Source organism: Gorilla gorilla, chromosome 4, assembly GCF_029281585.2.
Source record: "Gorilla gorilla gorilla isolate KB3781 chromosome 4, NHGRI_mGorGor1-v2.1_pri, whole genome shotgun sequence".
Lineage (NCBI taxonomy): Eukaryota > Metazoa > Chordata > Mammalia > Primates > Hominidae > Gorilla > Gorilla gorilla.
In genome coordinates, this window is record NC_073228.2 from 163,129,957 (window position 1) to 163,202,045 (window position 72,089).

A 72,089-nucleotide genomic window follows, 5' to 3' on the forward strand; every position below is an offset into this window, starting at 1 on the left:
GCTGAGGCTCAGCTATTAGCTACAAAAATATGTTAAATTAGCTTCCAGTCAGTTCACACTAAGTTAGGTTGCATGCAGTTCATTACATAGGGACTCAAGGTATGGAGGCAGCCTCAGATCAAGTTTAGATTAATTAAACAGTGGAGAGAGGGCAGATGTCAGTTTCAGAATCATGGCTGATTGGAAAATGTTTTCCCTTTCTGGACTTTTTGGGTAGGGAGACCTTTCCTTCTCAGATCCTCCAAAAGGCCTTCCTACCTCCACCAACAACTCCAAGAAATGTCTTTTTATTTTTAAATACATGCTCAGAGAATACAGAGAATCCAAAAGAAGGAATTTTAAAAAAGTAACAAACTAAGACATAGTCATTGTCACTACTTTGGTATGTATTAATGCTATCTAACAGAAGTAGAATGTGAATGACAAATATGAGCCATATATTTAATTAAAAATTTTCATGTAGCCAGGTGCAGTGCTCTTGCCCATAATCCCAGCACTTTGGGAGGCCAAGATGGGAGGACTGCTTGAGCCTAGAAGGTCAAGACCAACCTGAGCAACATAGTGAGAACCCCCAGCTCTACAAAACAAAAATACTGTACTCCCATTAAAAAAGGTTTAAAAAGGTGAAATTAATGTTAATAATACTTTAAACTTGATATATATATTATTTTATCATACAATCAACTTTAAAATGATGATGATGATGATGATTATTTTTGAGACAGAGTCTTGCTGTTGTTGGCCCGGGCTAGAGTGCAATGGCACGATCTTGGCTCATGGCAACCTCCGCCTCTCGGGTTCCAGCAATTCTCCTGCCTCAGCCTCCCGAGTAGCTGAGTTTACAGGCACCTGCCACCATGCCTGGCTAATTTTTGTATTTCTTATTAGAGACAGGGTTTCACCATGTTGGCTAGGCTGGTCTCGAACTCCTGACCTCAGGTGATCCACCCACCTCAGCCTCCCAAAGTGCTGGGATTACAGCTGTGAGCCACCGTGCCCAGCAACTTAAAAATTATTAATAGGATATTTTACATTCTTTCATACTATCTTTGTTTTTTATTATTTTATTTTATTTTAGAGACAGGGTCACCCAGGTCGGAGTATACTGGTGTGATCATAGCTCACTGCAGCTCAGACCTCTCAGGCTTAAGCAATCCTCCAGCCTCAGCCTCCCAAGTAGCTAGGACAACAGATGTGCACCACCACGCTGGGCTAATTGTTTCGTTTTTTGTAGACAGCGTCTATATGTTGTCCGGCCTCTTTCATATTGTCTTTGAGACCCAGAGTGCATTTTGCATGTACAGCACATCCCGCCATGTTTCCAATTGAGGTGCTCAATAGCTGTGGCTGGCGCCTATTGTACTGACCAGAACAGATGGGTATTGTTGTGAATCTTTACCCCAAATTTGGTTCAGATGCTATACCAAAAGAGGGCGCACCCGGGCTTTCTGAGCAGCTTGCCCAGGTGTGGGTGTGGTGCAGAGAGGTGAGAGAGAGAGGCAAGGCTTAAAAGCTGTCCACAGTCACCCATCAAAAAAAGGGAGTCAGACTCTATATATACATTATATTAATATTTATATCTATCTATCTATCCATCCCTATATCAGACCTCAAGGAAATATATTCAAAACTACATGTTGAAAAAATTAAGCAGAGAGAAGTAGATGGGAAGGTACTAAAAATGCAAGACTTAGCAAAAGAAGGCTGTATATATACAGCAAAAGGGGACACACAACAACCCCTCCCACTAGCAAATGCAGCCCAATCATTGCCCCTAAAACAGAACCTTGCACTTGCTGCTCCTTTCCTGAAATGCGCCTCCTGCCCCAAGGCACACAGCTTCTCCCTCACTTCTTTCTGTTATCTGTTCAAATCTCACCACACCTACCTCTTCTGAGGGGCTTTCCTTGTTCATGCTATCTAAATTAGAGGTTCCTCTGCCCCTGTGATTCTTAATGTTATTGCAAAGCAGCTACCACTTAAAGAATTTGTAGTCTATCTCCCCTGAATAAACTGGAAGCTCAAAAGGGAGGAGTTCAGGTCTGTTTTGCCTGCTGGTTTGGCCCCAGAATTTAGAAAAGAGGCCGGCACACAGTAGATTCTCAGTAAAATAGTGTTGAGTGAATGGTTGCTTAGGAGAAGGAAACAGGGAGGGTACTTGGAAAAAGGGAGCAAGAAGGCCACCATTAGTGAGAATAAGTGTTTTATAAAACACAGGTTATGGTTTTCCTTCTTTAAGAAAAGTAGTTTTGTTTTCAAGTGCGAAGAATAACATTAGGCTACTAAGGATTTCTGGACTGCTTTGGGGTTTGTTTTAATGAATAGATGGAAATTACATCTATTTAGCATTAATTTTTATGTGTAAGTGGGTACACCTGAATTGCATAAAAGCAGTTCTCTTGAATAATTAAAACATCCTCTTCACCCTGCAAAGCATTTAGCATACTCCTCTCCCAAAAATTCTATTAATGGCAACTAAAATCATAAGGTTTAAATGCAAAACAAAGAAGGCATTTTTCTTTATGCTGGCACAGAAGTGAATACCTCAAAACCGGGCAGACCCGAGAGTCAGATACCAAGGGTTCTGTGGAGTCCACATGATGGTCTCTGATAACATCAAAAGTTAGGAATGTTTTACTAAAAAGAATATAGGAAGAATAAAGAATTCTTGTTTACAGTAGAATTCAAACTAATAAACGTAGAAAGAAGGATAGAAATAGAAAATCACCATTAGGCGAAATTACTATTGCTTGCAAGCAAGTATCATCTACGTATGACAAAATCTGTTGGTAGAAGTATGATGAGAAAAAGGGTACTAACATAGTCTTAAAGTGTCTCTCCACAAGATATATTAATTCCAAAAGAAAAAAAGAGTACTACAGGGTAGAACACTGGTGGACAGACAACCTAAACAAAGTGATCAAGGTTAATTTCACCAGTACTGAGAGACATTGATTTCATGCCCCTCCTGATGAGATTCACTGAGAAGGGCACAGTATTACTGGTGTAGGATGCTTGACAAAAATGTAGAACCCAAATTTAATCATGAAGAAACATGAGACAAATGTTACTTGAGGGACATTTTACAAAATAACTGCTCCTAGCTCTTCAAATGTGTCAAGGTAATGTGTGGTTAAGGAAGACCAAGGAACCATCCCAGACTTGAGGTGATTATAGGGCATGAAACTAAATTCAGTGTTGAGTCTTAGATTGTATCCTGGACCAGGAAAAGCACATTGGTGGAAAAATTAGCAAAATTTGAATAAGGTCTATCTATTAGGTAGTATTGATCAATGTTAATTTTACTGTTTTGGATAACTATACCAAGCTTATGTTAACATTAGAGAAACCCGGTGATAGTAATATGGGACTTCTGTGAACTATTTTGGCCATATTTTTCTAAGTCTGAAATTAATTCAGAATGAAAAGTTGAAAAGAAAGTATCTTTAGTTGGCAATCTTCTGGGAATTTGAACAGGAACTGCCAAAATGGGAGTCAGGAGACCCAGGCTCAAGTTTGAGCCGTGGCATTAATCCTGGTGTTTGGGCACGGCACCAAACTCTGTCCTTCTGTTTTGTCATCTATAAAACTGTGTTCTGCGAATTTAGGAGTGTTGAGAAGAGGCCTTAGGGCTCTCAGTGGTGAGTAGGAGACAGGGAATGAGTGGGTGTGAGGCTCCAGCCAGAACAGCTCTGCTTTTGCCTACTTTATATATAGGACTTCATAAAAAACTAACTTTTAATTATGCAAAAAATATACTAATATATTTTCCTTGTAAGAAATTAGAACGTTGCAGATGCAACTAAAGCCCCTTTGGCCACCATACTCCCCAATTCCTGTGTATCTTGGAATTGCATTTAAGATTTCCATTTGAACAAAGGGACCCTGGCTCAAACAAGTTGGGGGGACCATTGGGCTGGTTAACCCTTAAACACCCCAAACACTCAATAAAGAGGAGTTTCAGGGAAATGGACAAGCCACGGCTGGAGGATGTTCTACAAGGTTGAGCAGAAACCCATGCAATAATTTGCTGAAATAGGGCATTGCTCTGAGTGCTGTGATTCCAGGCAGATGTCACTGCTGTGTGCTGGCTGTATGCCCAGCAAAGGGCTGGTGGCTGGAAGGACATAGCTTTCTGAGTTAGGACTGGAAGGCTTCTGTACATGTCCAAAGTCAACCTTCATATTCATGGGGAGGGAAAAAGAAGTGGGCTTTAGGATTGCCTCTCCTTGTTGGCCTGCTCTGAGAAAAACAATCGCGGGAGGGTGAGGCGGGAGAATCGCTTGAGCCCAGGAGTTTGAGGCTGCAGGTTAGAAGCTGCCGGGAGCTTTGATTGTGCCACTGCACTCCAGCCTGGGCGATGGAGCACCGGGTCCTGTGAGCCTTGACTCATTTAACCCCCACAGCATCCAGTAGATGGTGGCACTATTAGCATACTTGTTTTAGAGGTGAGGACACACACACAAGGAGATAAGGAATTGCCTAAGAGCACAGAGCTGGTAAGTGGTGAGCCCAGGTGTGAGCCTTGCTTCAGGATCAAGTGCGCACCCCTGTGCTCTGGACTCCTTCCAGGTGTTGTTTCTCTTGCTGGCATTTTAGCTTCATTACACCTATCTGTATGTTGGTCGTGGGAAGGAGGAAGCTCACCGAACACTGTGACTTACCCAAGATTTGTCCCTCAACTTTCCCTCTTCACCAAACCCCAGAGCCACTGGCGGAATATTCAGTTCCTTGGAATCCCACATGCCCGGGTTAGCTCCTTTTGCAAGCAGCCTGATGGATAGAAGTGAAAGGATGGTGCTCCTTATGAAAGGAGACGGGGGAGCTTAGTGAGCAGCGGCAGGGCCCTGCAGCCCGTCACACGCTAGCATCCACCGGGTTGAGTGGCTGCGCACGACCGCGGCGGGCGGGCGCGCTGCCAGAACGCTCTGGGCCTCCTGCGGAACCCAGGCCTGCTTGAAGGTAAATGCAAATCAGCTCCGCCCAGCGCTTCCCGCAGGAGGGTTTTCTGTATGCGCGCCTGGTTTCCTCCGCCTTCAGCCAGAATGCTGGCTTTATTTTTGCGGTTTATGAGCTTGAGAGAGGGAATTCATTTCCTTGGTATACTATGACCCTCTGGAGAAAGTCTTGTCCGGATACATTTTGCTCCCAAACGCCGCCCTAGAAGAAGGGCTACACTGAAATGAAACGGAGATGATTAAAGTCTGATTTATAGGTAAGGTGAATTGGTAGGATTATGCCAAATTCATTACATCCAGAGAAGGTGAAAGGGAATGAAAGGGCTCCTCCCGGGAGATGGAAACCTTTGTAAAAATAAATATTTATGGTGCACATACCTTTAACTCAGCCAGTAGCCAGGTTGTATTTTATTCTATTCACCACCATTTCCCTTTTCTGTTTCTCACCAGGCTGTACAAGCCCTGAAAGCAAGAACGGGGTTCACGGCATCTTGATACCCCCGTGTGGGGGACGTTTTGGCGATTTTATTTACAAGAAAGGGATTTTACACCGGAGAGGCTTTTAAATATGCTAACAGACTGGACCAGCTTTCTCATCCCCACTGGCTGATTAATGATTCCTCCATGCCAACCCGGTTCTCAGAGACACCAAGGCCGGGTAAAAACCACCCCTTCATCCCCTAAACCTTGCAAGAAGCACAGGGTCCAGAATTATGCTTCTTTCAGGTTCTAAATAGCACAATAAAACTAATAGCAATAAGCTTTTAGTTATTGGATCAGGTACATTTTACTTTACAATAAGCTTTTACTTATTGGATCAGGTACATTTTAAAGCAATTTTTGAACATTATTTCATTTGGTCCTCACAACCACACTATGAGGTAGGTACTATCATTCCATTTGAAGGATGAGAAAACTGAGGCTCGAAGATGTTAAATAACTTGTTCAAGATCACAGCTAGTCAGTGGACATAGCTGCCATTCACCGAGTGCTTCCTGTGAGCCAGGCACGGTGACCATCACATTAAACCAATTATTTATTTCATGCAGTAGTGCCCTTGATCCTTAGGAAGTGGCCTCCAGTGCTTAGAATTCCAAGCATTTGGTCCTCTGGAGATGAGAAACCATGGGAAGGCAGGGGCTCACTCACCCCTGTATCCAAAAAGTTGACGATGGTGCCAAGGACAGAGACGGTACCAGGGACTCCAAAAATACTGAATGAAAGGACAGTAGAGGTGCTTTCCTGTGGGATCCCCCAATCTCTCCCCGCCTTCAGGTGAGTCCTGCTGATGCTCAGGCTGCCCTTGGAACAGGGACCTTGGCCACAGTTTCCTTATCTGTAATAATGGGATGAGAATTCCTCCTGCACAGGGTTGTTAGGGACCTAGCGAGGCAGCTTCTAGGGCTGCCTTTGGTGCTTAGTTTTCTCACTTTCTTCTTGAACATGGGAGTGGGGAGATGGACTCCTAAGGGTATGACACTTGAAGATTTCAGAAGGGGGCCTGCAGGTTTATGTCCTCACTTGTTTTACACCTCACAGAGGTCAGCGAAGCAGGGTATCACCAAAGCCCCACCTGATGTCTCTGGAAATCGAGTGCTCCGTGTCTTCACCAGGCCCATGCTAGCTGTGAGGGCCGAACCAGGTTTTCTGACACCAAACCCCAGGTTTCTTCCTGTGCTGGCATGGGTCCTTTTTCTGACTTGGCCAGCAGCCTCTCATAGATGGGGGTCTGATTAAATAGTTCTGGTGATGGGTGGAGTGATGGTTGCACAACGATATGAATGTATTTAATGCCACTGAACTGTACACCTGAAAATGGTTAAAATGCTACATTTTATGTTATGACTATTTCACCGCAGTAAAAAAAAGAAACAAATATGGATCTGTCTCTCTCACACGTCAAGAAATCTGGGGTAGGTAGATACAGTGGTTGGTTCAGCTGCTCCATGATGCCATGAGGGTCTGGAGTCTGGCTTTTTTCTTTTCTTTTCTTTTTCTTTTTCTTTCTTTTTTTTTTTTTTTGAGACAAACTCTCACTTTGTTGCCCAGGCTGGAGTGCAATTGTGTGATCTCTGCTTACTGCAACCTCTGCCTCCTGGGTTCAAGCGATTCTCCTGCCTCAGCCTCCCAAGTAGCTGGGATTATAGGAGTGTACCACCATGCCCAGCTAATTTTTGTACTTTTTTGGTAGAGACGGGGTTTCACCATGTTGACCAGGCTGGTCTTGAACTCCTGACCTCAGGTGATCTGCCCACCTCAGCCTCCCAAAGTTCTGGGATTACAGGCATGAGCCACAGCGCCTAGCCTGAAGTCTCTAGCTTGAGTTTTTGCATGATGGCTTTCATGCTGGGCACAAGGTGTCCTCTGAAGCTTCTCGAGATTTTTTTCTGCTCAAGAGAGGAGGATGGAAGGAAAGGGTGATGCTAGCCATGGATCTGTCTTTCATCAGAAAAGCCAAAGCTTCTCAGCAACCCTCCCAGCAGAATTTTCTTATATCTCATTGGCCAGAACTCAGTGTTTTGGCTTTGCTGGGCAACAAAGGTGGCTGAAAAAGCGGTCGCTAAACTTACCAACATTTAGAGCTGAAGAGGGCATCGGGGAGAAACCAGTTGGGAATGAGTATTGATTGGAAAACCAGCAGGCTGTTTCCAACACCCTGCTCAAGGTCACAAGTCTGTTACATAACCATAGTTGGGACTAGAGTCTGCTCCTCTGATTCCCAGTCCTGAGATCTTTGGCTTAGACATTTAGTACATTTTGTAGTGGCTAGATTTACAATAAAAAGGACAGTCCTGGAGACTATCTTTAAAGAAGAAAAACTCTGCATTGCATGCACTGAAATTAATCGAATGCGAAGAGGTCATGTCGCAAAAGCACTGGGCATGGTGGGAGCCAGAACATCTCACCTCTGCCCCAGGCTGGCCAGAAATTTGGGGAAAGGTCCCAGTTCTCAGTGCTTATGAAATGTGATTAGTTATTTATTTTTTAAAAATCTGGTTAGTGTTGTTCATTAAATGTCCATTAAGTACTTTGGTAACTGCAGATGAAAGACCCTGTAGGGGGACAAACACTTGTTATTAACAACCATATGCTGTCAAGTGTGGGCTTTTAACACGGGACCATATGCTCCAAAGGTTGGCATAGAATGACAGAAGCCACCCACCATTCCTCCAGGCCAGGAGCAGAGTGGCATAGGGCTCCAGGGGACACTGAAAATCAGGAATGTAAACAAACACCCCTATTATAATTACCCTGCCATTGCAAGGAAACCTGAATGTGCACACTTGGATTTTTGGGATAGCAGGAAATTGGACTGCATTCCCTCTGATCCCACCATCTCCTCCTTCCATGGGAAGCACCAAGGGGAATTTGCAGGCCCTGCCCATTCTTTAGCCCAAAGTTGGCACCCTCTCTTCTCTGATGAGTCTTCCTGGATGGTGCTGGGTTACACAGATCCTTCTTTTTCATTCTCACCCCAGGATACCATATATCCTGAACATTTTAGCGTGTGATGATAGTGAAGTTAACTTTTCATCCTGTCTTATAAGCAGTGTTAGGGGTGGGCACTGTTTGGGAGACAAAATGCAAGGCTTTTTGAAACTTCCCAACCCCGAGGGCTAGCACATGTCCATATATATGGGAAACTCTCAATAAATACTAGAGCTGGACCTAAGAGCTGAGATGTCCATGGCTGTACCAGGTTAGAGTTTTATTTCATGATTCTTGGGATACCAGTAGAGTCGATTCCAGGATAGAGGGTGGAATAAGTGAGAGCTTCCACCCCTAAAAAAGGCACAGTGCAGTTCAGTGCCCTTGCAAAGGATCCTTCCTTGTCAGATTACAGGGACATCCCCTGAGCTCAGGAAGACACTGACTTTGGAAATACTATAAGGGGAAAGAGCAACTCTGCAAAATTTGGAATGGGATCACTTCAAGAAAGGGCAATTCTTAAATGATAGGGGAAAAAATGCACCCCTGGTAGACTTGCAAGCAGAGTACTCAAATCAGCTGAGAATGCCCAAAATATGATTACAAAGAAGAGTTTTTATTAGTTCAGCCTCAGAATGCAAAAATAAATAAATAAATAAACAAACGGGAAACAAATGTAATCACTTTACAGAGAGCACATACATTACTTAAAAGTAGCACCTTCATGGAGCCATACTTTCTGGTCATAATTGTGTATCAGGTTCATTCATGCTAATGAGAAAGGGATTCCAGATTTTCTTTGCATCTGTCTGCTTCTCACATGGCTGTTAAGAAGCCACCTGCCATTCTGACAATTTCATGTCCTTAGCCATAACTACTTGTCCTCTCTCTTGAATCTTAAGATCTTTTAGCCTTCCAGACACTTACGGTGTTTCTGTGTCATCCTCCTATGTCTTTTAGAGAGGTGGGGGTGAGGACTGCCATGGAAGCTAAAGCTGAATTTTAATTTCAATCATTTTTTTTTTTTGAGACAGGGTCTCATTCTGTCACCTAGGCTGGTATGCAGTGGCACAATCACGGCTTACCATAGCCTTGACCTCCTGGGCTCAAGAGATCCTCCTGCCTCATCCTCCTGAACAGCTGGGACCACAAGCATGAGCCACCACGCCTGGCTAATTTTAAATTTTTTTTGTAGAGACGGGGTCTTGTTATGTTTCCCAGGCTGGTCAATCATTTTTTTCCAGCCCTTTTAAAATTCAGGCATCCAAAGATTAAACTTGCTTAGAAGTGCAAGTGGCCCTAAATTGCTTTATCAGCACCATCTCCAGGAAGTCTTCACAGACATGGGAACTAGCATCTTGTTCTCCTGGATCTTCTCAACAGGTTTGCATTGTCAGGTTTCCATGTAAGTATGTCTTGTGTTCCCATCCATCACAAGTATATGATGGCACTGGCATCAGAACACTGCATTCTTCCTGATTGTCATAAAACTGATGTACTTGCAGCCTTGCTTGAAAAGTTGTCAGTATAAATAAAATTAAATTCACATTTTGCATAATAGGGACTGATCCTGATGGATCGGGTCATGAGAGTATGAAACATTCAATACATCCTGGCAGACAAACGTTAAATAACAGTAATACACTAATAAATACATAAATTACTTAAATATTTAAATAGCATGAAGGCCCATGGCAACTTGAGAGCTGGAAAATCTATACATAAATTAGCTGATTGTTTCAATGAGCATTTAGCATCTAACTACACAAATACAGCAAAGGTATCATTGTGATCCTAAAAAAAAGTTTTAAAGCAAATCAGATAGAAATTATCTTTTTGGGTCTATTCCGTTGTGTCTTTAAACATTTTGCTTAATATCTTCCACTTTTCCTCCAAATTTTCATCCTGGATCAGAACCTGGAAGAGAATGCCAAAAGCTGATGTGGGGTGACATTGTAACAGCAATGTCTCTTCTTATTTCTCACAACATATGATCCTGGGCAACTGGGTTTTGGGGATTTCATGCCAGAAGGCCCAGGCCTTCCTTATGTGGCCTGGAATTTGGCTGGTACCATGCTTGCCAGAGGCTTTCTTGAGAGTTTTCTTAAAATAATATCTGATTGTGTTACTTCCTTGCTGAAAACCCTTCAGTGGGTTTCAGGGCCCGGGGCCCCCAGAACAAGGTTCTGAGTCCTGCAAGCTTGCAAGTCCTCCATGCTCTGCCTCCTGGCTACCTCTCTCTTTTCTTTGCCTTTCTCTTTAGGAGGCCAGAACCCCGGTCTGTTTTCTTTCCTGCAATATCCCTGTGGCCAGCACAGTGTCCTACATAACAAAGGCACCAAATAAATATCTGTTAGTGAATAAATGTATGTTTCTGATTCTGGCAACTGGGTGCTGGCCACTCCATCCCCCTTTCCTCTCCAACACAGCCCCCAATCATATCCCTGCATCCAGGTGCACTGAGAGTGCAGGCCTGGGCTGGCCTTTGAGGGCCTGCTCACCTAACTGCAGGGCACAGATGCCCATTCGCTCCAAGATGAGCTATAGTAGCGGTCCTGGGCCCGCACGCTAATGCTGGCATTTTTGCGGCAGATGACTGTGGCTGAGGTCTTGTCCGTGAAGACTCTATCTTTCTGCAAAAGAGAAGGAAAGCTGTGAAGGCCCCTTGGCAACATAGTCACAGGGTAAGCCGAGCCTGTTTCTGCAATTCATACTCTCCCAAAACAAGCCCATCTTGGTCTTAGGGCACTGTGCTTGCAATTCACAGGGGCGTGCATAGAACTTGCACCACCTACTGGCAGACATTCCACATGTAGGTGCAGCTTTTGTACTTTGTAAGCCCTTGAGGGAGAAATCGTTTGGCCCAGCTTTCATCTTTCTAGCACAATTGCCTTGCCTCAAGACCCCATGGCCACTCACCCAGTCCTGAGCTGATGGTGAGAGAGAGACAGATTTGCTCTAGCCATCCCTGAGATATTGAGAAATACCATATCCTGATCATTTCATCAGAAAGCTTGCCTTCAAATTCTGGCACTGCTACTTAATAGCTGTGTAACTTCAGGAAAATGTCTTAGGTTCTCTGTGTCTGTTTCCTCACTTATAAATAGGGATAACAATAATGCCTACTTCATAGAATTATAGTTCAAGGTAAAAATCACGTCAAACTCTTAGCAAGTCTTTAGCACATAGGAAGCACTCAATATCACCTATTAATCATACAGATCTTAAATAGGGAAAGTACTTGCCAAGATGTAAAATAATATTTAGGTAAATATCTATTCCAGGATAGCTTCCCTACCTAATTATTTTCCCAGAGAGTAACTAGCTCACTGAATTTCTACCACATGCTAAATGCTATGCTGAATTAGGGCTTTGTCCAGTGATTTTAAAAGTGGGGTGAAAGGAGTCTGGGGCTGTACAAAAGGGCCTCTGGAACCTTGCAACAGGCAAAGGAATTCTGCTGTAAGGCGAGGAAGCTGGGAAGCCAATATCTTAGCCTCTATAAGTGTAGACATTCTGTTTAGTAAAATAATTTTATAATATCTGAAACAGCCAGGAGCTATCCATTTTGGGGGCGATAGCTCTTGCCTGTTCTATCATTCATTACATGCACTCAGTTGAAACAACAATTTTAGGCTTCTGGAGCCCAGGTCTCCTCTATCAGGACTAATTCTGAGTGCCAAGATCAATGACCAACATCAGAGGTAGTGGAGTGGTTAGGTGCATGGCCTTTCTGTCTGGCAGATTGAGTTTGTGTCCTGGTTATGTCATTTCCTAGCTGGGTGACCTTGGGAAAGTCACTTAACCTCTCTGAGTCTTCAATCACTTGTGAAATGACGATAATACTACTGGCTACCAACCATCCTTTTCTTGGGGTTGGGCTACTGTCCAATGAGCACGTAGTGAGGGCAGTGCTGCTAACACCTACACAAAATTCCTGCATCAGCTACAGCTTTACTTTACCTTGCCACAGTTTCTGGAAAAAAGGAAAGCCTCTTTTCCACAAAAAAGGGGGTAAAAAAACAAGAATAACATCAGCTACCTTTGTTGCGTTAATTTTGTAGATTAAGTGAAATAAACATGGAAAACCCTTGGCACAGCTCTAGACACATAGAAAAGTGCTAAGAAAAGTAATTACGCATCACACAATAACATTTCAGTCAAAGAAGGATCACATATATGACCAGTGGTCCTATATTGTTATAATATTGTATTTTTGCTATATCTTTTCTGTTTAGATATACAAACCATTGTGTTGTAATTGCCTACAGTATTCAGTACAGGAACATGCTGTACAGGTTTGCAGCCTAGGAGCAATAGGCTATACCATAAAGCCTAGATGCGAAGTAGGCTATACCATCTAGGTTTGTGTGGGTACACCATATATGTTTGCACAATGATATAAGTGCCTAAAGATGAATTTCTCAGAATGTATCCCTGTTGTTAAGTGATACATGGATGTAGTTGTTATTATCATCATTCATCTTCTCACTTTATGGTGGGCCTCCGTAAAACCGACCAAGGAATCTACTGCACCTGAATCACTTCTTACCTTTTCTCTCTTGCTCTTGCCCTGGACCTGAATGCAGAATGTCAGGGAGAAGTAGGAATGTGGAGTACTCCAGGTGTCAGGGTACTCCCAGCTGACCTCCACCTGCCGAGAATTCTTTAATGGCTTCAGCTGCAAGTTCTTGGGTGGGTCAGGTTTGACTGTGGAAGAGGATAAACATGCTTTATTCTCCTAAGAAGGCTTTGGAGTTCAGTGGTTTTGGCTTACGATCTCACTTGCACCTTTGATCAGCTGTGAGTCCACTGGATAGTTACTTAACTTCTGTGAGCACCTGGCTGGCAAATGTGAGGCACCTCTGCCGCAGGTGCTCACGCTGGTGCCTCGGGAAGGCAGTCGTTATCAATGGCCACATCTCAGATCCACATTTATTGCAGGATCTGAGAGATGCTCAGAATCCTCATCACTGAACAATCAGATGGGACCGCACGGTGAGAAGACCTCTGCTTTAATGGTTATGGGCCATGCATTGAAGGACCACCCCGTCTGTGCTAATCCCTCACTTTGCACTGAACATGGAACTAAGCTGAGCCTCTCCCTGGGGATGAGATGATAGATTTTCTATTTACTGCCCTTTCTTTTGTCTTTTCATAGCTTTTGGTGCGGACATGTCTTGGAGCAGTTATAGTCAATTGTCTCTATGCTCAATTTGCTTGTTTATTCCATAAATACTGAGCACCCATTATGTTCCAGCCACTGGACTGTGCATGAAGGATACAGCAGTGAGTTTCACAAAGACTCCTTCCTCAATTAGGTCTTCTAGATAAGAGGAGGGGGAGACATGCTAGGGTGTGTGGTTGGGCTCTGTAGGCCTGGCACTGCTCCACACAAAGATCACGGCTCCTAGCAGGTGCTTCGCAAATATGCTTCCCTCTGCTCTTAACACAACTGACATCTTTCCTTTTGGTGTCAGCTAAATGTCACCTCCTCAGAGAGGCCTTCCTTGGCCACCCTATGTGAACTAGACCCCACCCACCAAGTACAAACCCTCCATAAGTTTTGAAGCAAGTTCTCTGGTTCTATTACACTTTATCATGCTGCCTGGTCAATGAATAAATAGTAAAGGAAATGACTTATGGTGAAATCCCTATCTGCCAATTAAAAAAAATAGATGTCCATTTTGGAAGGGTTTATATTCTAAGAAAGAAGTCCTTTTTCAAATGCTAAGGAAAGATTGGTTGGGAATAATTGCCATTAGTAAGGAAGCCCTGGTTCTGAATATTAATATTATGCTTGATTAGGCTCTGGGATTCATCATGGAAACTATCTGGCAGCTGAATCAAAGTGCAGCAAAGAGCAGCTCTAGTGGAGTGGATCTGGATTTGAACTGCTAGCTGTAAGATCTGAGGTCTGGGGCAAGTTGCTTAACTTTTCTAAGACTCAATTTCCTCTTCCTTAAAATGCAGATAACAGTATCTACATCGTATTTTGTTTTTGGATGCAGAATAAAAGAGATGATGCTTGTCAACCACCTACCCCACAGTGCATGGGGCATTGTGAACATGTGACAAATAGTATCTTTCCTTATGGAGCACATATAATCATCCAAAACTCACTGATGTCCCTGATGAAGAAGCTGCTGGTGTAGTTTTCATACTTGAGCTTGTGAACGGCATCCACCATGACCTCAATGGGCAGACTCTCCTCAGCAGCTGGGCAGGCACTGTCCTCCTGGCACTCCACTGAGTACTCATACTCCTTGTTGTCCCCTCTGACCCTCTCTGCAGAGAGTGTAGCAGCTCCACACATCACCCCTTGGGGGTCAGAAGAGCTGAAGTCAAAGACAGAAATTAGCCTGTGTTACACATTGGGGAGAGAGTTCCTAGTGATTGTAGCCAGTAAGGCAGGTAAGGCCTCAACTGTTGTCTGAGGACACAGTTTCTCCAACTGGGCTGATTTCTACCCAGAGGGTAAGAAACTGCCCTCCCCAGGAGAAAAAGCTTAAATTCAAGAGCACTTACATGTCTCTGGACTAAATGAATATGGAAGTTTTTGTTTGTTTGTTTGTTTTAGATCTAGAATCTCTGATTATTAAACCCCCTTGTTAAAAACTTAAATTCATTTTTTCCCATTTTAATTATAAAATCAATACACAAATCAGTACACACTAATTATAAAAGTAAAGATGATAAAAATCCATATAAAGGAAAGAAGTGTATGTCTCCTTCATCCTTAACTGCTCTCCACAGGTATAAGTACTAGTAATAGCTTGTTGTATCCTTCCAGACCTTCCTTTTTCTTTTTCTTTCTCTCTCTCTCTTTTTTTTTTTTTTTTTTTTTTTTAAGAGACAGGGTTTTGCTCTGCCACCCAGGCTGGAGTGCAGTGGTGGAATCAGACCCCACTGTAGCCTCAAACTCCTAGGCTCAAGTGATCCCCTCCCTCTACCTCCCAAGTAGCTGGGACTACAGGTGTGTGCCACCACACCCACCTAATTTTTTTATTTTTAATATTTTCTGAGATGGGGTCTCACTGTGTTGCCTAGGCTGGTCTTGAACTCCTGGCCTCAACCAATCATTCTGTCTCAGCCTCCCAAAGAGTTAGGATTTCTTTCAGGTGTGAGCCACTGTGCCTGGCCAGAACTTTTTCAATGAATATTCAAGATAATTGTATACACATTTTATATAGATATACACATATATATACACACACACACATATATGTATACACACATTATATATATAATCCATGTTATATACATCTCTACATTATATATATCCACTATATATATTTTACTTATACATATAGATTTTATTTTTATGAACTAGGATCAAATTGTATACATATGATTATGTAACCATCCTTTTCCCCTCTGAACATATTATGGGGAGCTCTCCATGACAAAACATATGGGTTGGGTTATCCACTTCAATGACTGCACATTAAGCAAGAGTATAGTGTACCATGTTTTATTTAACCATTCCTCTGCTGATTATGTCTTTATGCACTTGGAGAAACATTCCTTTACTAAGCATTTTCCTTTTAAAGATGAAAAAGTGAGACCCCAATGCTTAATTTACTCAGTGAAATAATGGTAAAGTCAGGATGATCACCTGGGGTTTGCTTAGGTGATGATTAAAGTAAGCCACATGGGGGTTAACACATAGGTCTTGTATTTATGGAAGTTGCTTTCTTACGGAAAGTCCAAGTGCATTGGACCAACAGCGAACTTCAGATTAGTGGTGTCAGCAGAAGTAAAAGGAGTTGAGGTGGCCCTGGGAAAATTTCGGGAGGCCTCATCGAGTTTTGGAGTCTGCTTCAGGGCCCCTAAGATCTACGCCCTGGAGCTCTTGTTTTTATTTTTGACTCAAGGTGCAATTTCAGCAAGTCATTTGTAGCTTTGAATTCTCCTTTTATCCCTTTCTTTGGTGCTATGAGGCTTCAGGAAGCATGGCCAGGCAATTTGGATGACTGGGTTCAAACACAGCAGAGACTATTCTCAGTTCCCAATAATATCCTGCCCCAACACATATATTTATTCAAGCAATCGGCTAAAATCTCCATGTTCTTTCTTCAATGTAGACAAGGAAGGGCGGTTGAAAAAACATGGGTTTGACTTTGCTTTTCCCATTATCATTAACTGATAGGTCACTGAGAGGTTGCCCTTAATTTCTTAATGAAATAGTTCTAGCAAAATGCTGAGAAACCAGAGCAGTTTCACTCACCCTCTGCTGCTTTTGACACTGAATGTCAAATCAGTACTGATTGTCGTCAGCCACCAGCAGGTGAAACGTCCAGAATAATTCTTGGCCTCGCATCTTAGAAAGGTCTTATTTTTGGGTTCTGGATTTGAAAAAAACAAAAATTCAATATTTAGGAGTTTTTTGCAGAAAGGTTTTGATTGTGATGAATCACAGATCACCAGATGGTACAGGGTGAAGTTCTTCCATGTGTTCCCTCTTGGGTAGCTCCATAAGGATTGGGAGTATCCCAGTGGGGTGTTGATTCTGCAGAGTACACTACAAACCTAACATGCCCGGCAGAGGCATTCATTTTTTGAAGGCTATCACCCCAGTGCAGTGATACACTGTCGGTTAATTTCCATTAGCCATTAAATAATATCACCATTATTTAAAGAAAACATCAGGCTAAGCATTCAGACTGACCATGAAACTCCCTTAATATGAGATTTTGATGGTTGATAACCCAAAGGGTCCAGGAAAGCAAAGGAAAATGGAGGTTAACATCAATTAACATCAATAAGAGACTTGATGTTAATTCATTAACTACACTTACCATGACTTGGCTTTTCAATTTGTTGTTGTTGTTGTTTTTAACTCTTATGAGCGAAAGAGAAAATTGATACTATCCAAGGGTATAGAATTACCTTTCTGGTCCTTTAAAATATCAGTGGACCAAATTCCATCTTCCTTTTTGTGAAGCAGCAGGAGCGAATGGCTTAGAACCTCGCCTCCTTTGTGACAGGTGTACTGGCCAGCATCTCCAAACTCTTTGACTTGGATGGTCAGGGTTTTGCCAGAGCCTGAGACCTCACTGCTCTGGTCCAAGGTCCAGGTGATACCATCTTCTTCAGGGGTGTCACAGGTGAGGACCACCATTTCTCCAGGGGCATCCGGATACCAATCCAATTCTACGACATAAACTGGAATGCACAGGAAGTGAAGAACCAGGCTGTAAGCTCCAGGAACTCTGGGACTGTGTTTTATTAACCCTTTGGGCATCCCCATTGCCTAAACACAACCTTGTTTACCAAAAGTATTTGGCAAATGCTTGCTGAGATGATCTTAAGGCACTAGTCCCTGCTTGGGCTCAAGGTCATGGAAAAGAGAAACAAAGAGTTTTATAGCTGCCATCGACTCATTGACTGGAAGGCTGCCTTTAATAGTAACCTGTGATTATTTAGCAGATTGGAAACACCTTAATATACCAAAAACTGCAAACAGCACAAGACTCTTTGCCAAAGGTCTGGGGGAGAGAAACTTCCAGCACAATTTCAGTTTCATAGAGAATACGGCAGGGCACAATATTCAGCAGAGTAACATAGTGGTTAAAAGCTCAGAGTGTCGAGAACAACGAACCAAGACTGTCATCCTGTCTCCACTAACCAGCTGGGGGATTTGGAACAAGGTATTTCATTATCATGAGCCTCAGTTTCCTCATCTGTAAAATGATAATAATAACAGTATCTGCCATACATTTGACTGAGGATTAAATGAAAAAAAAAGCACGTAAAGTACTTAGCACAGTGTCTGCCACACAGTAAATTCGGTGTTAGTTATTGTTACTTATAGACTGAGGAGTCAGCCAACTGTACAGAGAAACTCTCTTAACAATTTTCCATGGATATTTAAGGATTTAGTTCCCTCTGTTTTAAATCACCAGTGGAGATTTTCATTCTCTCTGCATTATTATTATTATTATTTCTAGCTATCTTACACTCTTATGAAGCAGTCCAGTAGATCTTAGTCTTCCCATTTAATGAAGAAGCATACTGAGGCCAACGATCTAAGCATGGTCACAGCAAGTCAGAAGTACAAGGGCTACAGCTCAGACCTTTTGTCTCCTGGGCTTTGCAAGCGATGCCTAATGCTAGTGTCTAAACTGGCCTTTGAGGAATGGCTTAGTATAGTATTTCAGAGTGTGTCATAGCAAAGCTTCATTCATTTTTTTAATCCATGCATAAATTATTAATTGAATAGAATTGTTTAATGTAGTAGTTCCCAAAGCATGATCGATGAAACACCATCAGCAGCATCACCTTGGAATAGATCAGAAATGCAAATTCTCAGCCGCTGAATCAGAAACCTTGGGATGGATTTAGTCATATGGTTCTTAAGCTCTCCAGATGGTGCTGATGCCTGCTCAAGTTTATGAGTCACAGTGGTTGAGAGCCTGGATTTTGGAGTGGCAGAGGCCTGGATTTAGAAGCAGCTCTAGCCCTTGCTCCAGTCTTGTGGCCTTTGGCAAGACATTCAACTACTCTAAGCCTCAGTGTCATCATCTTTAAAATGAGAAAAATATTAGCCCTTGCTTTAGAAGGTGGATATGTGGATTATATAAGCTCATTCACATAAGAGCTTAACACAGTGCCCTTACATGCTTTATAAATGGTGGTTCTTGTTATTGGCCTCTGGATGTAAAGCATTGTAGAATATAAAGTTTTCACTTTACATCAATTGGATTATAAGGACTGAATGGATAACAAAAATAAGAGGTCAAAAGCATTTGGGGTCCAACTCTGGGGAAATGATTAGCTGTGCTGATGTAAAACCATGCGGCACTTTTGGCTTTTTCTTGTTTTTTTTTGTCCCCCTGACACCTGAACAGCATGGTTACTTTCCTGTCCCAACTGAGGCTCGGAAGTCCTAGAAGATGTTTGCTCAACAGCAGGAAAACAGCTGCAGGAGGAAAGCTGAAGAGGAGCATCAAGAACCTGGCACTTAGCCTCACTGCATCGTCTGCCCTCCTAAGTCACACCTTGGAGAGTTTCTCACACTGATTTTCTGGAATTTCTGTGGTTTACCAAATCAGAAGTCACTAAGGGGTCAAATATGCCAGGACCAAGGTTCCTGAGCTCGCTAACAATCCCAGGGTTGGCAGGGATCTGCCATATACCCCTGGTTCAGGCCTTTGCCTTTACTTAAGAGAGTGTCTAAAGCTCTCAAATTCTCATGGAGAAGGGGTGGCTGGATTCTGTCTTCCTAAAATTCTTGAGAAGAGAGGAGTGGTCCCAAATTTCTTTCAGGTACCCATTTCAAGATGGTACTCTCTAGAATATCAAAAGATTATTTCTGATCATCAGCTGAAATATTTTCATCCTTAATTTATGTCAATTTCCTCTTATTCAGCTCTCCAAAGACCTGGGAAAAAATTACTTCATGTCCTTGTAAAAACGTTTTCACAAATTTAAGTGCACCAGCTTTGAAGTAAGACAGAATTGGGATCAAGTCCCTGTTCCACCCTTACCAGGTATGTGACATTGGGCAAGTTACTTAATCTCTCTGGCCTCAGTTTCCAACATCTGTAAAATGGGATACAGACAGTCTCTACTTCATATGGCTCTTGTGAGAATTAAGTGAGACAGTGCACTCAATAAACATTAACTATTATTATTATACAATTAAAGATAGTAATCGCCAACATTATGATGTTGGCTTCAGTGATAAAAATCTGAGGGTCTTTCAGGTACAGCCAACGGTCAGAATGCACATTTACTGAGTGTGAGATACTAGAAGGATGGGCAGAACTCCTTATTTTACCATTAACTATTCTATTAGTCTACTAACAATTTTTACTGATCATTGGGATAATAAAAAGTATCTCTTGAATCATGAAAGATATTTTAAACAACCAAAATAGTAATACTAGCTGACATTTACTTTCACTTTACTATCTGTCGAGTTGTATTCTGCATTCGTTAACCCACTAAATAACCCATGTGGTAGGCATCCACTTTGTAACATCCAGTTTACAGTTGAGGAAATTCAGGATTAGAGGTGACCCAGCTCAAAGTCACATAACCAGTCATTGACAGACCTAGGACTTGAACCCAAGTCAATGTGAGTCTGAATCCTATGCTTCCTCCAAAGTACTTGGTCAGAGGTAAGTCATCACAGTGCCAACTGAGGGGGCAGTATCATGTGGTGGAATAAGAAATGAACACGGTTGTTATACTTTGCAAATCCTCTACTTTGGAATTTTAATTGTGTGAAACAGCTGGTTTTTAGTAATATTGGAAAATATCATATGTCTTTCCCCACCATAGTGTACCAATGTCATCCAATGTGAAAACCAAACAATATAGATACCATCAAAGTAGAAAAGAGAGATATGGCATTGCATTTTCCCAGAGTGATGGCTTTCTCTAGAGGACCCAGTGCATGGTTGCCCATTTCAGTTTGATTTCCCACCAGTGGCTGCCCAAGAGTCCTGGCTTAGAAGCGGGGCCTCCACAGAGAATAATGAGAGGCTGGTTACCATCTTTCTTCAGTTCCCATATGGCCACGAGGGGAGATGCCAGAAAAACCAGGGAAAACCAAGAGATGACCAACTGCTGGTGACACATCTATAAGAAGGGAGAGAAGCAGGGGGAAAAGAAGGAGGAAAAGAGAAGGAAGAGGAAGGAAAAAGAGAAGAAAGAATGTCAATAATTCTTGTTACCTTTGTGAACCATATACACATTCTAGCTACTTTTTTTTTTAAATAAAATCTTGATTCTCCCCTTTCTTCTCCATACTGTCAAGCAAATACTAAGTAAATTACAGGAGTTCTATGGCAGTCTGTGGGGAAGAACATCTCCAAATAGAGAACCATAGGGTATTTGGGGCTCTGGAGCTGAAAGAGACCTAAGGCAAGCCGTCTGATACAATCCTCTTATTTTTAAGATGAGAAACTTAAAGCTTAGAGAAGGAATGTGACTTTCTGGATCAACATCTAGCAGTTGTTTATTTAGTGCTTACTACATAAAGAGCACTGGGCTAGAAGCAGTTGAGAGAGAAAAAAAGGGCTTACCTGGATCCCGCTTCCTAGGAGCGAATACTTTTACTCAATAAATATTTATTAAGTCAGTGTGTTAAATGCCTCCCCGCCAGCTGGGGAGATGAGCCATACATCTGTATCACTGCAGCACAAAGCAGTGTGTGCTGGAGCACCCAGAACTGAAGGACTTGGGTTAGGGACAGGAACGGTAATACAGAGGCGAACTTTCAAGTTCTGGCAACGACCTGGTCACCAGCCCTTGCTGTAGGGGTTTAGCTTCTCTTGTTTTCCAAGTTCAAAGACTACTCTCTCCCATATAGAGAACCTAGCGGTTCTAAAATTTGAGTGACTGTCAGGATAACCTGGAAGCAGTGCTACAACAGACGGCTGAGTCCCACCCCCAGAGTGTCTGATTCAGCAGGCATGAGGGCCTGAGAATATGCATTTCTAGAAAGTTTCCAGGGGAAGCAGATGCTGCTGGCGCTGAGACCACACCTTGAGAACCACTGGTTTAACCCATGTTCAGGGTCCAGAACCCCTGAAAATCAGGTGTTCATTGGGAAAAGACCACAACATATTGATATATTCACCATGAAATAGTAAAATGCATAATTTTATGTTAAATAAGCCACCATCTGATATAGAAACCAGTCTAAGTTAGTATCCAGGGTTTATGAAAATCTTCCGATTGCAAAAATTACATGCCACTTACGAATGAGGCAGAGATGATTATTGAAACATTCTGAACCAACTCCATTCACCTTGCAGAGCACCCATGGTCTGGAGGAAAGTGGTTCTGAAACCACTGTTTTAAACTATATGAAGGGCAATGCTCAACTGTTTCAGTCAAATACCTTAAAAATGAGCATTCCTGGGTTGGGTGACGGAATATTGACAAATTACAGCTTTGTCAGAACTGCTACTAACTCTAGGCGGACCTTGCTATGTACTTTATTCCCTTATAAAGTTTGTGAGTGGCAGAGACAGGCCTAGAAGTCAAGCCTTCTTGGACACTGCTCAGTGCTGTCACCACAGCATGGAGTTTTAGGGGCATGGCTATCACTTCAGTCTGGGTTATGACTGTAGCGAAGTACTAGCTGGCACAGGGCACCAGTTAGTACATTCACAGGCTTGAAGTTAAACAGACACAGGCTTGAATTTTGGTCCCACCGCTCATTTGCTGTTGAGCAGTGGGAGCAACTTGTTGGCCAAGTTACTCGCTGAGCCTCGGTCTGTTTGTCTATAAAATGGACCTAATACTTATCTCAAAGGCTTGTTGGGAAAGGCAATGAGATAACATATTATAGAAGGCAACCAATAACGTATTAACTTGAACCTAGAGGAAGAGGTAAGGGAACAATTCGGTATCTGTGTTTTATATATCATGGATAGTCAAGAAAGTCATTCTAGGCAGTAGGGAAATGCGCACAGAGGTACTGCAATTACATGCGCCTGTAAAACCCAGAGGCTGGCACACTGGAAGGGAAATAGTGGAGATTCCTGGCATCTCCTGGCCATTTACGCTGAGGTATTCCCACTAGCTGTGTGCCCAGCACTTCCTCTGCATGCCTCAGATGCATTTGACAATCTCAGGTGAACTGCACTTCAGGGTCAAGGGAACCCCGGCCATGGTTCTAAGAAACAACTCCCATTTTAGTATCACCTACATTTGAAACCACAGAGCACTGTCCAGGAGAGGTGATGGTGGTGGGTCTCCTCCTTTGGCTCTCTGGCCCATCAGCTGATACTAGGGAGCGCTATCCCTCAGCACACATTTCTCAGCATGGTAAGTCTGAGAGTCTTGATAATTAAAACAAATTTTTGTGTGTGCAATTTCATAGGTTTTCTAAACTCTTGAAACCCTTGCATGAAGGACAAAGGGACCCCACGTTACACACTCCTACTTCCTGGGGTATGCTAAGGGCTTCCCAACACTGGTGCCAACATCAGCATGCCAATGATGCTTGGGTGGGCATCTCTTTTTTTAAGTTTTGTTACCTTTAATTAGAAAAGGGAGTTATTATTAAAGAATAAAAAGATATAGTCACAGATGGCATGGGTGGCACATGCAAAGATCCCTAGTTTGAGGGCCAGGCAGACTTCTAGAACTGTGTGACTCTGGGTGAGTCACTTGGCCCCTTTAAGCCCCACACTCCTGATCTATAAAATGGGCATGCTACTGTGGTAAGGAGTTAGTGACATAATTCATGTGAAGTGTCATGGTGCCTAGATGAAGTCAGGACCCACTATTTGCTCCCGTCCTTCCACAGCATTTACTACAATGGCAACAATACAGTCTCTTCTTTACTGTTTGTCTTCTCTGCCACACTGAGTGAACTCTCTTATGCCATGGATCATGTCTATCTTGTTTTGCACTTTACCCCCAGAGTCCAGCACAGAGGGATTCCATGACTTGTTAGTAGAATGAAGGAATGTATGGAAATCATACAGTTTCAGATTCCAGTAAACTAAACTCTAAGAGGTTACCCACATTCCATCTAGTATCTTCCAATTCCTTGTTTGAAAAAGTGGGTCATCACCTGGGGTTTAGTAATCCCTTTGTTAAAATGACATTGTTGTTGCACACAATTTTACCTGGGCAAGAAATCAGATACCAGTACAGTAAAGGTTAACCTTTTTTCCCCCTTCTCACAGATTTAAAAACTCTTTAGGAAGCAATAATAGCTTTTCATTTTTTAACTGGGGCCAAAGTTAGTTAATCCACAAGAATGGGGATCCCAGCTATCATTTTGGTTGATATCACAACTGACGACCAAGACCATCACAAATATGGGAGCAAGTCTGATTTGTAACATTATAATAATTATGAATTCAATTACTTTAAGGAATGCACGAAAGGCTTTTTAAAAATTTCAATAGTAAGGCAGGCACCACTCACTTTAGCTCTATACAATCCTTTAACTGATGGGCATTAACATTTAGGAATATACTTTTACACATCAATACACACCACTTCAAAATAAGATAAAACAAACATTTCCATAAACTATGCATACACACAGATCTTGCTATACAGTTATTATTAGGTGGCTTTTAAAATGGACACTGTACATCAGTCCCTAAAGCACTAAGTTTTCACTAATGTTCCAGCAGGTGACTCACCAGGGATGCTTCCAGGAATCCACCAACTCCCTCCTGCCAGCTGCTGGGGTAGCACACTAACGGTTTCTACACCTGGACAGCTGCAGGCCCACAGGGAGGGGAGGGAGGCAGGGGCTTGGGAAGTGCTTACCTTGCTCTGGGCAGGATGGAGAGTCCAATGGCCCTGAAACAGATGTTGTTTCTTCTGCTGCTGTTGCTGCTACTGGAACTTATATACTCTACTCCTTTCTGATGGAAACTTAAACTAGAAACTGACTTGTTGCAACATTGAAAACAACTCTCAAAACCTTCTGGGGGAATTTCAAGAAGTTCCTTTTTTGTTTGTCTCTCTCTGTGTGTGTATCAATAACGAGGAGGGAACACAGACATCAAAATCCCAGGTAATGAACTAAGAGGAAATGACTTTTGGGTGGGGAAAAAGGAAGGAGATGCAGATGCTAATTTCTTTGGGTTTACATCATGGCCAAGGTGCTTGGAGACAGCACTAGGCAGATTCCCTGGGTTCCACAGATCGAGGAAGAAGGAAGGCCAAGGGGCGGTCGGACGGGAGGCTGAGTTCATGTCGGGATGGAACAAGTGTATGCCCAAGGGCTTAAAAACAAAATCCTGGTTCTTCCCAAGTCAGAGAGGATGAGATGAAGGGCAAAGGGTTTAGTACATCTGGGGCGCCTTCCTCCACATTAGTCCTTTAATTTCAGAAACATACTATTTATCACCCATCTTGGCTCCATGCACCTCTCTCCACATTCCCCGAGTGGGAACACACGCGTGCACACACACACCCATGCACATTTCATACAGACACAGACCTGGGGAGATGATAAAACTGCGTGTACCACTAATAATACTCAAATATGTGCACATCCTGTGCTCATAGGTACTCGCTCATAGGGGCGGATGGGAGCAGAAAGTGAAATACCCTCAGGGAGGCATACAGACAACCACACTCAAGGCACCCCCCCTTGGGCACCCAGACTACATCCTCATTTCATTTGCACACAAATCTATGGCCCTAGGGGCTCCGTGCAGATGCACAGGAATAGCGGAATAAAGATATCTCTCGTGGTGGAATTTCAAGTTGCTAAGAGGTATGCAAAGGTGTACACCGGTGTGGCCCCCCCCCCCATCCCCCGCCCAGTCTGCACGTGAACAGGAACACGTACCTGCACGTATACCAGGTACACGCAGACAGATGCGGGCCATCCCCAGAGCCGCCGACAGAGGTCGCTGCGAGACGGTACCCGCGCCCCACAGTCCACCCGCGCCTCGGAGTCCCCCCGCGCCCCGGAGTCCACCCGCGCCCCGGAGTCCACCCGCGCAGGTCCACTTCTCCATCCCTGCTCTCGACCTCCGCCCCTGCGGCGGGGGAAGTTCCTGGGGCGGTGGCTGGGACCAGGCCGGGTTTTAGGCGGGCGCAGATTTCCGGGCTAACTTTCCTCGCCGTCTCAGCGCGGGAAGGAGGAAATGGGAAACCCGGGCCAGAGCAGCGGAGCTTCCCAGCCGCACACTTCCTCCCTCCAGCCGTTTGTCTCGGCAGGGGAGGGCCCAGGCAGCCAAGCCGGCAGGCCCACTGGTTATCCGACCTTGTGCTCTGGCGGTGGGTGGAGACCTTACATCCAGCTCAGAGCGCCTCCTCCCATCCCCTGTGTCCTCTAGGCCTCCCCAGACTTTGCCTTTTAGCCTTCCAGTGAAACAAGTTCTGTAACCAAGATATACAATTAAGTGGACAAAGCAGATTGCAGGTATGTTTTTTCGTATGATACCATTTGTGGGGTGTGTGTGCGTATGTGTGTAAGTGCACCTGCACTTTTCACAACTGGTATCTCTGAGGCATATGTAACAACTGGGGGAGGGGCTTTTTGTAAACATGTATTAATTTCCTCCGATCCATCACTAAAGTGTACTGAACAGAAGTTGACGTGAAGTAGTTTCACTAATTTATTTACAGTGGCTGCACCACTACAGATGAGTCCTTGTGCCCCCCCATAAATAAATACATGCATAAAATAAGACAAGTAAGGGTCAAAATGACACAAATATTTTATTCATGTGTTCATAAAAGCACCTTGAAAATTAAAAAAAAAACCTGTAACGTAAAGTCTCAGTAAAAATCCAGCGCCAGTTATGCAAAAGAAGCTTCGAAGTATGCCCTCATCCTCCCTTTTCCGCTCAGATTGCAGCCCGAGGGCTAGTCCTATATGAAAGGGCCCCCAGTGTTCACCTCCACCAGGGACAAGTAATAGGGTTTTAAGAGCATGGGCTCTGGAGTTAGAGAGCTGGATACCCGCACCTGCAAGTTACTTACCTTCGTTAAGCCTCAGTTCCTCACATCTGTAAAATCGGGTTAACAGTAGTACCCGATCTCAGGACTGGTGTGAAGATTAATGAGATATGATGGGATGCAGTTAAAGCAGCATCCTGGCTAAACGTTTAATGAATGGCTCCTTGCACTTATTTATTTTTTTATCCTGTCGTGTCCCAGAAAGTCTTTTCGTAGCTCACAAGGGGACATCAAAGATAACAAAGAGGAGTGGAAGAAGACAGAGAGAATCAATGTGAGGAGCCTGGAACAGGGCTCTGAATTGTCTTCCCACAATGAAATCACTTGGCTATTGCTGAGCCAAGAATTTGACTCTGAGCATCTAGGATGAGAAAGGAGAACTGGCACTTGCGCCATCTCTGCCCCTCGGGACTGACTATTTTGGTAAGTTCAGTTCATCCATGGAGGAAGTGGTTCTCGTACTTTATCTGCATGTAACAACAAAATTCAGGTTCTTGGGGCTGATGCTCGGAGATTGTGATTCAGATCTGGGATGGGGCTCAGGAACCTGCATTTTAACAATGGAGGTTCTAATGTGGTCATTGGCAGGTTGTTCTAATGTGGGGGCCACAGCCCACTCTCGGAGACAGGCTGTACACGGCCAGCCAGCATTCTGGTAATATCAGCCAAATGCCCATTGACCTGATTTTGGAGAAGAGGTTTATCAACATGTCCCACTTCACAATCCAGACCCTGATCCCAGGCAAAATGAACCGATACCCATAAGCTTTCTATGGCTTACCCTATGGGTGAGAAAGGTCTGCTGACAAACAGAGGGCATGCTGAGCTGCAAGGTTAATGTGACTGATGATTAAGCTGTGACATGGAGGCAACCCCCTAAAAACCAAAAATAAAGAATTTTTTTGGCCACAAAAACTTATTTTCTCCTAGAAGAATGCTTTGATCATCTAGTACACATTTCAAATAAAGGAGAAGCCATGTGTACTTATAAAAATTAAAATCTTAGAAGATTACATAAGCAATACATGCATGCATGCTATTGTAAAAACTTCAAACAATACAAATATACATAGAATACAATGTTGAAGCCCTGATTCCTGTGGCTTCCAGAGGTTACCAGTGCCAGCATTCCTTCTGAATGCTTCTCTATGTATTTATATCTATCTGGCTATATAAATGGAATCATACTATACATATTGTTCTGCAAGTTGCTCTTTTCTTGCAACAGTCTATTTTGTATTCAGTCACTTGCAGTGACTTGCTAGAGGTCACTTGAACAGATTTCACGTCTGCATCAATTAGGTTGCCCTGGGCTTAGTTTTCTAAGGAGCTCTGCAGTTCCAGGCATCAATCCACTAAGGACTGATAACACCTGGGATAAGAAAAGACTATCTTGTCCTGTTGATGTCTCTTAGGAGCAAATAATTTGCCCTACAAGCTCCATAGCCTTTCAACGAAGTCTCACTTATCACCTGTATATCACTCCCTGACAAGGAGAATGGGCTTATTACAAGGAAAATGATAGACAAGGCAGGTTTGCCCTACTAGGTGGAAAGTGGTAGGCCATTGAGAGTCATGAAAGCACCCTCACAGGGTTGACAAGAATTGCATGCTGGGTTCTGGACAGGAATATTGTTATAATTAAGCATTGAATAGGTTGCATGTTGGCCCACTTCCTTGTTGCTCAAAGTCACGTAGCACTAGATCCTGACCATTTGCATCTGCATTATTCCTGTAGATAGGATTTCTGACATTAGGGTCATAAGATTGTGTAGGAATTGATTTGTATCCCTATTGTTCCTTTAGATGGGATCTCTGACATTACAATCAGGAGGCTTTTGTTTAAGAATCACTTAAGTTGTTTTTCGGGTCCCCAATTCTACCACATTTCAGTTGGAAAACCCCCACAAAGAAAGGGGATCAGGTTGAAAATACAGCTTCACCCTGTCCCGTGACTTCACCATGCACTCTTCAACCAGTCAACCATCTCCAACACATCAGCCCACTCCCAAACTCTTAAAAACCCTAGCCCCAAATGCCACAAGGAGATAGATTTAAGGTTTCTTCCTGTCTCCTCATTTGGTGACCCTACGATTAAACCTATTTCTCTGCTGCAACCTGGCCTCTCGGCATATTGACTTGCTGTGTGCAATGGGCAATGAACCTATTATGGATACAGTCACATGTGTCTGTTACGTGAGTCCAAGTGATTTGTGCGGCCAGTGAAGTGCAGAAATAGGGCAATTGTGTGGATAATGAAAACTAAGGCTTCTTCCCCCAAATGGTCAGTTGCTTTTGAAGGGATACTTCTAGCCTAGGGGTATGGGAAGTAGCTTCTACCTCCTGCCTCATACATACATGCTCTTACCAAAAGAAGAGTGGAAGTGTCACAGCAGATAGCTAGTCAGACATGAGCAGGGCAGAAGAGGGTTCCCCCCCCCATGTCCCTGCCCACCACCACCAGGAATGTCAGGCAACCATCAGGTGAGGGTCAGATGGTTATTAAACTGTCTCTCTAAAATAATAATTGGACACAGCTGGTACCAGGGAAAGGCAGTCGCCCAGTAGATAGAACACCTGAAGCTGGTGATTAGCAGCTTCCGGATAAGATCTTAGGAGTTGGGCGAATGGGCTCAAGCATGCGCACTAGGAGGGAAAATTGTCGAATTTAACTGGTGTATGAGCTTCTTCTAAGAACACTCAACTAGTAAGGGAAGAATGCCTCAAGTGAACATGCGTACAATTTCAGTAAACATACTGTGTATGTGGCCCCTCCCAAGTGCTGGCAGGCCACTGTGCATGCAGGCAGCCCACCCCAAGAGAAGAATCAGGGGAGAAGGGAGGCAACCCCCCAGAAGCATGCCAGCATATGCAACCCCAAATCAAAGGTTAAACCATACACTTGAATCTCTCAAGTCACCCTCCCTCTTCTGAGTGTACTTCCTTTTGTTCCTGCTCTAAAACTTTCTTTTTTTTTTTTAACTTCTTTTTTGAGGTGGAATCGTGCTCTGTCTCCCAGGCTGGAGTGCAGTGGCACAAATCTTGGCTCACTGCAACCTCCACCTCCTGGGTTCAAGCCATTCTCGTGCCTCAGCCTCCTCAGTAGCTGAGATTACAGCTACCATGCCCGGCTAATTTTTGTATTTTTAGTAGAGATGGGGTCTCACCAGGTTGGCCAGGATGTTCTCAAACTCCTGACCTCAAGTGATCTACCCGCCTTGGCCTCCCAAAGTGCTGGGATTACAGGCATGAGCCACTGTGTCTGGCCTCCTGCTCTAAAACTTTCTAAATAAACTTTCCCTCCTGCTCTAAAACTTGCCTGGGTCTCTCACTCTGTCTTAAGCCCTTTGGTCAAATTCTTTCTTCTGAGTAATAGGGACAGGAGACAGAGAAATTCTAGGCAGAAAAGGGTGGGGGTCTTTGGCAAAGACCCACCCTCAAGCCTGGTGCTGCGGCCCAAAGTGAGAACATGTATTCCTGTTTTCCCACTCCAATGTTGCCGTTTCCCAAACCACCCATGGCCCACCCTGTCCCCACATCCTGCACCCATAAAACCCCCAGGATCCACTGGCAGAGAGCAGAGAAGGGGAGGAGAGAAGAAGCAGCTGAATGCAGGAGAGAAGCAGTTTGACTTCAGAGGGATGACTTGACAGCAGGACTTCAGGGGAAGAATACCTTCCCAGTCCCTCCCCTTTCCACCTCCCCTTCCTGTGGAGAGCCACTTCCACTGGCAATAAAATCCTCCACATTCACCGCCCTTCAATTCGTTCATGCAACCTGATTTTTCCTGGACACCAAACGAGATCTCAGGTGCCACGGGTGAGGATGCTAAAGGCTGTCACACTGACCCTCTGCCCTTGCAAAAAGGCAGAGGGTTCACTGAGTTGTTAAACACTTAATCCAACCATGGATAGCAAAGCTAAAGAAGTGCACTGTAACATATGTCCTCGGGGGCTGCAGGGGTCATGGGTACTCCACCCTAGATGCTGCTGTGGGGCCTGCACAGAGTTTTGGTCCTGCCGGTGCCCAAAAGCATTTGCTCTGGCTCCTGCACCTGCTCACCTGTGTGCTGCCCCAACCATGAGGGGTTGAGAGCTGTGGACTGAGTAAGTGAGGCATTCCTGTCACGAGGACTGTGAAGGGGTCAAGGAAAACCTCATGTTTCATGAGGAGGCAAGAACCGAGGTTAGTTCACCACCACTAACATACTTTGGTGCCACGTGATTTTGGTGCCACGTGACTTAGATACATTCCCTAGTGGTAACAGAAGGTTCTAGAGCACAAAATTTAACAGTGTATATATGAGTGGTATGAGGGCGAATTATTTTTATTTTCTTTTTAATGATCTCTTAAATTTTCCAGAATGTCTACAATGACCTTGTATTACTTTTCTAATCAGAAAAAAAGAAAAAAGTTACCGAAGAAGAGATAAGTGAAGCACACACAAAAGGCAGAATATGTAGTGCATCAAGAATTTGTGTTTTATAATCTGACAGACCTAGTTAGACCATAGTCCGTATTTCAAAAATAATTACATGTGCTCATAGCTGAGAACCTTCTCCTGGGATGGATGCAAGTTACCAGGTCACTGCGAAATGTTGTACTTTTATGGATGGTGATGAGGAAGCATCTGTTTTAGGTGTGGTATTTCCTGGAGGCAGAAAACTGCTTGAGTTAGCTCATTCAGTTTTTCAGTGGCCTTTCTAATACATGTTTTGTTTTGTTTTAATGCTTTGCAGAAGATTCCTAGAGTGGAAATTGCCTTTGCAAAAATTATAACAGTGAGAAAATTATGACAGTGAAAGGGATCTGCCCTAACTGTCCCCATCTTGCTTCTGGGTATCTTTGCTCATTCCTGGGTGTGGGCCAAGCTAACTTTGGGAGAAATTTAATTAAATTATAATGGCCCTTCCCAGATACTAAATTACCCTTGTAAAACTAATGAAAGGCCACCAAGTTAGGAGGATGAGAGGGGCCTGAATTCTGTTAGGAAGTATGCCTAGCCAGCCATTACTTAGGAGGAATAAAGATTTGCAACTTCCCCAATTACTCCAGCAGATAACATCACTATTTTAGAATCTAAGACTGGCCTTTGGAGATGTCTTTTCAGGTTTTTGCATTTCTGACAACCAGATGGGCCCCACCCAGGAACCGACTCAACACAAGAAGACAGTTTCCACTCCCTGTGATTTCATCTCCAACCCAACCAACCAGCATTCCTTACTCCCTGGCTCCCTACTCACCAAGCTATCTTTGAAAAACCACTAACCTCTGAGCCTTCAGTGAGACTGATTTGAGTGATAATAAAACTCCAGCCTCCTGTCCAGCCAGCTCTGCATGAATTAAACTTTTTCTCTGTTGCAACTCCCCTGTATGGATAAATCAGCTCTGTCTGAGCAGTGGTTCAAGGAGAACCCGCTGGGTGGTTAGAATCAGCTTCACTTTCAAAGGGCCTACAATGTCCTCATTAATTTCTTCCCCTTCAAAGATGACTGTGATCACATGTTTTCAATATCGTCCTTCCACCCTTGGCCCATGATAAGGGCAGAGGGTGGTAGATGCAGTCATTACTGAATTACATTATCCCAGTGGGCATTTTTGGCCTGCTCAACTGGACTGACTGCAGAGCAAGTGTTCCACCTTGACCTTGATTTTTCCATTTGCATATGGAAACCTTTTTTTTTTTTCCTTTCTAAATGCAACTCTTTGGTAATCCTAGTGAAAGAAATGGGTGTGTGGGCAACTGGAAGGAAGTGGGTGTGTCCTAGGTTGTAGGATTGCTGAGATGTAGAAATGCTTATGCTAGAAAGGTATGAGAACAGTTGGTCTGGTCTTGCTGTTAGTAGAGACAGATAGAACAAGACAAGGTGGGAACAACATGGAGTGGGCAGATGTTTGTGGTGAAGTCCTGGCATCTATTGTCTGAGGGTCCCCTATCAACATCAACTCTAACCAACAATTATTGAATATTTATACGATGAATTGTTAAAGCACCATCCAATAAAGTACATTACTGCTGCTACTCACCCTAGAGCACATAGAATTCTCCTGGAGAGAAATAGATTGACCAAAAATCGGGGCCTGCAATTTGGAGCAGCTTCCTTTGTGACAGTTGATTTGGGGCTCACATTTAAGGCGCATTTGTTTCTCCATTCACAGAAAATTTATATTAATATTCATCAGGCTTTTATTGTATCTTGTTCTGGAAATCTGCTCTGGAAAATAACTATGACCCCTGGTCTTCTGCCCTGTCATTTTCTCTCTAATTTTTGGCTTTGAAAATTTATCTATCTATCTATCTATCTATCTATCTATCTATGTATCTATCTATCTTTATTCTTGATGGTACTTTAAAAAAGTAACTCATGCCTCTAGTTTAAAATAAACTATGCTGGGCATGGTGGCTCACACCTGTAATCCCAGAGCTTTGGGAGGCTGAGGAGGGAGGATTGTTTGAGGCCAGGAGTTTGAGATCAGCCTGGGCAACATGGCGAAACTCCACCTCTACAAAAAAATTAAAAAAATTAGCCAGGTGTGGTGGCACATGCCTGTGGTCCCAGCTGCTTAGGAGGCTGAGGCAGGAGTATCACTTGAGCACAGATGGCTGAGGTTACAGTGAGCTGTGATTGCACCATTGCACTCCAGCCTGGGTCACAGAGAGAGACTCTGTCTCAAAAAAAAAAAAAAAGTCAAATAGTACAAAGGTTACTAAGTGTGTCTATCTTCTTGAGGTGCCTCCCTGGTCCCCCAATGTGAAAGCTGTGTATACCACAGATCCAAATCAAGCTGTCCCAAATACCCTTCAGACTTGGTGATGATCTTCTAGTCATTTTACTTGAACATGGAACAGCCAAATAGACAGAAACCTAATTTCATTTATGTTTTTTAGTAGGTGAGAGATGTTCCCTTTAGACCTGGGGAGACAGAAAGAATCTTAAGACCTTGGCACCATCACCAGCTGGTTACACTCCAGTTAAGGAGACTTGACAAGGCATGAAAGTTAAATAGTGCCAAAGACAAAAATATGGCAAGGTGGGGTTGATTAGTCACCAAAGGAATTTACATCAAAGGCATTACCATGTTTGTTATGTAGGTGCCAATAATAATGAAATGCCACTCTACGGTATTTGGGAGGCCAGAAAATTTAACAAAAAGGAAAGTGGCACCCTCAGTCTTATTGGAGGCAGCAAAGCAAACAGACACTGGAGATGAATGGTCTTGGGTTTGGGTCCCAGCTCTGTTCTACTAGCTGGATGATCTTGGGCAAAGTACCTCAATTCTCTGAGCCTCATTTTCCTTATAAGATGGGACTACTGATAATATCTACCTCAGAGAACTGATAGAAGGATTAAGTTACATTTGGCATAGAAGATGGATCAATATATGGTAACTCGTATTAAAATTAAATAATATAAAAAAGAATGTGTTTGGTTGCCAAGGGAGTCTAGTCTTACAATGTAGCAATAATAAGTGTATAACACAGCAAAATTTCATCTTTATTAGATTGCTTGTTTAAGTAGCTTTTTTTTTTTTTTTTTTGAGATGGAGTCTCTCTGTGTAGCACAGGCTGGAGTGCAGTGGCTCGATCTTGGCTCACTGCAAGCTCCGCCTCCCGGGTTCAAACCATTCTCCTGCCTCAGCCTCCCAAGTAGCTGGGACTACAGGTGCCCGCCATCACGCCTGGCTAATTTTTTTGTATTTTTAGTAGAGACGGGGTTTCACCACGTTAGCCAGGATGGTCTCGATCTCCTGACCTTATGATCCTCCCGCCTCGGCCTCGCAAAGTGCTGGGATTACAGGCGTGAGCCACCGCGCCCGGCCTAAATAGCTATTTTTAATATGACAGAATATGTCCTGAGCACGTACTTTGTGCTAGGTGCTCTGCCACAGTAGAAGGAACACTGCCCCCACCAGTAATGTGCTCACAGTATTCTAGGGGGCAAAAGAAAAAAAAGCCAAGAGGCAATGACATGGCAGTGTGACACACCTTGCAATGACAATCACAGCAAGGGTGCTTTAGATGCACACACATCTTTGGGGTGGCGGTGAGGGAAGGTTTTCCAGAATAGATGATGTCTAAGCTGAGATCTGCCAAATGAGGGGTTGACCTGAGAAACCACAGTAGTAGACTTTTTGGGTGTGCTTCCTGTGGACCAGTTACTGTGGTGTGTGTTTCGTGTGAGTTTTCTCATCTCGTACTCACAACAAAGCTATGACGTGGAAACTATTCTGCCCACTTTACAGGTGAGGAGACTGAGGCTTAGAGATGTAAAGCTAACTTTCCATGAAAAATGTAGCTAGTAGATGGAGAGTCTGGGATTGAAACACATCACGTGTTTGAGTCCATCAGTACCATCTGTCTTGTAAGACCATCCTATATAAAATTTATAAAGTGACAGCAACTCAGGTTAGCAGAAAAGACATTACCCTTAGCTAGGCCATCTATAGGAAGCCAGTGGGAGAAATGGTTTTCTAAGATGTGGGTATGCATGAAATAGGAAGTGTAGATAGCGCTTGGGGAGGAGAGTGATGTGATTCCAGGGGGTTGTGAAAATGAGGCATCCAGACATGAGGATCAGGTAGGGGAGAGGCTGGGCGAAGGAGACCCAGGAAAGAGAGCAACAGTAACTGAGGTGTGGACAGATGAAGGCTGGTACTCATGCTTCTTCCCACTGCAAGAAGAGGAGCCGTGTGTCATTTCCTCTCTGTGACTGTGAGCAGCCCTTGGCCCCTGGAGCTCCCCAGGTACAACCAGAACAACCTCATGGTGCTCTGGGCTTACTTTTAAGCCTAGAACATGAAGAGAGCCGGTTAGAAGGGGACAAGCAAAGGACTGGAAGGATTAGGCACACACATTCCACCATGTGCTTGGTGCCATAGAGCAGTTTGAGTCTAGACAAATTGACAGTCACTGCCTAACATTCTCCATTTCTGTTGTCCAGCTGGATAATCAAAGTTCTATAACAGATTCTTTTTGGTTTTAATCATGAGTTGTGTGGGGGACACCAATGGGGCTAATAATTAATTGTCCATGTATCATTTTTTGAATTGAGCCTTTTATTCTAAAACAAGCAAGAAGCATTGGACCTGTCGGTTTCTGAGGCAGAAACTTCCTCTCAGAATGGTGTGTGGGCATTCATGGGATAGTCCTTGAACACTGTCCTTGTCCTAATAAAAGCAGCTTACTTTTATTTAGAGTGCTTTTTTCTTGACAGATTTTACTTAAGAGCTTTATAGTTAGTCCTTTTAACAACCCTTTTCCAGGCAAAGACATGGCTGGTAGAGGCAGAATGAGTAACTTGCCCAATGTCTGCCAGCAAGGAGGTGGCAGAGCTGGGATTCTTGATTGCAAACACCGCCCTTGACTGTCTCTGCCTGTGGCTAGTGATGCAATTGTCCCACGTGTCTATCTGATGGGCTGTTTGCCAGAAAAGCCTTCTGAAATGCTTTGGGCTGCACAGGGCCCCAGTTAAAATGTGTGTATGATTTAAACTGTCACTTGTTAACCTTGCGGTTATTTATTGAGTGACAATTACATATCAGGCACCCAGCTAAATTCTGTGAATGTAGTAAGCAGATCAGACCTGGACTCTGTCCTCATAGAGCTAAATAGATATGTGCAGAGGACAAAATGCTATGAAGGAAATGAATGGGTGGTGAGACAGAGAATCACAGGGGAGGGCTCTCTGATGAGGTGGCATTTAAGTTGGGACCTACAGGTGAACCAGGATGAGAATCAGTAAGAAGCCCCTACAATGGGACAGGGCTTGGCGGATTGGAGGAATGGAAAGGAGGTTGGTGTGACTTAAGCGCAGAGGAAAGGGAGAGATGCCCAGGGAGGCTGAGGCAGGTGCTGGCCGAGGCACATGGCTGCACAGGCCCCATGTAGTAGGCACATTTAGCACTGAAAATATGTAAAAGTCTCTGAGATGAAACAACCATGATAACCAAAACCAAGACCCAGGTATGCTTTGTCATAGGATCAGGTACCAATGAAGTTCTTGGGAGCTGTGAAACATGGCTGACTTGACCAGACCAGAAGTTTCCAAACCTTCCTTGGTCGCAGAATGCTTAGTGCTTCAGTAATTTTTTCATGGCATCTGTAGGCCAAAAGAAATACCAAACAGATTCATTGATTAACTAGTTAGGGTCAAATCGCTTAAAAGTCTTTATGTGCTAAAAACTTTGTATTGGCCATTTGAAAAAAAATGATACATTGAAACAAAAAAAATACTTTTTTGTATTCTGAAATCATCACAATTACTTACTCATGGGATGTGTGGCCTGTTGGGCACTGTGCAACTCCTTAAACTTTGGAATCAGAGTGGACACTGCCACCTTCATTTCCTGTTCCATACTGATTTCCTTGTGGCACTTGCTTTTTGTCACAGTAACTGCCAAAAACATGGCTTCCCCAAAAGATGCCATCACTGAAAGGAATATGATATAATCTAATGTTGAAACCATGAACAACCCTGAGTTTGTGCAGTGTTCAACAGATATGGAGGATCCTGTCTTTCCCTTGGAAAATTTAAAATACCTCCCAACAGTCCTGTGAATTTACTATGCTACCCCAGCGTGACCTGGTAGAGAGTTTGGAACCACAGCTAGCCGTAGTACTTTCAAACTACTAAACTCAGATATCTCTTTGCCACCAAATCCGTCCTCAGGGCCATATGTGACCCTGCATTTTGTGCAGGGATTCCAGGAAGCAAAGTTGTCACTCTTTCTGGAAACTGTATCCTATTTGCCCAACCATCAATAGGGGTACCTTTGGAGTGCAAACCCAGCCTGGCTTATTTGAATAGAGGAAAGGAGGAAAGTGGTGAGTAACATGTACAGATGGTCAGCAGTAGTATGAAAGCATGTGAGGTTGAACCAAGAGGAAATGAGTAGGTGATACGCAACCATAATTTCGGGGCCCTTGATGAAGAAATGAGTGCTGAAATTCTGAAGGGTTTGTTATTGTGCAGACCTGCAGTTAAGCTGGCTAAGCTTTAGGTGTTGCCTCTGCAGTCAGGAACATCCTGCCAGAAGGCAATTAAAGAGTGGAAGAGCAGAAATGCAGAGAAGGAATTCAACACCTGCTCCACCAGCACGTTCCTTGGTCGCTCTCGTCTGTTTCCTTAGCTGGATCACATTCTTGGTGAATGAGAGAAAGTATGAGGATTAATGAGCAGACCTGTCTTTGGGATACCCTAGAACCATGATGCAATGCAAATATCACGGTATCTCAAAGGACAGTAGCCAGTAGAGCCAGTTGACTTCAAGTCAGTTTAACTTTCTCTTTCTGCATAAAGTCATGTATGCAAATCATCTAGGATGGCTGAGATGCTGATGAAATGAGTTCCCATGGCAACTGGAAGATTATCCTTACATCATCTTTGTGATGAGCAAAGTTCAGTGAAGACCAGAGGGAAGTAAAATTCTTGCTTGTCACTGAACTTGGACTGTTTACTCAACCTCTATTGCTTGGTTTTCTCATCTATAAGATGAGAATAATACTGAGATGGGATTGTTCCCTTGACCTTCTCATGGGACTTGCAACATTGGTGACTTGTTTACTCGGCCACTGCACTCAAACCCCTTGCATGAGGGGGAGCACACAGGAGAGCAGGAGCAGGAGCCGGGGTGATTGCCTTTGGAAGCCATTAGGAACAAACTGTGTACCAGCCTGTGGCAGTGTCTAGGGGTTGTCCGTGACCTCTGGAGCCCAAGGGGGCATGTGTTACAAACAATACTCTTTTAGCATTTGCTGTCCACAGACAGCTAAGTGTTTACCCACTCAGTGGAGGGTTGGGGTGACAGCCTTTCACACCCTGCCCTCTTGGTACCCGGGTTCTTGTCCTATGTCCAGGAAGAATCAGGTCACAGGGACTTGAAGGATGGTGAATGTGGAGACTTTATTGAGTGGTGGAGGTGGCTGTCAGTGGGATGGGGAGCTAGAAAGGGGATGGAGTGGGAAGATACTCTTCCTCTGGAGTTCAGCCATTCCTGGCCAAATTCCTCTCCAACCATAGTCTCCAATGTCCAGCTGCCTCTTCTACTCTTGATGTTCAGACACTTCTTCCCTTCTCTCCTTCTCTGCTGCACTGCTCTGCTCCTCTGCCAGTGGAACTTGGAGTTTTTATGGGTACGGGGTGGGGAGGGAAGTGTGGCATGCCAGGGTGGTTTTAGAAAAGGCAACATTCGAGCGGGAAAACAGGGATGTGAAGTTCTCATCTAGGGCTGCGGGTCCAGGCTTGAGGGTGGAGTCCTTGCCAGGGACCCTGCCCTCTTCTACCCAGTATTTCCCTTCCTCCTGTCCTTATCAGTACAAACCCAGACCTTTAAGTTGTTACAAGAAGTAATGATACTCACTAAGCCAAAACCATAGTGTCAGGTACTATGCTGATGCTTTACATACACTAGCTTATTTTATACCTAAAACAATCTTACAAGGAAGACATATTATAATCCCCATTGATATCTGAGAAAAATGAAGCACAGAGAGAACAAGTAAGTTGATATCAAAAATGGCAGGGCAGGGATAATGAGCTACATCTAGTATAAGATTTGGTTGAGATTATGAGTATGAGATCTTAGCCCATTGCCTGCCCACAGCAGCACTCAGCAAATGCTAGGCTATTATTATTACTGTTATTTTTTGTTAATTTCATTACTGTTATTATTTGACCAGGGGAATCATCTTAGGCTTTATGGAGGAGTTGACATTTTCAATCAGCTTTGAGGGTGGTTAGGCTTTGGACAGACAGGGATGGGGCAGAAGAACATTCTGGACTATGGGCACAACAAGAGCTAAGGCTAGGAGGTGGGACTGTGTAACTTTGAGATGGAGAATAGGGAGGAGACCTCAAAGCAGAACCTTAGGCTCTAAGGGAAACAAGACAGAAGGATTCTGCTGACAAGACAGTAAAGTAGCCTGCTCGTCTGGTGGTAGGCACTGTGTCAGCATTCTAGGTTGTAAATGTAGGAAGTAAGCAGATCAGAGGTTTGCTCAACAACCTGCCTAGTGAGCCAAACTGCTTGCTCTTGAGGCCATGTAATCCTTCTGGGGCAGCTCTTCAAACCCTAGTCCACAGAGGCAGGTACCCAGTTCTTGCAGTGATGCCCCAAGCCAGATAAGAAAATGATGTTATGGAGATCTGGAATCCCCACCCAAAAGTCCAGCTTTCATTCTAAATGCATCCGTCCATCAGGACAGTCTTGTGTGTGTTCAGAGGTGAGGGATGAAAGAGAAACTTCACAGCAGAAGACCCTCTCAAAGTCATGTGCGGATCTGCACTGAGTCTCCTGTTTCTCCCTCTTCCCTAGCTATACCTCTTTTTAAGATCCAAAAGGGCAGGGCTGACTTAAGCCTTCTCTAGGGCCAGATATTCCTAGATGAAAACAAGGGGCTTCTTGAGAGGAAATGAAAGGAGACAGAGATGCGGTTTTGCCTTAAGGTTTTTAATGTGAGCCACTGGGAAGATTCATTTTGAAATAGAAAGATGTGTCTGACAGTGTGATGTAAATGCAGGCATTTTGGAGTCCCTGCTGGAGAACACACAGAGGTGAGTAGGGGTTCTCCAGTGACCTTGTGGGAGTCTTTGGCTGGGAAGCTAGCTGCTGGAGCCGAAAGGGCACAGGAATAGAAACCACACCACCTGGGGTCTTCTGATCCAGTGTTTTCCAAAGGGCAAGTGCCATGTGAGCTGGTTTTAGACTGCAAAGGAGCAACTGATTCAACAGTAACAAATTACAAATGAAAACTTTTCCCATTTCAAAGTTACTTTTCAGTTCTTCTGATGCTAAGGAGAAAGTGTCGGTTTTAGGCTATTGTCTCTCTTTTTTTTTTTTTTTTTGAGTCAGAGTCTTGCTCTGTCGCCCAGGCTGGAGTGCAGTGGTGCGATCTCGGCTCACTGCAAGCTCCAGCTCCTGGGTTCACGCCATTCTCCTGCCTCAGCCTCCCAAGTAGCTGCAAGTAGCTGGGACTACAGGCGTCCGCCACCACGCCTGGCTAATTTTTTGTATTTTTAGTAGAGATGGGGTTTCACCGTGTTAGCCAGGATGGTCTCAATCTCCTGATCTTGTGATCCTCCCGCCTCGACCTCCCAAAGTGCTGGGATTACAGGCATGAGGCACCGTGCCCAGCCTATTGTCTCTTTAATACCTCTCTATCACTTGTTGATCTCTCTTCTTAAGGAGGGCAAACACTCTTCAGCCTTAGAGGCATTAGCAGGCAACAGCATCTATTCTAGTGGATCTCATCCTTGGCTGCATGATGCTATTTCCTGGGGAGAGCTTTAACAAATTACTTATGCCTAATTGCTTCCTCCCCAGAGGAATTCCAGTTTAATAGCTCTAAGGTCTGGCTTGGGCATTAGGATTTTTAGAAGCTCTCCAGACAACAGTTTCTAATTAGAATTGTTTTGTATTATATTTATTAACCTTCTATTAATGGCATGTGATACTAGTTTTCTACTGAAGGCATTGAAGTAAAATTTCCTTTCAACATCAGTTGACTTACATAAAAACAGTAAGTGCCTGTTAAAGGAAAATAAAAACTAAAGGCAGGAGGATCACTTGAGGCCAGGAGTTTGAGACCAGTCTGGGCAACGTAGTGAGACCCCGTCTCTTAAAAATAAAAGCCAGGCATAGCGGTACGTACCTGTAGTCCCAGCTGCTGAGGAGGCCGAGGTGGGAGGAGTGGGACGATCACTTGAGACAGGGTGTTTGAGGCTGCAGTGAGCTATGATCATACTACTGCACTGGTGTGACAGAGCAGGAAAAAAGAAGAAGAAAAAGAAAGATAACTAAATAATGCAGGTGGTATTTGCATATGGCAAAAACAAAATATGCATTCAGTGAACTTTGCCAAACTCTCTTCTGGTCCTGGCTTAGCTCTCCCATTCCTGTCTTCTTTAGGCCCAGTTTCCTCAACAATGAAATGGGAATAATTATCCCAGGTCGCATTTCTCTCTGGGCTTACCCTGGGAATCAAATGATTGAGCTTTGGTAAGTATTATTTGATAAACAAGTATGAGGAAGGAAATAAAAGGGAGATCAGTGCTGCAGAGATGGCTAATTGGCAGATTTACACAGAACTGGATTTTTTGCGTATGTTAAACCAGGCTATTTGGAACTTCTGAGTTCCAAGTACCATCTTCTCTCCCTCTGCATCAGAATGATCCACTGGTCTCCATTAAAGGTATCATGAGTGCCAGTAATGATTTATTTCTCCAGTGGCAATAAACTAAAGAACACTGGAAGTCCCACCAAGACTCCCAAGGATAGCGTGTTAGCATACAAGCTGAAGAGCCTGTATTGCAGTCCCTGCTAGTCAGGGTCTTCTGGACAATGCATTGCATGTGTGAGGACTGGCCTGGTCCTCTGCAGGCTGAATTCTGCATTTAGCAGCTCAGTGTCCCTTCCACGGGCCCCAGTTTCTTCATCAGGAAGGTGAGGGGCTTGGACTAGTGTAGGATCAGGTATAAATGCAAATACCTCCAATACCAAGGAAGTAACTCGGGTGTGAGGCTCTGCTAAGGGAATAGGGAGTGGTCAGGCTTACAGCAAAGTAGAGAGCGCAGTCCCACAATAAAGATACTCAGATTCAAGTTTTGAAAACCATGGGGTTGTTAAACAACAGTTTGGCAAGGTGACAGTTAGTGATTACTGGATGTGATGGTTTCTAAGATTCATTTCTAAAAATAATTTTATAATAGTAAAGTAAATCCAAGGAGTCTACTGGGGGTTTTTTATATCACTGCTGTACTCAATGGTACCCAGAGGCTTCTCTGATAGTAAGAACTAACACTTAGAATAAAAGCTAACATCCGAATGCTAAGTTCTTTAAAACCATTTAATCCTCACCATAACTGTGTGAAGCCAGTACTATTATTACAGCCTTATAACATATAAGGATGTTAGGGTTCAGAGTGTTTTTTTACACACATCTTACAAATGTGTGTAAAATCTCTACAGCAGTGCTATCCAACAGAAATATAAAATGAGCCATATATGTAATTTTGAATTTTTTTAGTAGCCATATTAAAAAATAAAAAGAAACATGACATTAATTTTAATTATATATTTTATGTAAACCAATATATATAAAATATTATCATCTTAATATGTAATCAATGTAAAAATTAATGAGATGCCTTGTGTATTTTTTGCATTGTCTTTAAAATTTAGAGTTTCTTCTTTTTTTTAAACAAATAGCCTTATTGAGATATAATTCACATACTATACAGTTTGCCCATTTAAAGTATACAATTCAATGGCTTTTAATATATTTACATATGTGTAACAATTTTAAATTAAAATTGTGTAAAATTTAATATATTCACATGGTTACACACATATGGTCACACATATGTTAATATACTAAATTTTACACTATTTTATATTTATTATTTATTTGATATATAAATATTATTTATTTGAGGCAGGGTCTTGCTCTGTTGTCCAGGCTGGAGTGCAGCATTGCAATCATAACTCACTGAAGCCTAGACCTCCTGGCCTCACGCAATCCTCCTGCCTCAGCCTCCTGAGTAGATGGGACTGCAGGCATCTACCACCACACTCGGTATTAATTTTTTAATTTTTTGTAGAGACAGGGTCTCACTCTGTTGCCCAGGATGGTCTTAAATTCCTGGGCTCAAGTGATCCTCCTGCCTCAGCCTCCCAAAATGTTGGGATTATAGGTGTGAGCCACCGCAATTTTAGAAAGTTTTCATCCCCTTGAGATGAAATCTCCTATCTTTTGGCTAGCACTCACCTACCACCCTGACCCCATCCTCAGCCATAAACTACCCCTAATCTAATTTAAATCTCTATAGATGTCCCTATTCTTTTTCACGTGACTATTCTGTTATCCCAGCACCATTTGTTGGAAAGACCATTTTTCCCCCACTGAAGAGTCTTGGCACCCTTGCCAAAATCAGTTGACCACAGACATATGGGTTTATTTCTGTGCTCTCAATGTTCTGTTCCATTGATCTGTATGCCTATCCTTATGCCAGTACCATACTGTCTTGACTATTGTTGTTTTGTAGTAAGTTTTGAAATAGAGAAGTTTGAGTCCTCATACTTTATTCTTCTTTTTAAGGATTATTATGGCTATTCCAGGTCTCTTTTAATTCCATATAAGTTTCTAAATCAACTTGTTAATTTGTACAAAGAAGTCAGTTTGGATTCTGATAGGGAATGTGTTGAATTTACACATCAGTTTGGGGAGTATAACAATGTTAAGGATTGGAAAACCCGTGATTATAGGGTTTTCTCCATTTATTTAGACCTTTATTTTCTCAACAATGTTTTGCAGTTCTCAGCATATAACTTTCATTTCTTTTGTTCAATTTATTCCTAAGTATTTAATACTTTTTGGTGCTATTGCAGATGAATTTTCCTATTAATTTTCATATTGTTCATTGCAATTGTATAAAAATACAATTATTTTTGTATATTGATCTTGTTTCATGCAATCTTGCTGTGATGGTTAATTTTTTGTGTCAACTTCACTGGGACATGAGGTGCCCACATATTTGGTCAAACATTATTCTATATGCTTCTGGGAGGATGTTTTGGATTAGTTTGACATTTAAATTGATAGACTGAGTAAAGTAGATTTCCCTTCGTAATGTAGCTGAGCCTCATTTAACCAGTTAAAAGTCTGAATAGAAAAAAAGGCTGACCCTGCCCACAAATAAAAAGGAATTTCTTCTGCCTGACTACCTCTGAGCTGCAACATCTGTTTTTTCTCGCCTTTGAACTTGAATTGAAACATTAGCCCTTTCTGAGTCTTGAGTCTGCTGGCTTTCAAACTAGAACTACAACATTAGCTTTCCTGAATGCAAATCAAAACCACAATGAGATGCCATCTCACACCAGTTAGAATGGCGATCATTAAAAAGTCAGCAAACAACAGGTGCTAGAGAGGATGTGGAGAAATAGGAACACTTTTACACTGTTGGTGGGACTGTAAACTAGTTCAACCATTGTGTAAGACAGTGTGGCGATTCCTCAAGGATCTAGAACTAGAAATACTATTTGTCCCAGCCATCCCATTACTGGGTATATACCCAAAGAATTATAAATCATGCTACTATAAAGACACATGCACATGTATGTTTATTGTGGCACTATTCACAATAGCAAAGACTTGGAACCAACCCAAATGTCCATCAATGATAGACTGGATTAAGAAAATGTGGCACATATATGCCATGGAATACTATGCAGCCATAAAAAAGGATGAGTTCATGTCCTTTGTAGGGACATGGATGAAGCTGGAAACCATCATTCTGAGCAAACTATCACAAGGACAGAAAACCAAACACTGCATGTTGTCACTCATAGGTGGGAATTGAACAATGAGAACACTTGGACACAGGATGGGGAACATCACACACTGGGGCCTGTCGTGGGGTTGGGGGAGAGGGGAGGGACAGCATTAGGAGATATACCTAAAGTAAATGATGAGTTAATGGGTGCAGCACACCAACGTGGCACACATATACATAGGTAACAAACCTGCACATTGTCTTCATGTACCTTAGAACTTAAAGTTATTTTAAAAAAAGCCACAGAACTCTTTTGTAAGTAAATAAAAAATTAGCTTTCCTGGTTCTCAGACATTTGGACTAGGACTAGAACTAAGCCATTAGCTCCCCTGGGCCCCCAGCTTGTAGGCTTCAGATTTTAGGACTAGTCAGCTTCCATAATCACATGAGTGAATTTCTCATAATAAATCTCTGTGTGTGTGTGTGTATATGTGTGCAATATATATACATTCTCTTGGTTCTGTTTCTCTGGAAACCCTGATAAATTATACTTGTTGACTCAAATAATTTCTCGCAGGTCTTAGAATTTTTTATATTCAAGATTATGTCATGTTTGAATAGAGATAATTTTACTTCTCTTTTCCCCAGTCTGAATACCTTTAAATTCCTTTTTTTTGTTGTCTAATTGCACTGGCTAATACTTTCAGTATAATGTTAAATAGAAGTGGTGAGAATAGATATTCTTGTCTCATTTCTGATCTTAGGAGAAAACATCCAGTTTTTCATCACTAAGTATGATGTTAGCTGTGAGTTTTTTCACAGATTCTCTTTATTAGGTTGAGGAAATTCCCTTCCATTCCTAGGTTTTTTGAGTTCTTATTCTTTTTAGTATTACAGAAGAGTTTGGGTTTCATAAAATCTTTTTAAAGCATCTATTGAGAAGATCATGTGGCTTTTGTTTTTTATTCTATTGATATGGTGTATTATATTGATTGATTTTTCGATGTTAAACCAACCAATCTTTCATTCCAGGGATGAGTCTCACTTAGTCATGAAATGCAGTCTTTTTGTATGTTGCTGGATTTAGTTTGCTAGTACTTTGTTGAGAATTTGTGCCTCCATATTCTTAAGTGATTTTGGTCTGTAGTTTTTTTTTGAGATGTGTTTGTCTGGTTTTGATATCAGGGTAATACTAATTTCATAGAATAAGTTAAGAAGTGTTTCCTCCTCTTTTATTTTCTTGGAAGAGCTTGTGAAAAATTGACATTAGTTCTTTAAATGTTTGGTACGATTCAGCAGTGAAGCCATTTGGTCTTCAGCTTTTCTTTGTGGGTAATTTTTTGATCACAAGTTCAATTTCTTTAGTTGTTAGAGGCCTGCTGAGATTGTTGGTCTAAGATGGTCTAAGTTATTTAATTTATTGACATATAATTGTTCATAAGAATATTATAATTATTTTGAATCCTTTATAGTCCTTTTTATTTCTATAAGGTTGGTAATGTTCCATCTTTTGTTTCTAGTTCTAGTAATTTGAGTTTTCTCTCTTTTTTTCTCAGCAGTCTAATTAAAGGTTCGCCAATTTTGTTGATCATTACAAAGAACCAGTTTTTGATTTCATCAATTTTTGTAATGGTTTCTTTTTCCTCTATTTTATCATTTTCCACTCTAATCTTTATAATGTCCATCCTTATGCTCACTTTAAGTTTCATTTGCTTTTCTTCTTCCAATGTTTTAAGGTTAGGTTATTGCTTAGAGGTCTTTCTTCTTTTTCTAATATATGTATTACAGCTCTAAATTGTCCTCTGAGCGGTGATCCAGCTACATTTCTTAGGTTTTGGTATGCCATATCTTTATTTTCTTCTATCTCAAAGTACTTTTAATTTCTCTTTTGATTATTTCTTTGACCCATTGGTTATTTAGGAGCATGGTATTTAGCACCTCTTAAACTGGAATAGTTACGTTTCGAGTGCCTAATAGCCACTATGGCTGGTTGTTAGCATATTGAACAGTGCAACTTTATAGAGATATTCAGTGATGCAAGTTGGGAGTTGAACCTGGTTTATCTGATTCCAAGGAAATAATCTTTGCAAACTGTCTCTCCAATATGTTAAATGTGTAAAATAGCAAGCCTTGCTAATTAGCCACTTTAGGAAGTTTAATTACTTTATTTTGGAAAAGTAATTTTAAACATTTTACCTTTTAAATTATTAAATAATTTTTTATTTGTGTATACTTTAGGCATACAACATAATATTTTAATATCCTCATATATAGTGAAATGATTACTACAGTCAAATAAATTAGCATATCTGTCACCTTTTATAGTTACCTTTTAAGCTTTAAAAAATTTTTAAACATAGCACACATGTAGAAAAATGCACAAAGTATAAATGTACAGCTCAATAAATTATCACAAAACAAACACACATGCATCCACTGCTTAGTTCAAGAAATGGAACATTGCCAGTCACTTCAGATGTCCCCTCTGTGCCACTGCCCAATCTGTATCCTTCTCTTCCTTCCAAAAGTGATCATCTCACTTCTAACCAGAGTTGGATTTACCATTAAGACAATAGAGCCTAAGCTATAGGGGCCCTTATTTACACAGACCTCTTCCAAAGCCCTAAGGTGGGGTGGAGCGCTCAGTAAAGTGTTCATATGGTCATTTGTCATCATTTTTATGTGTTTTTGTAAATTTTACATAAGGAGAATATTTTGACCATAGTCACTTAAGGTGGTGGTGCTTTCTACTCTGACTTTCCTGCCTTCACATTTTGCCTTTTGTTGAGTGGTAATGAGATAGCTATTGATGTTTTTGGGGTTTGTCCAAGCCTTAGACTCTGACGGTAGGGGAGTTGAGGATATATTTTATTGAGGTCAGCAAGATTTATTTATGTGACTCCAAGTCACTTCCATATTCAAACAGTTAAGTTCATGTAGGATTATATATCATAAGTTATTTATATATTGTCCTGCTGATGAACGTTGGACTTATTTTGAGTTTTTTGTTATAACAAATTATACTGACACATCATTTTTGTATATTTCTTTTGGCAAATATATGTATGCATTTCTTTTTCCTTTTCTTTCTTTTTGTTTTTTGAGACAGGATCTCACTCTGTTGCCCAGGCTGGAATGCAGTGATACGATCATGACTCACTGCAGCCTCAAACTCCTGGGTTCAAGTAACCCTCCCACCTCAGCTTTCTGAGTAACTGGGACTACAGGTATGTGCATCCCCACTCAGTTAATTTTTAAATTTTTTATAGAGACGGAGGTATCCCTTTATTGCCCAGGCTTGTCATAAACTCCTGGGCTCAAATGATTCTGCTGCCTTGGCCTCTCAAAATGCTGGGGTTACAGGCTATGCATTTCCTTTTGCTATACCTCTCTAGGTATGAAACAACCAGCTCATAGGGTTATTTGTATGTTCAACTTTGGTAGACATACCAAACTGGTTTCCAAAGTGGGTATAAACACATATGTTCCTACAAGTAAGCACATGAGGGTTTCCTTTGCTTTACACCTTTGCCAAAAAAAAAAAAAAATAAGTAGTTTTTACATTTCAGCAATTCTGATGAGGTTGTAATGTTATTTCATTCTCATTTAAATTTGTATATCCCTGATTATTTTTGAGGCCAGGCACCTTGTCAGTCTATCAGTTATCTGTTAAGTTTTGAATCGATTTGTCCATTGGCTGTCTTACCTTATTGATTGGTAGAAGCCCTTAATTTTGGCATGAGCTCTTTATTAGTTACATGTGTGGCAAATATTTTCTCCCACTCAGGGACTTGCTGTTTCACTCTCTTCATGGTAGGTTTTGATGACCAGAGGTTCTTAAATTTAATTTAGGCTAATTTATTAATCCTTTTGTTTCAGGTTAGTATTGTTTTATTTAAAAACTGTTTCCTGGGCTGGCTCACATCCCAGCACATTTGCAGACTGAGGCAGGAGGGCTGCTTGAGCCCAGGAGCTTGAGACCAGCCTGGGCAACATAGGGAGACCCCATCTCTACAAAAAATTAAAAAATTAGCCAGGCATGGTGGCTCGTGCTAGCTACTTGGGAGGCTGAGGTGGGAGGATCTGCTTGAGCCTAAGAGGTTGAAGCTACAGTGAGCCGTGATGGCACTACTGCACCCCAGCCTGGGCAACAGAGCAAGACCTTGTCTCAAAAAATACAAAATAATAAAAAATAAAAACTATTTTCACACTGCAATATTATGAAGATATTCTCCTATTACCATAGGATAATGCTTCCTTTCTAAAGCATTATTGGTTCGTCTTTCACATTTAGATATATAATTCACATAGAGTTGATGTTTATGTATGATGTGAAGTAAAGGTCAAGTTTCATTTTTCTTATGTGGATATGCAGTTAACTTAGTACCACTTATTGAAAAGATTGTTTTTTCTCCACTAGTTTGCAGTGACTCATCATTAGACAAGTATCTATATATTCATGAGTTATCTCTTCTTCTTCATTGATCTGCTGGTCTACTCTTGTGCCAATACTGTGTTATCTTAAAATAAATCTTTTTTTTTTTTTTTTTGAGATGAAGTCTCACTCTGTCACCCAAGCTGGAGTTCAGTGGCACGATCTCAGCTCGCTGCAAACTCCACCTCCTGGGCTCAAGCAATTCTTCTCCCTCAGCCTCCAGATTAGCTGGGATTACAGGCGTGTGCCACCACACTGGGCTAATTTTTGTATTTTTAATAGAGACGGGGTTTCACTATGTTGGCCAGACTGGCCTCAAACTCCTGACCTCAGGTGATCCGCCCGCCTCAGCCTCCCAAAGTGCTGGGATTACAGGGGTGAGCCACCGCACCTGGCCTAAAATAAATCTTTTAATGAGTAGAAGCAGTCATTCTATCTTATTTTTTCTGTTTCAGAATGTCTTGATTATCGTTGGTCCTTCACATTTCCATATCAATTTTAGAGTCAGCCTGTCAATTTTCATACAAGTCCTGTTGAAATTTTATTAGGATTACATTGTATCTGTAGATCAATTTGGACAGAATTGGTACATGGATGATACCCAACATCATAAATTTATTATATTTGGTATTTACGAACCAATACATGTGATCTACCACATGCTTAATTTATTTGTCTATTCCTGACTTCTTGAGATGAAAGCATAGATCATTGTTTTTTCCCCAGCCTTTCTTGTTTCTTAACATATTCATTTTAAGGTTGCCCGATGATCATGCTTAGTTGGATTCCCGAAAATAATTAGTTAGTTAATTTGTTGACTGATTGATTGACACATTGCTAGCTCCTCTCAGACTGCCCAGCCTTCCTCATGCCCAAAGTGCTCTCATTCTGTTCATGATAATGCCCAAAATCTTTACCTTGGCACACTCGTTTCTCCATGATCTGCCCCTACTCCCTAATCGCTGTCACCTCCTACAATTTGTCCCCTTATCCACCTTGCTCCAACCACACTGGCCTCCTTACTGTTCCTCAACAACATCAAACACACTCCTGTCTCAGAGCCTTTGCCCTTGCTGCCACCCCTATCTGGAAGGTTTATACTTTAAATAACCAAAGGGCTTTTCCTCTTCCTTCATTCAGGTTTCAGCTGAAATGCACCTTTTTTTGGAAAGACCTTCCATGACTACGTTATGTAAAATGGCATTCTCTAGCACCCACTATCACCCATACTTTGATTTTATTTTTCTTCATAATGATACTTCCCAACTGACACAAAATAAATTTACATGTTTATTTATTGTTTGGCTACCATTTTCTTCTCTCTCTAGAATATAAACTTCATGAGGATAAGGATTTTTTTTCTGTTTTATTTACTTCTGTATCTCCAAAGCCCACAAAATGTGTGGTACATGGTAGATGATTTATAAATACCTGGGTGATGGATTCTGTACTTGGCGTCAGAAGATCTGGATTAAATAGTTCTGAATCTGCCTCTTATTAGCCACGTGACCTTGAGCAACCAAATGAAACTTTCTAAGCCTCCATTCCTTTAATGGTATAGTGGAATAATAATTATTGCCCCTGAGATACTGAGTGTAAAAGTACTTTATGAAGTATACAAAATCATCATAGACATTTTTCGATATTATTGTCAGAAAATGTCTTGCTTGTCCCAAATTTCTTTCTATTTGGACTTCCTTGGTGATAAAAATTCTCCTGTGGGAGAATTTTTGTTGTGAACATTTTGGACATTTTGTTGTGTTCGGCTCTAGCTAAAACATGAGCATTTGTTCCTAGAAAGGATAACATTTTTACACTTCTGTTGCCATTAGTATGTGAGCAAGAATTAATATATGAACTCATTGTCACTGATGACATGCGATATGGGTGGGTAGGTTTTGGTGGAGAAAGCACTAAGCAAATGTCTAGAGCATTGTGGGGATGGGAGTGCTGGAAAGGCCATTCTAAGTGGGTGCCTGGGGGAAAAATTAAAAAGTTCTTTATTAGTCAGGTTAGGCTATGTTATATTGCAGCACAACAACCTCAAATTCTCAGAAGCGTATCAGGAAAGGTTGATTTCTTATCCAAATAGTCTTCTGTGGTTTCATACTACTCTCCAGGGGTTGGGAGGAAATAGTTGTATTATTTCACATGCCTGTGTGGGGACTTTTTAGGGAATCTTAGTTAAACAACTTGGATAAATTTAATAAAGTTTTATAAGACTACCACAGTACAAATCTATCTTGGCAAAAGATTTTACAGTTTACATAGGAATATGCTTGAAAATACTATTGTTATTTTCTAGCCCTTTTGGCATAGAGTTTAGGTATAATTATCACATTTTCAACTGCAAGTTGTATCATGTGTTTTGATGGATATGTATGTTTTTCGGGAAATGGGACTCATTATTTGAATTAGAACCTTTAAAAGAATGCTACCATTTATTGAGCAATTATTGTGTACCAAGTAGCACAGTAAAAGCTTTGAATATCTTATCCCATTTGATGTTCAAAACAGCTTCCTGAGGGAGATACTATTACTATATTCACCTTATAGTGAGGAAACTGATGTTCAGAGATGTGGAGTAATTTGTCTCCAGTCACACAAATAAGTGGAAGAACTCAGGCCAAATTCAGGTCTGTCTGGCTTCAGAACTTGTGGTCTTTACCACAACACAATGCTATCTACCTCTCCCCAGATAATATATTCTGCATGTATGATTGCCATAGGTCTATCAGCAGCCCAAAATAGATGATGACAATGAATATATTAATATAATAGGGTTATATTAATGATTTCACAGCATTCGGGCCTGAGTGTAGAATCCCAAAGATGTTCTGTTGTGTATGTTTAACATTCCCAGTGTCACAATCACTGCTTTGGGTTAAGACTTTGCCTGTGATAGACCCAGGTAAAATGCAAATATCCTTCATGGGAGCAAAAATAAATTAACACGATCACTATGACCAGCAAGAAATAGCTGATTTCTATCATCAGGGAATAACCAAATGAAGAAGACAAATTTAAAATAGTTTGTTAGAAAGCAATTTAATATAACATATAATCAAATGAAAACTTAAATATAACTGAGTGGAAGTTATATTTTGCATAACTATAATGGGTATGCCAGTGAGGGAAAGGTTTTATAATTCAAAATAGTTATCAGGAAAGGATTCTTGGAGTAGTTGGCACTTGGTATGAGTCTTGAGTCACTTGGAAACCATGTACTATATGTGTCTAATAATCCTGATTTTAAAAACCTATAATAAGTCTCTCTTTTTTTTCTGCCCATAAGAGTCCACCTGTTTCCATCTTCTGTTTCTCTGCAAAAATGCTGGTGCTTTTCACTCTAATCATGTGACTTGAATGGGAGCTGCCATCTTTTTAGAGCTCTTTCTCCTAGACAGTGTTGATTGGCTCAGAGATAGGCACTTGATTTAGTCCAGGCTAATCAGAATACTCAAACTTATGTCTACAGTTGGTGAGTTCAGTGATAAGTACCTGACCCAAGATTGGTCAATTCTATCAATTTGTAGAATATTTGCATTTGAGACTAGAAAAAGTGAATCTCAATTCTTCTATGGGTTTTTGCTTCTGTATTGTAAGATTTGAGGTACTAGAGCTCTGGGTGGCCATGTTCCTGGTTGGTCTATTCTAAGAAAGAATGAGGTGCCCTGTGGGGTTGAAACAGAAATGAGAGATGCAAAGAGAGTAAGGTGGCATTTCCATTTCTGGTCTCTGAGCTCTACCTTTATGCACTGTTTTAGCTGTTCAGTCTTCATCTAAATAACTTCTAGTAACTCCACTGCCACCGCCATCTAGCTATGCTCTTGGTTAATTTGAGTTGAATTTTTGTCACATGCAACTGAGGGTCCTGACTAGTATTTCATTGTGACTTTATATTGAAATAGGCAGAATAAAAATTATCTTTATTTTACAGAGAGAAAATGAGGCTCAGAAAAAATATGTAATCAAGATACTAAAAAAAGTATAGGAGTTAATCCAAAACAAACATTAGATCTTCTCTCACTGGAGAAAACATTGGTAGGTACAAGGAGCTAGGTCATGAAAAGTCTACTGGCTTAGGAGACTCAGTATATGAACTATGAATAAAATAGCTTCCCACCTCTTAGGGTATTCTGAATGTTCTGACACTAGATTTTGGTATCATTTTAGGTTGGGTTTTTTTTGTTGTTGTTGTTTTTCTCATTAAAATCCTGGCTTTTGAGGAAAAAGGAGGAAGTCCAATTCCACCACAGAACCCACTTCCCTTTTGACTTTAGGTCCATGGGGTTGCCCAGGTCTGAAATAAGTTAATAACTATCTATTTTGTACTGTAGTGATGTAACCCTGAAAAGAATGGGCTTTTGGTAAGGATTAATTTTAAAATGATACCAAATGATTGATTGTTCCACTCTTATCAAAGCACACTCAAATCTGTACTAACCCAGGGATACAGAAAGATTCAGAAAGCACAATCCTTTGAATTTTAGGACAAACTTTACTTAGAGAAATATCTCCTTAATAAACAAAAAAAGAAAATAAACTTGGGACATTTAAAACTTTACATTTTGCCATATTTCAAATAAGATTTAAGATAGCTTAAAAGAATATAAACATATAAAAGACAATTTAAGTTAAAAGTGGAAGAGAGGCCAGGCGCGGTGACTCATGCCTGTAATCCCAGCACTTTGGGAGGCTGAGGTGGGTGGATCACTTGAGGCCAGGGGTTCGTTCAAGACCAGCTTGGCCAACATGGTGAAACCCCATCTCCACTAAAAATACAAAAGTTGGGCATGGTGGCACATGCCTGTAAGTCCCAGCTACTCGGGTGGCTGTGGCAGGCGAATCGCTTGAGCCCAGGAGATGGAGGTTGCAGTGAGTCAAGATCGCACCACTACATTCCAGCCTGGGTGACAGAGTGAGACTCTGTTTCAAAAATAAATAAAATAAAATAAAGTAGAAAAGAAACAAAAATTATAAGATAGGGACCTTAAATGGAGTTAGAAATGAGGCTAATAAATAATGAAAATGCTGCACCATGGAATACTACTCAGCCATAAAACAGAACAAAATAATGGACTTCGCAGCAACTTGGATGGAGCTGGAAGCCATTATCTTAAGTGAAATAATTCACAAATGAAAAACCAAAGATTGTATGCTCTCACTTGTAAGTGGGAGCTAAGCTATGAGGGTGCAAAGGCATAAGAATGACTTTGGGGACTCAGAGGGAAGAGTGGGAGGGAGGTGAGGAATAAAAGACTACACATATTGGGTACAGTGCATACTGCTTAGGTGATGGGTACATCAAAATCTCAGAAATCCGGCCAGGCGTGGTGGCTCACACCTGTAATCCCAGCACTTTGGGAGGCCGAGGCAGGTGGATCACGAGGTCAGGAGATCGAGACCATCCTGGCTAACACGGTGAAACCCTGTCTCTACTAAAAATACAAAAAATTAGCCAGGCGTGGTGGCAGGCACCTGTGGTCCCAGCTACTTGGGAGGCTGAGGCAGAATGGCGTGAACCCGGGAGGTGGAGGTTGCACTGAGTCAAGATCACGCCACTGCACTCCAGCCTGGGTGACAGAGCAAGACTCTGTCTCAAAAAAAAAAAAAAAAAAAACCTCAGAAATCCCCACTAAAGAATGGATCCATGTAATCAAAAACTATTTGTACCCCCAAAACTATTGAAATAAAAAAAAAATGACTGTGACACAGTCCTATATGTATTTGACAACTAGCCCCAAGTTGGGTTGGGCTTTAAGCTTTCTTGTTGTCAGTGCAAATAGAGAAACTCAACCAAGTACAGTTTTGTAATATCCACGAGACAAATGTTTAGGAAAAGTACAACTACATCTAATACTATGTCCAGAAACAATGTGTCCCTGGGTTCTTACAAAGAGAGCACTGTATTATAAAATACAGAAGGCCTGAAGATCCTCCTTCCAGGAGACCCAAGGATGAGGTTCACAGGCCTGGTTCTTATAGGTGGAAGCATTATTTCTCAAATTTCAATTGTCTTTATTATTTCTGCCATATATACTTACTAAATTTTAGAAATTATTATTATTATCATTATTATTATTTTTTGAGCGGGAGTCTCACTCTGTCACCCAGACTGGAGTGCAGTGGCATGATTTCAGTTCCCTGCAAGCTCTACCTCTTGGGTTCAAGTGATTCTTTTGCCTCAGCCTCCCACATAGCTGGGATTACAGGTGGGTGCCACCACACCCAGCTAATTTTTTATATTTTTTTGGTAGAAATGGGGTTTCACCATGTTGGCCAGGCTGGTCCCAAACTCCTGACGTCAAGTGATCCGACCGCCTCGGCCTCCCAAAGTGCTGGGATTACAGGCATGAGCCCCTGTGCCTGGCTAGAAATTATTAACCTAATTTTTTTTAATGTAGATTTTATTTTGACTCAGTTTTAAACTTAATCTTAGCAAGGTAGATAAGCTAGTTGTGTTTTTTTCTAATATCCGTTAAGTCAAGTTTATAAGGATTAAAATTAAAAAGTCTATTTTAATCTAAAATTTTCTTATGTACCATTAATAGTTTGTAGGCCACACCTTGGGAAACACTGACTTAAGGAAAAGGAAAAATCCAGTATTTGAATATCCATGACCTCATTGCATTTTAATATTTCTTGAGAGGTGTCATCTTAATATTTCTTGAGAGGTATTATTATCACCAACAGAGGTGGGGAAACAGGTTAAAGAACTTTTGTAAGGTTCCACAATAACTGAGCAGAGATGAAACTCAAGTCTTCTGATGAAAATCAAGTTCTGGCTTCTAGATGGGTGTAGAGAAGGCCTTTTTCCCAAACTGAAGTTCAGACTCTCTTTGACTGTTTACCCCTTTGCTTCCTGCCAGAATGCCCCACCCCACTTAGTCCATAGTGATGCCCACCTGTGGTTAATGGAGCTGAGGCTGCTGGACCAAAGGGAGGAAGTCTGTCAGGCATATGTGGAACCCAAAAGAGGAACTTCATCAACTGTCATGGACAGCTCTGCCACTTTGTGACCCTGTGGACTTTTTGGGAAGTGTTTTTGTGGTTCACCAGTCTCTCATTAGGCAAGGCCATTTGTCCTGGGTTGGTCTTCTTCATTGGTGGAAAGTACAGCTGGGAGATTTGGAATGGTTGCAGATTGACTTGACTCTCATCAGGAACTGCCACCATGAGCTTTTGGGGAAAGACCTCAAGCTGTGGTGTGTTGCTGAGGATTGTGGGATTCCTCCAAATCTTGGGGAACATTTTGAGTCATCACTGGCAGCAGATTTCTGTTGACAACTTGAGCAACTCAGAATGAAGAAGCCGTCTTCATCTCTCACATGAATATGACTTTGGGTAAATCATCTCGAAATCTGAACCCATGGTTGTGATCCACACTCCTCCTGAGTTCTGATTTTTAGTGTAACCTTTTTCTTCTCATTTTTTCTTCTTTGTGCATCTCTTAAGGAGGTTTTTAAAATCTCATAATTAAACAATTTATTTCTTCAAAACTTTTTATTTTGAAATCACTGTAAATTCGCATACATTTGTATAAAATGCCACAGAAAAATCCTGTGTGCCTTTTACTCAGTTTATTCTAATGGTAACATCCTTAAAGAGATTTAAAAATTACTGAGATATAATTGAAATATGAGAAAATTCACTCTTTTATGCATTTAAATATCCTTTATGTTTTTTCATAGCTTATTAGCTCATTTCTTTTCAGTGCTGAATAATTCTTAATTGTCTGGATATACCATAGATTATTTATCCATTCATCTATTGAAGGATGTTCTAGTTGCTTTTAAGTTTTGGCAATTATGAATAAAGCTGCTGTATACATTCATGTTTAGGTTTTTGTGTAGATGTAAATTTTCAAGCTCTTTGGGTAAATATTCCAAGAGCACTTGCCAAGTTGAATGGTAAGAAACTACCCAACTGTCTTCTAAAGTAGTTATACCATTTTGCATTCCCACCAACAATGAATGGGAGTTCCTGTTTCTCCACATTTTTGTCAACATTTGGTGGTGCCTGTGTTTTGGTGCCATTCTAATAGGTATGTAGTGGTATCTCATTGTCTTATTATTCATATATATTCATTGGGTAAAGTGCAATTTTGCTGTTGACATATTGCACTGTGGTGAAGTCAGGGCCTTCAGTGCATCGTTTATCACTAGAGCAAGGCACATTGTACCCACCAAGCAACCTCCCATCACCCCCCAACCTTCTATCCTTCTGAGTCTCCATTGTTCATTATCCCAGACTCCACATTCTGCTTTGTGTGTACACAGTATTTAGTTTTCTCTTATAAGTGAGAACATGAGGAACATGTCTTTTTGTATATGGGTTGTTTCATGTCAGAAAATGGCCCCCAGTTCTATCCATGTTTCTGCACAAGATATAATTTCATTCTTTTTATGGTTGAATAGTATTCCATTGTGTATATACCCCACATTTTCTTTATCCAGTCCTCCATTGATGAACACTTAGATTGATTCCGTATCTTTGCTATTGTGAGTAATGCTGTGATAAACATACGAGTGCAGGTATCTCTTTGATATAATGATTTCTTATCCTTTGGGTAGATACTCAGCTGGGTAGCACTGCTGGATTATATAGTGGTTCTATTTTTAGTTCCTTGAGAAATCTTCATACTGTTTTCCACAGAGGTTGTCCTAATTTACATTCCCACCAACAGTGTGTAAGAGTTCCCTTTTCTCCAAATCCTCTCCAACATCTGTTTTTTTTAATCTTTTTAGTAATAGTCATTCTGATTGGTGTAAGATGATATTTCATTGTGGTTTTAATTTACATTTCTCTGATAATTAGTAATGTGTAACTTTTTTCATATACATGTTGGCTATTTGTTTATCTTGTTTTGAAAAATGTCCATTCATGTCTTTAGCCCACTTTTTAATGGGATTATTTTTTGTTGTTGAGTTGAGTTCCTTGTAAATTCTGGATATTAGTCCCCTCTTGGACGTATTGTTTGCAAATATTCTCTCCCATTCCACAGACTGTTTATCACTCTGTCGATTATTTCTTTTGCTATGCAGAAGCTTTTAACTTTAAGTCCCATTTGTCTATTTTTGTTTCCGTTGCTTGTGCTTTTGAGGTGTTCTTCACGAATTCTTGACTAGCCCAATGTCTACAAGAGTTTTCCCTATTTTCTTCGAGCATTTTTATAGTGTCAGGTCTTACATTCAAGTCTTTAATCTATTGTGAGTTGATTTTTGTATTTGGTGAGTGATAGGGGTCCAGTTTCATTCTTCCACATATGGCAATTCGATTTTTCCCAGCACAATTTATTGAAAAGGATGTTCTTTCTCCAGTATATGTTCTGGTCAATTTTGTCAAAGATCCGTTGGCTGTAAGTGTGTGGTTTTATTTCTGCATTCTGTATTTTGTTCTATTAATCTATGTGTTGATTTTTATATAAGTATCATGCTGTTTTGGTAACTATAGCCTTGTAATATAATTTGAAGTTAGGCAATGTGATACCTTCAGCTTTTTTTTCTTCCCCCTTAGGATTACTTTGGCTATTTGGGCTCCTTTTTGGCTCCATATGAATTCATTTCTTCTAACTCTGAATCCTGAATTATTTCTTCTAATTCTGTGAAAGTTGACATTGGTATTTCTTTTAGACCTCCTGTGTGGACATGACATTGGCATTTTGATAGGGATTGCACTGAACTTGTAGATTACTTTGGGCTGCGTGGTCATTTTAAGACTATTAATTTGGCCAGGCATGGCAGCTCACACCCGTAATCCCAGCTCTTTGGGAGGCTGAGGCAGGTGGTTCACCTGAGGTCAGGAGTTCGAGACCAGCCTGGCCAACATGGCAAAACTCTGTCTCTACTGAAAATACAAAAATTAGCCAGGCATGGTGGTGTATGTCTGTAGTCCCAGTTACTTGGGAGACTGAGACTAGGGAATCGCTTGAACCCAGGAGGCGGAGGTTGCAGTGAGCCGAGATCATGCCACTGTACTCTAGCCTGGGTGACAGAGCGAGACTCCATCTCAAAAAAAAAATTAATTTTTCCAATCCATAAGCATGGGATGTTTTTCCATTTTTTTGTGTCATCTATAATTTCTTTCACCAGTATTTTGTAATTCTCCTTTAAAAGATTTTTTACATCCTTGGTTAAATATATCCCCAGATATTTTATTAATTTTTTGGTAGCTATTATAAGTGGGATTGCCTTCTAAATTTGGTCCATGGATAAACCATTATAGAAATGCTACTGCATATTAATTTTATATCCTGAAACTTTACTGAGTTCATTTATCAAATGCAAAAGTTTTTTGGTGGAGTCTTTAGGGTTTTCTAGATATAAGATTATATAATCAATCAGTGAACAAGAATAATATGACTTTCTCTTTTCCAGTTTAGATAACTTTTATTATTTCTCTTGCTTGATTGCTCTGGTAAGGACTTGCAGTACTGTGTTAAATATGAGTGGTGAAAGTGGGCATCTTGTCTTGTTCCAGTTCTTAGAGGGAATGCTTTCAATGTTCCCCATTAAGTGTGATATTTGCTGTAGGTTTGTTATATATGGGCTTTATTATGTTGAGGTATGTTCCTTTATGCATAGTTGGTTGAAGATTTTTATAATGAAGGGGTACTGAATTTTATCAAATGCTTTTGCTACATCTATTGAGATGATTACATGTTTTTTGTCCTTAATTCCGTTTATGTGATGTATCACATTTATTGATTTGTGTATGTTGAACTATTCTTGTATCCTCTTTTTTTGTTGTTTTTTGGTTTTTTTTTTTTGAGACATGATCTTGCTTTGTTATCCAGGATGGAGTGCAGTGACACAATCATAGCTGACTTTAAGCTCAAACTCCTGAGCTCAAGCTAAGGGAGGAGACCACCCCTTGTATCGTCTTATGCCCAATTTCTGCCTCCAAAGAAATAAGTAAAAACTAAAAGGCAGAGATGAAATCCACAGGCAGACAGCCCGGTGCCACACCCTGGGCCTAGTTAAAGATTGACCCCGACCTAACTGGTTATGTTGTCTATAGATTCCAGACATCGTATGGAAAAGTGTTGTGAAAATCCCTGTCTTGTTCCGTTCTAATTACCGGTGCGTGCAGCCCCGAGTCATGCACCCACTGCTTGCTTAATTGATCATGACCCTCTCACACAGACCCCCTTAGAGTTGTGAGCCCTTAAAAGGGACAGGAATTGCTCACTCGGGGAGCTCGGTTGTTGGAGACGTGAGTTTTGCCAAAGCTCCCAGCCGAATAAAGCCCTTCCTTCTTTGACTCGGTGTCTGAGGGGTTTTGTCCGCGGCTCGTCCTGCTACATTTCTTGGTTCCCTGACTGGGAAGCAAGGTGATTAATGGACGGTCAAGGCAGCCACTTAGACGGCTTAGGCCTGCCCTGTGAAGTGTCCCTGTGGGGGACTCCGGCCAGCTTGAGCGACACGAATCCTGAGAGCACCCCTGGGTAGGCAATTGCCCTGGTGGAATGCCTCGCCAGAGCAGCCCATGGCAGGCCCCCATGGAGGATCAATGCAGTGACTGAACACTGGGAAGGAACTGATACTTGGAGTCCGGACATCTGAAACTTTGTAAGACTAGTCTTTGGAACTTGCCCTCTCCATTTGAGTGGAAGCATGGCCTGATCACCCACAGTGTGCCTATACCAGCACTTTGGTTTTTGTTTTGATTTGACTTGAATTGCTTAATACTTTGGTTTTGGTTTTGACCTGGCTTGGATTTCTTGATACTCTGATTTTGGTTTTGATTCTGCTTTGGTGTAAACTGTAAAAGTGTGTGTGTGCTTTTTTTACCCGTTCTTTGTTTTGTGGTGTGTGTGTGGTGTGAGTGTGGTGTTTTGTCTCAAAGAAGCATGGGTCAGGCACAAAGTAAGCCCACCCCACTAGGAACCATGTTGAAAAATTTCAAGAAAGGATTTAAAGGAGATTACGGTGTTACTATGACACCAGGAAAACTTAGAACTTTGTGTAAATAGACTGGCCAGCATTAGAGGTAGGTTGGCCATCGGAAGGAAGCCTGGACAGGTCCCTTGTTTCAAAGGTATGGCACAAGGTAACCTGTAAGCCAGGGCACCCAGACCAGTTCCCGTATATAGACACTTGGTTACAGCTGATTTTAAACACCCCCCCAACAGTGGTTGAGAGAACAGCAGCATAAGCAGCTGGCAGAGGCAAGGAAAGACCAGCAGAGAGAGAGAGAAAGAGAGAGGCAAAGAAAGAGAGACAGAGGCAAAAGGAAAGTCAAAGAGAAAAAGAGACAGAAAATCAAAGACAGAAAGAAAGAAAGAGATATGCAAGTAGTTAAGAAAAAAAAAACAGTGCACCCTATTCCTTTAAAAGCCAAGGTAAATTTAAAACCTATAATTGATAATTTAAGGTATTCTCTGTAACCCTATAACACTCTCATACCACTTTGTTGTCAGTGTAAACAAGGGCATATCCCAAAAGCACTGAGGCCTTCCTATCAAAAATCCTTAACCCAGTAACCCACAGATGGCCCAGATGCATTCAATCTGTAGTGGCAACTGCTTTGCTAACAGAAGAAAGTAAAAAAAATAACTTTTAGAGGAAACCTCATTGTGAGCACACCTCACCAGTTCAGAAGTATCCTAAAAAGAAAAAAAAAAGGATAATTTAACATTAACCAATGAAAATTCCCTTAACCCAGCAGGTTTCCTAACAGGGGATCTAAATCTTAATTACCATACAAAGGTCCAACCAGACCTAGGAGGAAATCCCTTCAGGACAGGACAATGGATGGTTCCTCCCAGGTAATTGAAGGAAAAAGAAAGCCATCTATACCAATTCTAAGTTAATTTGGACAAAACAAGGTCTTATTCATAGCAAAGGATAATTAAAATCCCAAACTTACATGGTTTTCAACAAAAGTAAAGTTTGCTAAAAGTTAACAGTGTAACATGTATTATAGTAACTTCTAATCTTGTGGCCTTAGACAGTCTAGTCCACAGACATAAAGCAAAGAATGGTTATCGTCTTTGAAAAAAAAAAGGAAAAAAAGGGGGGGGGCAGAATTTATGTAAAAAGAATGTTATATGGTAAATTCTTATCCTGAAATAAATTAACTGGTTGTTTAAAAAAAGAAATGTTTGTAATAAGTCAGAAAGTTGAGGCATGTCGAAGAATTGTCTGTGAAAGTCGTGAAAGAGAAAAATATTATAAAAAAAGAATTTATGCAAGAAATGTTGTATAATTTAAAAGTAACTAGGCCTCCTGAATGTAAAACTATTGAGAAAGAAAACAGTTTATGTGCATGGTGTATAAGGAAGGTAAAATATACCTTTAGTAAGAGGATTATAAAGAGGCATAAGAATGTAAATTTTTACCTGCATTAAAAGGTTAAAAAAGTTATTGTTTTGAAGGTTTAAGGAAGTTTTAAAACATTAATTGTAAAGAAAATTCTGTGTGTAAACATATTTGCTAAAGTTAAAAAGCTATCATCCAGTTTTTCTGTGAACTGGACATTAAAGTAAAAATACAATGGGTTTTTCTTAAAGCACTAACCTGCTCTTTAACAAAGATTATAAAAGATTAAAAAGAGTCTATAAAAATCTTACCTTATGGTCCAACATTAAAAATTGAATAAATATGTGTACAAATTTTATTAAAACTAAGTTTAACATTAATAGCACACTAATATAAAGGTGAAATTTAGCTTATCTGGTATAAAAATCATACAAGAAGCATTATTAAATATAAAATGATGTTTGGCTTTCTTTGGTCTAAAAACTAATAAAAATAGGTGCTAAAAGAAATTTCTCAGTAAGAAGGCACCAAGGACTATAAAGTCCACTGATGTCCCCACATTTAAAACAAAAAGTCAGTTTCTTAGAAATTATGTACTTGGCTTATCTTCCACTTTCCTTTCCGTCAAAACTAAAAGTCTTTTAGCCCAGGTACCACCCTTAGAATTTCCAGTAAACCATCACCAGCCTGAAGACCACCTTCTCATCAAAGGGTGGAAAGAAGAAAAACTCAAGCCAGCCTAGGAAGGACCCTACCTTGTGCTGCTGACCACCGAGACTGCTGTTCGTAGAGCGAAAGAAGGATGGACTCATCACACCTGAGTCAAGAAAGCACCACCCCCTCCAGAGTCGTGGGCCATAGACCCAGGGGAAAACCTTATCAAACTAAATCTAAGAAAAATTTAACTCTTTCATCTATTCTATTACTCTTTCTTCTTTCCTTGCTCTATTGCTGACCATCTAGTTATTAACATAACCAAGTCAATTTTGCCTCACACTATTACATTTAATGCTTGCCTTATTATACCCTGTGGGGACTTGCCAAGTCAAAGACAGCTCTCTGCTTCAGAAAAGTACTTCTGTCCTTCCTGACTCTCCTCAGACTGGGCATTAGTAAATTAGGACCATTTAATCTGGGGAAATTTCGATAAAGACTCCAGTGTCAAGCAGGAGTCTTGCCCCCCAATGTACAGCTTTTATGCCATAGTTGGTCCAACGTTCTGTGGACCACTAAAGAGCAAGGATGGACAGCCCTAACTGGTTTTTATAATTTCCTAAAATCACACATTCATTTTACTAGAGGATTATAGAAGTTAAAGACTTAAAACAAACTTTGGCAATTAAGACAGCATACCAAGTTGCAAATGCCTGGTTGGAATGGATCAAATATTCCATCTGCACGTTAAACAAAAGCAATTGTTATGCTTATGTACATGGCAGGCCAGAGGCCCAGATTGTCCCCTTTCCTCTAGGGTGGTCCTCCAGTCGACCAGGCATGGGCTGCATGGTGGCTCTTTTCCAGGGTTCTACAGCCTGGAGTAATACGTTGTGCCAAGCTCTCTCTGCTATATCCCAAATTTCAGCACCTTGCGTGTCAGCCCCTGAGGGCCATCCAGCCTCCGTCTCCCAATACTAAGTTCACTTCGTGTCTCTCACCATAGGGAGGAAACTTAACATTCCTTGGAGACCTGAAGAGATGCAGTGAGCTTAAAAATTTTCAAGAGCTTATCAATCAGTCAGCTCTTGTTCATCCCTGAGCGGATGTGTGGTGTTATTGTGGTGGACCTTTATTGTGGTGGCACTCTGCTGAATAACTGGAGTGGCACTTGTACTTTAGTCCCTTTGGCTATCCCTTTCACCCTGGCATTTCATCAACCAGAGGGAGGAAAAATAAGACGTCATGAAGCGAGAGACACCCCTTATTGGTCTTTCGACTCTCACATCCATTTAGATGCAATTAGATTTCCACGGGGAATACCAGATCAATTTAAAGCTTGAAATCAAATAGCTGCAGGATTTGAGTCAATATTTTGGTGGGTGACAGTTAATAAAAATGTAAATTGGATAAACTACATCTATTACGACCAGCAGCAATGAGCTTTTCATGAGTTAAAAGAAAAACTCATGCCGGCCACAGCCCTGGGGCTACCTGACCTAACAAAACCCTTTACACCCTATGCGTCAGAAAGAAAAAAAATGGAAGTTGGAGTTTTAACCCAGACTGTGGGGCCCTGGCCAAGGCCAGTGGTCTAGCTCTCAAAACAACTAGACGGGGTTTCCAAAGGCTGGCCTCATGTCTAAGGGCCCTGGCAGCAATAGCCATGTTAGCACAAGAAGCAGATAAACTAACCCTTAGGCAAAACCTGAATATAAAGGTCCCCCATACTGTGGTAACTTTAATGACTACCAAAGGACATCACTGGTTAACAAATGCTAGATTAACCAAGTACCAAAGCTTGCTATGTGAAAATCTCTGCATAACCATTGAAGTTTGCAACACCCTAAACCCCACCACCTTGCTCCCCGTATCAGAGAGTCCAGTTGAACATAACTGTGTAGAGGTGTTGGACTCAGTTTATTCTAGCAGGCCCAACCTCTGAAACCATTCTTGAACATCAGTAGACTGTGAGCAGTACGTGGATGGGAGCAGCTTCACCAATCCCTGCAAAGTGACTCTGAAGAAGATGACAAGCCCTGCTCCAGAAGCTGACTGGTCCACGCATGGCAGAAGCATGAGAAAACTCATCATGGGACTCATTTTCCTTAAAATTTGGACTTGTACAGTAAGGATTTTAACTGACCTTTCTCAGACTGAGGACTGTTCCCAGTGTATACATCAAGTCACTGATGTAGGACAAAAAGTTGCTACAGTCCTATTATTTTATGATTATTATAAGTGTACTGGGACTCTAAAAAAAAAAAAAACTTGTTTGTATAATGCTATTCTATTGACAGTATGTAGCCCAGGAAATGACCAACCTGATGTGTGTTATGACCCATCTGAGCCTCCCATGAACACAGTTTTTGAAATAAGATTAAGGACTGAGGACTGGTAAAGGCTCATAAATGATACGAGTAAAGTGTTAGCCAAAACAAAAGAAAAAGGGGTGCCCAAACAAGTCACCTTGAAGTTTGATGCCTGTGCTGTCATTAATAGTAATAAGTTAGAAATAAGATGTGGTTCTCTTAATTAAAAAAGAGGCTATATGGCAGAAAATAAGTACATTTGTCATGAACTAGGACTGTGTAAAAATAAATGTGGATACTTGTTTTGTGTCATTTAGGCTACTTAGATAAAAAATAAAAAGGATCCTGTCCATCCTCAGAAAAAAAAGTGGCCCTTCCTGTACCAGTGGTCAGTTTAACCCCTTATAACTAGTAATAACCAACCCCCTTGCTCCTTGCTGAAAAAAAGGGGAGTGTGTAACCCTAGGAATCGATAGGGCTGGACTGGATCCTCGAGTAAATATCATGGTTTGAGGAGAAGTTTATAAACGCTCTCCTGAGCCAGTATTTCAAACCTTCTGTGATAAACTGAATGTGCCAGTACCAGAAATTCCAGGAAAAACAAGAAATTTGTTTTTGCAATTAGCTGAGCATGTAGCCCAGTCTCTCAATGTCATTTCATGTTATGTATGTAGAAGAACTATAATAGGAGATCAATGGCCATGGAAATCCCGAGGATTAGTACCTACAGACCCAGTTCCTGATGAATTCCCAGCTCAGAAGAATCACTCTGATAACTTCTGGGTCCTAAAAGCCTCAATCAGTAGACAATACTGTATAGCAAAAGTGAGGAAGGACTTCACCCTTCCTGTAGGAAGACTCAGCTGCCTTAGGCAAAAACTATAATAATACTACAAAAACAGCCACCTAGTGGAGTTCAAACCATGCTAAGAAAAATCCATTTAGTAAATTCCCAAAGTTGCAAACTGTGTGAACCCACCCGGAGTCCCACCAGGACTGGACAGCCCCCACTGGATTACAGTGGATATGTGGGTCTAGGGCTTACACCAAATTACCCAACCAGTAGGAAGGTAGTTGTGTTATTGGCACTATTAAACCATCTTTCTTCCTACTGCCCATAAAGACAGGTGAACTCCTAGGCTTTCCTGTCTGTGCTTCCCGCAAAAAGAAAAGCATAGCTATAAAAAATTAAAAAGATGATAAATGGCCCCCTGAGAGGATCATACAATATTATAGGCCTGGTACTTGGGCACAAGACAGCTTGTGAGGATACCTGACCCCCATTTACATGCTCAACTGAATCATATGGTTACAAGCTGTCTTAGAAATAATCACTATTAAGACTGGCAAAGCCTTGACTATTCTGGCCTGGCAAGAAACTCAGATGAGAAATGCTATCTATCAAAATAGATTAGCTCTCAACTACTTGCTAGCAGCTGAAAGAAGGGTCTGTAGAAAATTTAACCTTACTAATTGCTGTCTACATATAGGTGATCAAAGGCAAGTAGTTGAAGACATAGTTAGAAATATGACAAAACTGGCACATGTGCCCGTGCAAGTGTGGCATGGATTTGATCCTAAGGCTATGTTTGGAAAATGGTTCCCAGCACTAAAAAGATTTAAAACTCTTATAATAAGAGTTATAATAGTAATAAAAACCTGCTTATTGCTCCCTTGTTTGCTACCTGTACTTCTTCAAATGATAAAAAGCTTCATTGCTACCTTAGTTCACCAAAATGCTTCAGCACAATATGAATCACTATTGATCTGTCTTGCAAGAAGACATAGATAGTGAAAATGAAAATGAGAACTCCCACTATTGAGTGAGATTCTCAAAGGGGGGGAATAAGGGAGGAGACCACCCCTCATATAGTCTTATGCCCAATTTCTGCCTCCAAAGAAAGAAGTAAAAACTAAAAGGCAGAGATGAAATCCACAGGCAGACAGCCCGGTGCCGCACCTGGGCCTGGTCAAAGATCAACCCCTGACCTAACTGGTTATATTAGCTATGGATTCCAGACATTGTATGGAAAAGTGTGAAAATCCCTGTCTTGTTCTGTTCCATTCTAATTACTGGTGCATGCAGCCCCCAGTCATGTACCCACTGCTTGCTCAATTGATCACGACCCTCTCACATGGACCCCCTTAGAGTTGTGAGCCTTTAAAGGGACAGGAATTGCTCACTCGGGGAGCTTGGTTTTTGGAGACGTGAGTTTTGCCAAAGCTCCCAGCTGAATAAAGCCCTTCCTTCTTTAACTCGGTGTCTGAGGGGTTTTGTCTGCAGCTCGTCCTGCTACAAAACAATCTTTCTGCCTCAGCCTCCTGAGTAGCTGGGACTATAGGTGTGCACTGCCATACCCAACTGATTTTTAAACTTTTAGTAGAGACAAGGTCTCACTATGTTGCCCGGGCTGGTCTCAAACTCCTGGCCCCAAGCACTTCTCCTGCTTTAGCTTCCCAAAGTGCTGGGATTACATGTGTAAGCTGCAATGCCTGGTGTGTATTATGTTTGTAATGTGCTATTGAATTTGATTTGCTAGTATTTTGTTGAGGATTTTTGCATCTATGTTCATGAGGAATATTGATCTATAGTTTTATTTTTTTGCTGTGTCCTTGTCTGGTTTTGGTATTAGGGTGATATTGATCTCATAGCATGAATTAGGGATAATTCCTTCCTCCTCAATTTTTTTTTAATAGTTTCAGGAAGACTGACATTAATTCTTCTTTGTATAGTTGGTAGAATTTGAATGTGAATCCATCTGGTTCTGGGCTTTTTTTTGGGGGAAGATTTTATAAATTATTGACTAAATTTTGCTATTCATTATTGGTCTGTTTAGGAGTTTTATTTCTTCCTGGATCAATCTTGGAAGGTTATATGTTTCCAGGAATTTATCCATTTCCTCTAGGTTTTCTAGTTTGTTAACATATAGTTGTTCATAATAGTCTCTGATGATCTTTTGTATTTCTGTGGTATCAGTTGTGATGTCTCCTTTTTCATTTCTGATTGTGTTTATTTGGATCCTCTCTCTGTTTGATTAATCTAGATAGTGGTTTATCAATTTTGTTTATCTTTTTGAACAACCACCTTTTTATTTCATTGATCTTTTTTTCTGGTCTCATTTTATTTAGTTCTGCTCTGATCTTTGTTATTTGTTTCCTTCAGCTAACTTTGGGTTCGGTTTGTTCTTGTTTTTCTATTTCTGTGAGGTGTGCCATTAGGTTGTTAATTTGTGATCTTTCTGCTTTTTTGATGTAGGCATTTAATACTGTAAAATTTATTCAGCATTGCTTTTGTAGTGTCCCATGGGTTTTGGTATGTTGTCTTTTCATTTTCATTAGTTTTAATTTTTTTAAATTTTCCATTTAAATTTCTTTATTGACCCAGTAATCATTCAGGAGCATGCTGTTCAATTTTCATATATTTGAATAGTTTCTGAAGTTCCTCTTGGTATTGATTTCTAGGTTTATTCCACTGTAGTCTGAGAAGATACTTGGTATGATTTTTATTTTTAAAAAATTGTTAAGACTTGCTTTGTGGCCTAAACATGGTCTGTCTTGAAGAATATTCCATTTGCTGATAAAAAGAAGGTACATTTTATAGTCGTTGGGTAGCATGTCATATAAATAATTGATAAGTCCATTTTGTCTAAAGTCCAATTTAAGTTCAGTGTTTCTTTGTTAATTTTATGTCTCAATTACCTATCTAGTGCTATGAGTGGAGTGCTAAAATCTCCCACAGTTATTATAGTGTTGTCTATTTCTTTAGATCTAGTAACATTTGTTTTGTGAATTTGGGTGCTCTGATGTTGGGTGCCTATATATTTAGGTTTGTTATATCCTCCTGCTGATTTGATCCCTTTATCTTTATATAATTACCTTCTTTGTCTTTTATTACAATTTTTTATTGATAACTTGTTTTATTTGATATAAGTATAGCTACTTCTGTTCACTTTTGGTTTCTGTTTGTGTGGAATATCTTTTTCCATACCTTTACTTTTATCAGTCTATGTGTGTCTTTATGGATAAGATGACTTTCTTGTAGACAGCATATTCTTGGATCATTAAAAAAACCCATTCTGTTTTTTTTTCAAGATAGTGGATAGGAGGTAGTGTTAGTGTCCTTCTCCCACTTGAAAGGACAGAATAGTGGGTGGAGATTCATACTGTTAATTTTTTTTCCATGAATTACCACAGGAACTTGTCAGGAAAACTGAAAGAATTCACAGAGCCTTTGAAAGAAGCAGCAGGCTGTAGCCTACTCCATGAGACAGGTGAAAAATTAAAAGTTCCCGGAGTGTGTGAGGGGGAGAACCTGCATCTAAACACACATCCCTACTGGGGAATCTGAAAACCCAGATCATGGGAGAAGGCCTTAACCCTACTGAGAGCTGGAATGAATTTAGGGAGAAAAGTGAAATATTAAAGTAGAAGCAGCAGTGGGAAGTGCCTTGTAGGCATTCACAATCTGCAGCATGAGCCCAGGGAAGCTATTCCTGATTATTTCCCACAGGCGCCCTTGGGGAAGTTAGCCAATGAACCCAGGGAGGGGTCACAGAGTGAAAGAAGCTCCCAACTGAATTTTGTGATATAATTTTGAGTGGGAACAAACTCTCTTGAACAGAATCCAGGAGTGAGCAGGAAGTATGCTGCAGACACAAACACAGAAGCTGGGTGCCTGCCTTGCGGGCAGATGGGGAGGGGAATGGCCTTAAAGCTGTTATTGCTGTCTCTGTGGGGAAACTTATGGCTTGGGTCAGGTCTGAGTTCTGTGTGCAGACTGCCTGGATCTAAACCTGGTGCTGTTAGCGGGACACTGTGGGAGTGAGACCAGCCTCACCAACTGTGTGGGAGCTGGGTGGGACCTACTGCTGTCAGCTAATCCTCACTCCCTTTGTGAACTCTTCTGCACAGTAGAGACAGTTATACTTTCTTCTGGAACATTATCCTGGTGGCCTGGGAACCACCCTCTGTTCCCCATAGTGGCTGAGGCAGGCCCCAGACAAGGAGAGTCTGAGCTCAGACCTGCCTAATCCTGACCCTACCTGATGGTATTTCTCTACCTGCCCTGGTAACTTAACACAAAGACATAAACTTTTGGGAGCTTTATAGCCCTATCCATTGCCTGAGAAGCTAGAATACTTCCCCTGGACAATTTAGGAAAAGCTTAAATCCTACTGCTACTAATGCAGCTGGTACTCTTTTGCAAGTGCTACCTCCCGGCTGGAGGCCAACCAACTCAGGCCATTACAGCACCTCTTAACAGAATAACACTGCACCCAGGGAAGAGAAAATGATGCCTGCAACATGCTGGCTAACCAGAGGTCCTGAGTCTGTCCATGTCACAAATTCATTGCTAGCATAACTGGCATTTGAGAAATCCAGCATGCTAAACCTATTTACAACCGAGGAGTCTCATAAAGTCTACGTCACTCCCCTGCTGTCACCATCAGAGCAGATGCTGGTATCCACTGCTGGGAGACCTGAAATATTCCTCAGCACCAGCCCAAAGCCTGGTAGTCCCACTGGTGGGCTAGACCCAGAAGAGCAATAATTACCACTGCAGTCCAGCTCTCAGGAAGCCCTAGTCCTGGCAGAAGTGGGAGAGCACCACATCAAAGGATCACCCTATGGGACAAAATAATCTAAATGGTGGGCCTTTAGTCCCAGATCTTTCTACTGGTGGGAAGTTTCTTATAGCAGAGACACAGTTGCAGAGCTGGGCACAGTAGGGAAAATCTGTATGCCTACGTCAACTGGCAGGCAGCCTCTGTGATCATAAAGGGCCTTGGAGAAGGGGTCCTTGTTCCCCCGGCACACTACTGCAGACACAGCTGGGGCTTCTCCCATGGGAATGAAGCATGGATGCATCTGTAGACAGCCTTCCTGGTACAATTTAGGGTGATTGTAGCCCCATAGGAGGAGCACTCCCTAGATTCAGGCCTGCATGAGAAGCAGAGTCGCAATTCCTCCATAGTTGGAAGATTAACACTTCTACAATGAAAAGAGGTGCTTATATGATCTGAATAGCTGAAACACTGGGACAGGAGTGAGGCTGTGAGGTGAATAGCCTACCTGCTGGCCTGGCAGGGGAATTGAGGTAACTCCCACTCTTCATTTTGATAAGATCTCTGAACATCTAATTGAGAGCTTCCCCAGCCACATTCATCAAGGGTGGGACTTCTGCTCTCCAGTGGGTATTATATCTACAAACCTGCTTTAGCTACAACCAGTGCCTACCTAAGGATACCTCCCTTATTGGCCTGAAGCGTGAATCATCAACTCAGTAAATAAAATACTGGGAAAAATTAAACAAATAAAGTGAATACTATGAGAGAATGAGATAAGCCTCAAGAGATTGC

At 41.5% G+C, this 72,089-nt stretch overlaps 1 protein-coding gene, 1 long non-coding RNA gene and 1 other non-coding gene across 4 annotated transcripts; 2 read left to right on the top strand and 1 right to left on the bottom strand.

The window, feature by feature from the left end:
* Window positions 1-8,982: 8,982 nt before the first annotated feature.
* Window positions 8,983-25,833, bottom strand: IL12B (interleukin 12B). 2 transcript variants are annotated; one of them, XM_004042921.5, is made up of 8 exons: window positions 24,645-25,488; window positions 20,891-20,978; window positions 17,280-17,555; window positions 16,618-16,735; window positions 14,511-14,725; window positions 12,940-13,097; window positions 10,889-11,020; window positions 8,983-10,304 (listed from the first exon to the last, which is right to left on the bottom strand). In XM_004042921.5, exons 2-7 carry the CDS (start codon window positions 20,976-20,978, stop codon window positions 10,889-10,891), a joined length of 987 nt encoding a protein of 328 aa, XP_004042969.4. In that variant the 5' UTR covers window positions 24,645-25,488; the 3' UTR covers window positions 8,983-10,304. The 2 variants fall into 2 exon arrangements, with proteins under 2 accessions (XP_004042969.4, XP_055242239.2); XM_055386264.2 differs by lacking the exon at window positions 24,645-25,488 and adding an exon at window positions 25,678-25,833 and having other exon boundaries at window positions 8,984-10,304.
* Window positions 12,246-12,371, top strand: LOC115934863 (U4atac minor spliceosomal RNA). The gene has a single exon (XR_004070602.1). It is a non-coding gene; the product is annotated as a U4atac minor spliceosomal RNA (small nuclear RNA).
* Window positions 25,734-56,997, top strand: LOC109026806 (uncharacterized). The gene is made up of 5 exons (XR_002005848.4): window positions 25,734-26,256; window positions 26,997-27,218; window positions 41,703-41,792; window positions 48,174-48,291; window positions 56,372-56,997. It is a non-coding gene; the product is annotated as an uncharacterized lncRNA (long non-coding RNA).
* Window positions 56,998-72,089: the final 15,092 nt, after the last annotated feature.

What these genes read in the sequence shown, in the direction of transcription:
- IL12B (XM_004042921.5), bottom strand. Translation starts at nt 20,978, where the DNA reads ATGTGTCACCAGCAGTTGGTCATCTCTTGGTTTTCCCTGGTTTTTCTG. An exon ending in CTTCTTCATCAGGGACATCA is followed by an intron (nt 13,098 to 14,510) that starts GTGAGTTTTGGA and finishes CCTCTTCCACAG; the next exon opens with TCAAACCTGACCCACCCAAG. An exon ending in GCAAGAGCAAGAGAGAAAAG is followed by an intron (nt 11,021 to 12,939) that starts GTAAGAAGTGAT and finishes TCTCTTTTGCAG; the next exon opens with AAAGATAGAGTCTTCACGGA.